Below are 72,089 nucleotides of genomic sequence, written 5' to 3'. Positions count from 1 at the left end.
TATCGGCAAATCCCCACCCCGCCCACCGCGCGCCGGCTGAGTTAGAATTAGAAAAGAAACGAGGGAGAAGAGCTAGTTGTAGCACGGACACTGTTGTCAGATGGGACTCGTATTGATAGAATAGGAGTACTGAGTACTCGTACATCTAGTACCACTAGTTGGGTGCGTGCGACCTATACCTGTCATCACTTTAGGTCTCCTATTCGAACCGCAGCTATGCTTCATAGTACATAATTTTTCATGCATTTTTCTTCTATATGTACTTCTAGGCTATTTCCACGTGCTTCCTTTCGCCGACATGTTGGACATAGAGCATGTGGGTCGTAGTGCATGCACGATTCGGAGCATATGCAATCATGCCGGCGTACTTTAAATTTCAGACCTGATGAATTACATGCAACCCCCCACCCCCGCGGAAGAATAAATAAATAAATGAATTACTACATGCAAATCGGATTATTTTCATAGAAACTGAAGCACGTTCATTAAATTTTGGACGGAACACATTGAAAAGAACGACTGGACCTAAACCACTCTAAGGGCCTCTTTGATTTGCAGGATACTGAAAACACACAAATGGGGAAAGTATGATGGCGATGAACCGAGAGGATGAGGAAGAGGAGTAGTACTATACATGCTAGAGACTAGACTGTAGTACATTGTTTTTTATGGACATATCACCACATTGTTTTCTATGATCACCTTTGTAGTTTGTGTCAAATTTTGAACTAATGATTTAGCTAACAAAATGTTAAAGCATGTCAACAAAAATTATGTCATTGGATTCGTATTTGAACATAGTTTTGAATGATATAATTTTTGGTAACATGCATGAACATTTTGTTAGTTCAATCTATAGTAAAAATTTGACATGAAATACAATGGGGACCAATATACCGCATGATTCTTTGCTCCTTCTTACGCCGCCGACATGTGGGAGAGCCAGCACCCGAGTCGACGTGTCATGCACAAGATTAGAGTGGGGAACGAAAGGGGGGCATCACCCCGGTCGTAGCGCCGCAGTAATAATGACTATAATGAGAAGTCATATCAGAAGACCCCATCTTTCCAGCAGTAACGAGCCGTCAAATCACACAGCCCTGATTTTCAACAGTAAGTTGAATCCGCTAGTCCCTCACCCTCCTCGCCTCTCTGTCAAACCAGCTACGCAAAAACTGTCGCGCGTACTGCTCGAGGGAAGCCCCGCCCTCAACTTTTAAATACTCCTAGTATAATTTTGTATCGATGAATTGCGCCATGGAGAAGAAAACCAAAAGAAAAAGTTGGTACATGTGAGAAAATATAGTTGAAGATCGATTCGGAATGTAAACCGTGCATGTGTTTATACATATAGGTTACTTCAAAGTACTGAGTCCATTGATGCAATGTGGTCAAACTGTACCACCGATATCTCAAAGCCAAAATAGTTCGAGCTTGTTCGTTCTATAAAAATAGTACTAGTACTATATGTTTTTTCACCCTTTGGGTTGATCAATTAATGGAGGGCCAATGAATGGAGGGCCAGGGAGCACAAGTGAACAATACTACTACTAAGTAGGAGTAGTACAGTACAGTACAACGTGCGACATGCAGTTAGTCACGTTAATATAGAGTTTCTTTTCTTTAATGCCACGTACACAAATTGAAATGCTTGTTGTGGAGAGAAAAAGATAATCACTCCACTATATATATAGGTAGGAGCCTAAGCGCTTGCTTTACTAGAGTTGCTCTCTTCATTCTCTCATCCTCTCCAGATCTAAACAATACATCGGTAGAAACTCTCTCTGCTCACTGCTGGTCATAGATCCGTCCGGATCCCTTCGGCCGGGGTGTGTAGGGGACTAGGTACATCGTTCACGCGATCATCGGCGACGAGGGAGGAAACCGATAGCTGCCGGCGGGTCTCGATCGTCTGCCCGTGACGTTCTCTCCGACACAGCGACGGCTCAGGAGGTCCTCAGACCCCTTCTTCCTCCCTGCCGTATTGTGGGCAGATCGACCTCCCGCCGCCCTCCTAGCCACATCCCGATGACCCTCAGGTACAAGTTCCTTCAAAAGCGGCCTTGGTCTACTGCCCCTGCACCCCACGAGGCTGCATGTGGATCTTTTTCTACTTCCATCAGCTCTTCCAAAGCCACCTAAATTTTTAGTATTATTAGAGGTAAAGCTACTTCATGCAGTCAAATCTAGGACTTGGTTCAAACAGCAACGGGGGGGAGTTGTAGCATGAATCTAGGACTTGATTCAAATAGGAAATAACAACGGGAAAGTAGAAGAGACTGGATACCAAACCGGTCTCTTGGTTGAGAAGGGAAATAAAGGGAAAAGGCAGTACAAACTGGATAAGGAACAGATCTATTATTGGTTGAAAAAAGGATAGAAAGTGGCGGCTGGTGGACAAGTCAACAAAGTATGTCCAGGATTAGATTTGCTACCCTCACATAGTAAAAGGTCTCTAGGATTAGATTTGCTGCCCTCACAGAGTATGAACAAACTCGACATCACCACTTTATGCCTCCTTGTAGGTACATTGTGCTGATGCGTCTACTGTCGCGTCCTTGTACCAACTTTCTGTAGTTGTTAATGTAAGGGCGCATGTAAAATGAAGCAATAACACTGTTACCGTAAGGAAATGTATAACCGATGTTATTGTTAATCTAATGCCTCTAGTAATACAATGCAATTAAACTGTGTTACAAGTGGCACTCCTACTATATTTCCCAGTATGATAAGTTGCTTATTTATGCTGTTGAGTGTCCTGGTGTCCCCACTATCCCATGCCCTTGAACCAACTCTTTAGCTGCTGTTGATCTACTGTATTTGGTAAACAAGCAATGCCACCATTAAAGTAATCCCATATTTGACGAATGTCATTGTTGATCGTAATGCTTCCGGTAACATGAGGAAATGTTGTCGTTTTAAAATTTCTATTGTCCTTGTGTGATTTCCATGAACATAATGAAGATGCTTCTTTTTGTTTCATGTATGTTTCGTATCTTGTTATTGACCAGTAATTGTTTTCTTTCTATCTTTTTGTGCGGATAGGGATATCCATTTCACCTCGTTGCTATTGTGACCTTTTGGTGAACTGAACAAAATACTTTTTTGGAATGAGTGTCTTGTGTAGTTCAACTAAAATTTCATGTGGGTAACATCTCTCAATTTTGGTGGAACTGCACAAAATGGTGATCGGAGTTTCCAATATCTCCATCAAGGTCTACCGATAATCTCGCGCAACATTTTATTAGCCTTTGCAAGATGAGCCATCACTGTCACCACCACAATGGCACTTTACTTTAGTGGAACAACACAAAAGGATAAGCAAATTATAATTGCACCTTGCATGAGCAGGACAAGCAACCTTAATGTTGCTTAATTCTAGTGCAACTACTAAATAAGAACCTGCCAGCTCATGAGAGCAAGTACTTCTTGCTAGCTGCATGATGCTATCTTTGCTTCATTTCAGGTGGATTGCAGAAAAAGTCGCATGAGTTGAATCATCCGAGTGGAACTGGAGGTTGACCACATCGAGTCGTGGCGGCGTAGGGCCCCTCTCTTAGTTATGGTTCCCATGACTGGGTATGTTCCTTTTTGGTTGATTTTGACTCTGCATCCAGCTAGTGATCTTGTGCTATTGTTTTCGCACTGCTATGAGAAAGCAATAATGATATTGTTTTTGCATCTTAATTTAATGCCATTAATAATTTGAGGCAATCTTTTGGCACTACTACTGCCACTGATAAAATGAAGTAATAATACATTTAAAATAGAGCTACTGTCTTAGCTACCATTTCATTTCCAATGTAGATAACTTGCAGAAGACCTATCCGGCAAAATCAAGTCCATGTGCACTGCATCAATCACATAGCTGCACTAAACTAGTTGAGTCCACACGCCTACCGTTGAGGTGGCGCGGGCTGATGGGGTTATGTACCTAGGGTAGGGTCATGGACCTGATCTAAGTACCTTACCCAAGGACACCCTTAGAGAAGTCGCCTTCCAGTCGACCAACGAGGGACACACTCGACTGTCTTGAAGGACTCGACCACGAAGACTCACTCGACCACCAGAAGGTCAAGAGGCGCTCTGCACTGCAACGGCCTGTAATCAAGTAGACTTTATGATAGTAAAGGCACTTTATGTGGGGCGTTACCAGTAACGCCCCAGACTTAACTCACCTTAAACCCTCTCCTACGTGGGCTGGCTGGGGTCCTGGCGCACTCTATATAAGCCACCCCCCTCCACAGGCAGAAGGGTTCGGCACCTTGTAACTCATATACTCATAATCCACTCGACCGCCTCCGGGCTCCGAGACGTAGGGTTGTTACTTCCTCCGAGAAGGGCCTGAACTCGTACATCCTTAGTGCTTACAACCTCTCCATAGCTAGGACCTTGCCTCTCCATACCTACCCCCCACTCTACTGTCAGGCTTAGAACCACGACAGTTGGCGCCCACCGTGGGGCAGGTGTTTTAGCGATTTTGTGGAGAAGTTGTGATTCTTCCGAGTACTTTCATCATGGTGTCTGCTGGAGTTTTGGTCGGGGGTCAAGAGATCCGTCTCGGCACTCTCACCTTCTTCGCCGACGACTCCGCGTGGCTCCATGAGGCTCCGCTCGACGTTGATGCGCTCCCCGTCCGCGGTGCGACGCATTTTCGTGCATATGCCCGCGGCGTTCTGCTGCGGCAACCGTCGACCCAGTATCGGTCGGCTCCTCCATCGTCCACCCTCCCGGTATCCCGCCAGCGCAAGCGCTCGGACCGGTCGAGGCTTCAGCGATGGGTGAGGCACGCGGTGGCTCGCCAATCGGCCACCACCCAAGTTGCGGCAATCGAGCCCGACGAATCTCTCTACGGCTTGTTCGATCTGTCGACTGGCTCCGTAGAGACTGCATCCGAGTGCGGTAGCAGTGATCCAGCGGCGGAAATCTTGATGGTCGACGGGCCCCATAGTCCCCCTGGCTTCGCCCGTGGTGGTGGAGCAGGTGACGGCGGCGACCCTACACGAGGCTACGAAGAGTACCAGCCCGAGCCACTCGACTCTCTGCAAAGAGAGGAACTTCGCCGCAGGAACGAGGATCCCCTGCGTATTCCCATCGCAGGTGAAACCCCCGAGGCTCGTGCCTTGGAGGAGGCGCGTCTGGCCAATTTGGCCGAGCGCACTCGACTGGAGAACCTTCAGCGAGCACTCGACGAGCGCGCGCGGCAACGAGTTCCCGACAACAGTCGACGTCAACTCTTTCCGCCGACTCAGGTATATCGAACCCCAATTCAGAATTTAGCAGCTGCGACCCGTATAGCAGAGTCCATCCAGCCTTCGCAGTCGGAAGCTGGCAGAGGTTTGCTGCAGATCAGAGATCTGCTTCGGGCAGCAGGAGATCAGAATTCAGCCGTGTCTCAGTCGCGTAACAGAATTCACAGTCGATCCGTCACTGTGAATACGGTTCAGTCGGCTCACAGCCCCAGATCGCCTCCGCGGCGTGAAGGGCGCGAGAATCGGCGAGATCAATATGGCGACAGACTCGACCGAGATGATAGGCGTCGAGTGCCCAATTCCCCTCCGAGGGGTGGGTCTTACGCTCCTCGGCAGCCAGATGATAGGCGTCAGTACAGTACAGGGCGTAGGGTTCCAGTCGACCCCAGAGAACCAGGCTTCGACGCGCGATCCATTATCGTGCAAGGGTTGGTCGACCGGAACAGAGCCCATCGAGGTGGACTCGACAGAGATGTACCCACAAGCAGTCGAGTGCATGTTTCTGGTCCTGAATGTTTCAGCAGAGCTATCAGAGCCGCAGTTATCCCTCCCAATTTCAGGTTGGCAACAGGAGTCAGCAAGTTCACTGGTGAGTCTAAGCCTGAAACTTGGCTTGAAGACTACCGAGTGGCAGTTCAGATTGGTGGTGGGAACGACGAGGTGGCCATGAAGCATTTGCCCCTCACGCTGGAAGGTTCTGCCAGGGCATGGTTGACTCAGTTACCTTCTAGCAGCATTTACACTTGGGAAGATCTGTCCCGAGTGTTCGTCAGGACGTTTGAAGGAACTTGCAAGCGACCAGCTGGATTGACAGAGTTGCAAGTCTGCGTGCAGAAAGCTAATGAGACTCTCAGAGAGTATATTCAGAGGTGGATCACTTTGCACCACACTGTGAAGAATGTGTCTGATCATCAGGCAGTCTGCGCCTTCAAAGATGGCGTCAAGAACAGAGAACTGAGTTTGAAGTTTGGTCGAACCGGTGACATGACCTTGAGTCGGATGATGGAGATTGCTACCAAGTACGCCAACGGCGAAGAAGAAGACCGACTCCGAAGCGGCAAGCACAAGCCGAGTCAGTCGGAAAAAGGAAACACCAGTCGGAAACAGAAGCGGAAGGCTGAACCGGCAGCTCCTGGAGAGGCTCTGGCCGTGACTCAAGGAAAGTTTAAGGGGAAACCAAAAGGATCCTGGAACCCCAAGAAGGTAAAGGATAAAGAAGGGAACGACGTGATGGATATGCCATGTCACATTCACACGAAGAAAGACGAAGAGGGGAATATCATTTACCCGAAGCACACCACTCGCCAATGTCGACTCCTGATCCAGCAGTTTCAAGGAAAACAGTCTAAGGACAAGGAGAAGGAGTCGGACAAGGCCGAAGACAAGGAGGACAGTGAGGAAGGATATCCGCATATCAACTCCACTCTGATGATCTTTGCAGATGTGGAAAGCAGGAGTCGACTGAAAGTCATTAACCGAGAGGTGAACATGGTTGCCCCAGCGAAAGCAAATTATCTGAAATGGTCTCAAACACCCATCACATTCGACCAATCTGATCACCCGACTCATATTGCCACCCCTGGGAGGCAAGCTTTGGTGGTCGATCCAGTTGTCGAAGGCACTCGACTGACAAAGGTGCTGATGGATGGTGGAAGCGGGCTGAATTTGTTATATGCAGACACGCTGAAAGGAATGGGCATTCCGATGTCCCGACTGAGCACTAGTAACATGAGCTTTCATGGGGTTATTCCAGGAAAGAAAGCCGAGTCACTCGGCCAAATAGCCCTGGACGTGGTGTTTGGTGATTCGAAACATTTTCGCAAAGAAAAGTTGACGTTTGAGGTCGTGGATTTTCAGAGTGCATATCATGCCATTTTGGGGAGACCAGCTTACGCATGGTTCATGGCTCGACCATGTTACGTGTACCTCAAATTGAAGATGCCCGGCCCCAAAGGAGTGATCACTGTCACCGGTGATAGGAAAAAGGCAGAAGAGTGCTTTCAGAAGGGCTCCAAGATTGCTGATTCCCAGGTGACAGCGGTCGAGTTCGAGGAATACAAGCAAAACGCAGATCCGAGTGACTTGCTGCGATCAAAGAAACCCGCCACAGAGTCTGCATTCCAGTCGTCCGGTGAGACGAAGCCTGTCCACATTCACCCGACCGACCCCGATGCAGCTCCGACCCGCATCTCCACAACACTCGACCCAAAATAGGAAGAAGCGCTCATCCAGTTCCTCCGTGAGAACTGGGACATTTTTGCATGGAAGCCCGCTGACATGCCAGGTGTTCCCAGGGGACTGGCTGAGCATCGCCTAAGAGTCGACTCATCTGCAAAACCAGTCAAAGAGCATCTTCGGCGGTCCGCCGTCCAGAAGAGAAAAGCCATTGGCGAAGAAGTGGCTCGACTGTTGGCGGTAGGATTTATCCGAGAGATATACCACTCCGAGTGGCTCGCTAATGTCGTCATGGTCCCTAAGAAGGACAAGTCGCTCCGAATGTGCATTGATTTCAAGCACATCAACTGGGCCTGCCCGAAAGATCATTTTCCTCTCCCTCGCATAGATCAAATTGTTGACTCGACCGCGGGATGCGAGAGGCTATCCTTTTTAGATGCCTACTCCGGGTACCACCAGATCCGTCTGTACGGACCCGATGAGGTAAAAACAGCTTTCATCACTCCATTCGGGTGCTTCTGCTATATCACCATGCCATTTGGCCTCAAGAATGCCGGAGCCACATTTATGCGAATGATTCAGAAGTGTCTACTCACTCAAATCAGTCGGAATGTGGAAGCATATATGGATGACATTGTTGTCAAATCACGAAAAGGTTCCGACCTGCTCGCTGATCTCGCCGAAACATTTGCCAACCTCAGAAGATATGATATCAAGCTCAATCCATCAAAGTGCACATTTGGAGTTCCTGGTGGCAAGTTACTCGGTTTTCTCGTTTCCGAACTGGGAATCGACGCTAACCCAGAAAAGATTGGCACTATTCTCCGAATGAAACGCCCTGTGCGAGTGCACGATGTCCAGAAGCTTACTGGATGCTTGGCCGCATTAAGTCGATTCATCTCACGACTCGGTGAAAAGGCATTGCCTCTTTACCGACTGATGAAGAAGACAGACAAGTTCGAGTGGACTCCAGAAGCTGATGCAGCGTTTCCCGAGCTCAAAACTCTGCTCTCCACCCAGCCGGTGCTTGTTGCTCCAATCAGCAAAGAGCCTCTGTTGCTCTATATCGCAGCCACAGGACAAGTCGTCAGTACTGTGCTAACGGTCGAGCGGGAAGAAGAAGGAAAAGCTCTCAAAGTTCAGCGCCCAGTGTATTACTTGTCTGAAGTCTTGACTCCATCCAAGCAGAGATATCCTCATTATCAGAAGCTTGTGTATGGAATATACATGACCACAAAGAAGGTTGCTCATTATTTCTCTGATCATTCCATCACAGTCGTCAGCGACGCTCCACTATCAGATATTTTGCACAACAGAGATGCAACTGGTCGAGTGGCCAAATGGGCGATTGAACTTCTTCCCCTTGATATCAAGTTTGAGGCAAAGAAAGCCATTAAGTCCCAGGCAATAGCAGATTTCCTCGCCGAATGGATTGAACAGCAGCAGCCGACTGAAGTTCACTCGGAGCATTGGACCATGTTTTTTGATGGCTCTAAGATGTTGAATGGTTCCGGTGCTGGGGTTGTCCTGGTTTCCCCCAGAGGAGATAAGCTCAGATATGTACTCCAGATTCACTTTGACTCCTCCAACAATGAGGCAGAATATGAGGCCCTCTTATATGGGTTGCGCATGGCCATTTCACTCGGCGTCCGTCGCCTGATGGTCTATGGTGACTCGGATTTAGTGGTCAATCAGGTGATGAAAGAGTGGGACGTGAGAAGCCCAGCCATGACTGGATACTGCAGTGCAGTGAGGAAGCTGGAAAAGAAGTTCGAGGGGTTGGAGCTCCATCATATACCCCGACTGAAAAATCAAGCAGCTGATGATCTAGCAAAGATAGGTTCCAAGAGAGAAGCCATTCCGAGTGGTGTGTTCTTGGAGCATATACACACTCCGTCAGTCAAAGAAGATCCTTTCACCGAAGAAACTCCACAGCCCAAGAGTGCCACAGATCCGACTGAAGTTGAAGTCCCAGCGGTGGTCGACTTGATCATGGAGGTTTTGGTGGTCATTCCCGACTGGACAGTTCCGTATGTTGCATATATCCTGAGAAAAGAGCTTCCGGAGGATGAGGAAGAGGCTCGACAGATCGTCCGTCGATCTAAGGCCTTTACCGTAATCAAAGGACAATTATACAGAGAAAGCGCGACTGGAGTTGGTCAGAAGTGCATAACACCAGAAGAAGGTCGACTCATCCTCAATGATATTCACTCGGGGACCTGTGGTCATCATGCGTCCTCTCGGACCATCGTGGCCAAAGCATACCGAGCCGGATTTTACTGGCCAAAGGCGAATGAAATGGCAAAAGAGATAGTGGATAAGTGCGAGGGATGTCAGTTCTACTCGAATATGTCGCACAAGCCTGTGTCAGCTCTTAAGACCATCCCACTCGTCTGGCCTTTCGCGGTATGGGGACTGGACATGGTCGGTCCTTTGAGAACAGGACGAAGTGGCTTCACGCATGTACTGGTGGCAGTCGACAAGTTCACCAAGTGGATCGAGGCTAAACCAATCAAGAGCCTTGACACCGGTACTGCTGTTAGCTTCATCAGGGAACTAATATTCAGATATGGAGTTCCGCACAGCATCATTACGGATAATGGGTCGAACTTTGACTCAGAGGAATTCAGAGATTTCTGCAACTCCCAAGGCACACGGGTCGACTACGCTTCAGTCGCCCATCCGCAGTCGAATGGACAAGCAGAGCGAGCTAATGGACTGATTCTTAAGGGATTGAAGCCTCGACTGATGCGTGATCTCAAACACGCGGCTGGAGCCTGGGTCGACGAACTTCCCTCAGTGCTTTGGGGGCTGCGGACCACACCTAATCGGTCGACCGGAAGAACTCCATTCTTCTTGGTCTACGGAGCTGAAACAGTCTTGCCGAGTGATCTTCTCCACAATGCTCCTCGAGTTGAAATCTACAACGAAGCAGAGGCTGAACAGGCGCGGCAGGACGCAGTCGACCTTTTAGAAGAAGAAAGGGAGATGGCTCTGATCCGCTCGACCATCTACCAACAAGATTTGCGTCGTTTCCACGCCAGAAATGTGAGAGGTCGAGCCTTCCAGGAAGGGGATTTAGTTCTCCAAGTGGATCAGCACAAACCACACAAGCTTGCTCCTTCTTGGGAAGGCCCCTTCATCGTCACCAAGGTTCTCCACAACGGGGCGTACCGTCTTTACAACGTCGAGCATAATATCGACGAGCCCCGAGCTTGGAACGCGGAACTACTCCGCCCATTTTACACTTAAGTTTTATCACTCGGATGAGTTGCAATAAAGTACTTCTGTAGTTCATGGACCTCAAAATAATAGTGTCATAGTTCCTCCATAATTTCTGTCACTTTTTATTTTTGTCCAATAAAATTCCCCTCAGTGGGTGACTTAGCTGCGAATCCGTTTCGCCTAAGTTTGTAAAAATCCTACCGAGTGGTGAGCCAGACTCCCACTCGGAGGCTTAGCTCCGAATCCGTTTCGCCTAAGTTATCAAAATCCTACCGAGTGGTAAGCCAGCCTTCCACTCGGAGGCTTAGTTGCAGCCCTGTGCTCGCCTAAGTTATAAAAATCCTACCGAGTGAAGAGCAACCCTCTCACTCGGGGGCTTAGCTGCAGTCCAAGCACTCGCCTAAGTTATCAAAATCCTACCAAGTGTAGAGCAACCCTCTCACTCGGGGGCTTAGCTGCAGTCGAAGCACTCGCCTAAGTTATAAAAATCCTACCGAGTGAAGAGCAACCCTCTCACTCGGGGACTTAGCTACAGCCATGTGCTCGCCTAAGTTATAAAAATCCTACCGAGTGAAGAGCAACCCTCTCACTCGGGGGCTTAGCTGCAGTCCAAGCACTCGCCTAAGTTATCAAAATCCTACCAAGTGTAGAGCAACCCTCTCACTCGGGGGCTTAGCTGCAGTCGAAGCACTCGCCTAAGTTATAAAAATCCTACCGAGTGAAGAGCAACCCTCTCACTCGGGGACTTAGCTACAGCCCTGTGCTCGCCTAAGTTATAAAAATCCTACCGAGTGAAGAGCAACCATCTCACTCGGGGACTTAGCTGCAGCCATGTGCTCGCCTAAGTTAGAAAAATCCTACCGAGTGAAGAGCAACCCTCTCACTCGGGGACTTAGCTGCAGCCCTGTGCTCGCATAAGTTATAAAAATCCTACCGAGTGAAGAGCAACCCTCTCACTCGGGGACTTAGCTGCAGCCATGTGCTCGCCTAAGTTATAAAAATCCTACCGAGTGAAGAGCAACCCTCTCACTCGGGGACTTAGCTGCAGCCCTGTGCTCGCCTAAGTTATAAAAATCCTACCGAGTGAAGAGCAACCCTCTCACTCGGGGACTTAGCTGCAGCCCTGTGCTCGCCTAAGTTATAAAAATCCTACCGAGTGAAGAGCAACCCTCTCACTCGGGGGCTTAGCTGCAGCCCTATGCTCGCCTAAGTTATCAAAATCCTACCGAGTGAAGAGCAACCCTCTCACTCGGGGGCTTAGCTGCAGTCCAAGCACTCGCCTAAGTTATCAAAATCCTACCGAGTGTAGAGCAACCCTCTCACTCGGGGGCTTAGCTTCAGTCGAAGCACTCGCCTAAGTTATCAAAATCCTGCCGAGTGAAGAGTAAACCTCTCACTCGGGGGCTTAGCTGCAGCCCAGTGCTCGCCTAAGTGGACTGAAGAATAAGTCGATCGCAGTAAAGGCGCCTTGCTTTGAACCTGCAAAAGACATTTCGAGCCAAAGGCAATCATATTCAAGCACCAAATTCAAGTTTGAATCGATATCTAAAGGAACCGAGAGTGCTCAGGCGTTAAGCCTGTTAAGGTTTATCGGTTACAATTCCACTCGGCATACCGAGGCAAATTTAAAGCGTCGAGCCAGAAGAAGTTTTTTACCCCTCCTGTGGAGGGCTGGAAGGAGCAACGAATTCATCAAGGTCAATTCCGTCGGCGATCCGAGTGGCAGCTGCAAGGAAAGTTTCCATAAAGGACCTGAAGTCGTGCTTCTTGGTATTGGCCACCCGAAGGGCCGCCAGCTTCTCTTCTCGCGCATCTTTACAGTGGACTCGGGCCAGACACAGAGCAACATCTGCACCACACCGAGCCGAGGACTTCTTCCATTCCTGCACTCGACCAGGGATCATGTTCAACCGGGCCATCAGCGACTCATGGTCATTCTGAAGTGTCTCCTCAGGCCAGAGCGTCGAGTCGATGCGAGATGTGGCGGCCTTCAGCCTTGCGAGATAGTCCACGACAGCTGCGACACGAGACTCCAGTCGGAAAACATCCATGGCAACTTCGTCGTTCACCGGAGAATTGACGGGGTCGAGGTTTGGCTCCAGCCGGCTAGTTTCTTCTTCAAAGTTTTGACAGAATTCTGCAAGGATGATCACTAAGTCAAGGGGATGGTCGAATGGAAAAACCACAATTGGAAATGTTTGCCAAGCATAGAGGTTTACCTTCAAGCATAAGAAACAGCTTCTTAGCAAGACTACTCAGGAAGGCCTCCAGATCAGTTTTCTTCCCAGTCAATTTGCTGACTTGGTCGGTCAGGGCAGCTTTATCAGTTTTTAGTCGACTGATCTCCTTGTTGGCGATCCCAAGAGCAGCTTTCAGATTGGTATTGTCTTGTTCAAGCTTGGTGACTGAAGCTAACTTCTCGTCAGCAAGCTTGATCTTCTCAGCTAGTTCAAGGTCTTTCTTCTGTTGGGCCTCCCTTACCTTACCTGCAAGTTACAGCAAGATCAGATTTTGAAACAAGCAAGGGGAAAGCAGTCGTCGGGGTCTCACCAAACATACCTTCGGTCTCCTCCTTTGCCTTTGTCAGCTTCTCCTGAACCAGCTTCAGGCTCAGCTCGAGTTGAGTATGCTTGTGTTCCAGCTCAGAGTAGCGAGTCACAAGATCACAAGAGTTCTGCGAAGAACCAATCGACTAAATGTCAAATATAATTCACTTCCGAGTGAAAAAGGAAAAAACACACGTTTCTAAGACTACAGCCGAATACAAGCATTCGACCGTAGTCTCGGGGACTGCACCCAGTGGGTGCACTCAGCGTGCCCCCACTAATCCTGTTGAAGACAAAGTCGACCAGTCGACCTCAAAAAAAAAGAGAGCGAGATGCATTCTCTAAGACTGTGATCAACTGCAAGCAGTCGACCACAGTCTCGGGGACTACACCCAGTGGGTGCACTCAGCGTGCCCCCACCGGTTTGTGAAATCCAGTCGACATACTTGACTGACAGAAAAATCGACATCATAAAGCCTAAGGCCGACTGCCAGCAGTCGACCTTAGCCTTGGGGACTACACCCAGTGGGTGCACTCAGCGTGCCCCCACCGGTTTGTGAAATCCAGTCGACATAGTCGACTGACAGAAAAATTGACATCATAAAGCCTAAGGCCGACTGCCAGCAGTCGACCTTAGCCTTGGGGACTACACCCAGCGGGTGCACTCAGCGTGCCCCCGCTAACACGGAGTTTATTCGACACACCCAGTGGGTGACTACTATAAATTCTGGAAAGGAAAAGTTTTTGGTAGCATATCCAACAGAACAAACAGTGGTCGATTGACCTGGACATTGCTTTGGAGGGCAGAACTGGCGTCATAAGCCGCCTGGCTCGCATCCCGGATGGTCTTCAGCTGCTCCATCATGATTCCCGCTTGGCGTATCGCCTCCTTCGCTGCGCCAGCTTGGTCCTCTGGGACGTGGTGCGTCGTGAAGAGGGAGGGCTGCTGAGCACTCGTCAATGGATCTGCGAAGGACACCGTGTGTCGAGTGGTGTTCTCTTCCTCCACAGTCAGAATCTCAGGCGCCGTCACATCCTGAGGCACCTTACTGGCGGACGCTTTCCGACTCCTCCTGCGCTTCAGCGGCTCTTCATCCTCATCATCATCAGGGAGATTGATAACAGTATTGGGTGGAGCTACGGAGAAAAATCAGGATCAGAGATCGCGAGTCAGTCGACTAAGAACGGCGTTAAGAATACAGTACCTGGGTTCGAAGTTGCTGCGTCCTCCATCTCGTGGTCATCAGCCCGGGCCGAGGTTTCAGAAGTGGCAGCACTGCAACTCCAAAGGATCAGTCGGCTAACTTCAGCGTCGACCAGAGACAAAGTTCACACAAAATAAGAAAATATGAGCAGCACGGTTACCCTGATATGGTGGGGATGGACACCTTCATCTTCGGCAGGAGCTTGATCGGCTTCGACGAGGCCGCCCTGGGCTGCTTCGGCGCCTTTTCAGTCGGCACCGGAGAGGTGGTCCGAGGACGCTTGGTCGACTGAGTGGCGGTCGCAACCCCCTTACCACGTTCGGTCGAAGGGTCGTGGACAAGCTTCGACCGCCTTTCTGAGCGCGGTGGTACGACCTCCTCCTCCTCTTCTTCCTCGTCCTCGACGTCATCTTCATCACCGTCATCATCATCATCGTCGTCATCATCCTCTGCAACATCCGAGTCCCATTCCTCCTCTTCCTGGCTCTCGCCCCCGCTCGCCTCGCCCTCCTCAGTCGAAGCTTGTGCCCCATTGGGCATCGAGTACAGCTCGGTGAGGGCCTAGCAGATGTCCAGACAAGGATCAGTCGACCAGTCGGCAGGGTAAACAGAAATGAATGCGACAAGAGCGCAGTGGAGAGCAGGGCAAGTGTACCTTGTTTGGGTCGCTGTTGTGGTCGAGTGGAGGAATCCTTCTGGCTCCGCGTGGGTTATCCTTGTTTCCAGTAACGGCTACCATCCATCTTTCCAGAGTGACGTCGTCGACTGCTTCTGGATGGACTCTAGTCTCGTCTTCGGTCCCACGGTACAACCACATGCAGTGGCTCCGGAACTGAAGGGGCTGGATGCGACGCCTGAGGAAGACCTCCAGGAGGTCCATGCCCGTCACTCCCTCCCGAACCAACTGCACCACGCGCTCCATCAACATCTTCACGTCAGCTTTCTCCTCCGGAATCAGCTTCAGAGGGGAGGGCTTGTTCACTCGGTCCATGGTAAACGGAGGGAGTCCACTCGACTGCCCTGGCGTCGACTGGACCTGGCAGTAGAACCAAGTCGACTGCCAGCCTCTGACGGACTCGGGAAAGGTCATGGGCGGGAAGGTGCTCTTATTCCTCACCTGGATCCCCAGACCCCCACACATTTGGACGACTCGGGTTCTCTCATCACCTGGGCTCGCCTTCTTCACGGTCTGAGATCGACACGTGAATATATGCTTGAACAAACCCCAGTGCGGTCGACAGCCCAGGAAACCCTCACACATGGACACGAACGCGGCAAGATAGGCAATAGAGTTTGGGGTAAAGTGGTGGAGCTGCGCCCCAAAGAAATTCAAGAAGCCACGGAAGAAAACACTCGGCGGCAAGGAAAATCCACGATCAACATGGCTGGCCAAGAGCACACACTCACCCTCTTCTGGCTGGGGCTGCCACTCCTTCCCCGGAAGCCTCGCAGCTCCATGAGGAATCAAGCCCTCGTTGGCCATGTCGAGGAGGTCATTCTCGGTGATGGTCGACTGGATCCAGTCTCCTTGGACCCAGCCCTTCGGCAGGCGGGATCTGGACGAGGACCCTCCGCGGCTGGTAGATCTCCCCTTTGCCTTCTCCGACGCCGACGCCTTCTTCGCACGCTCCAGCGCCGCCGTCTTCTCCTTGGCCATGGTTGCCGGCGAGATGCACGAAGGGAAGTGGTGCGGGGGCGAGAGAGAGCACGCTGGGCGGGGAAGAAGGAAGCAGAGAGAGAGAGAATGACTGAGGCGCAGTACAGAAATCCTCGCCGGGCGCATTTATAAGGTCCCTTCCGAGTGGATGACAGGTGGGCCCGGTCGATCTAATCATATCAGGAACAGTTATGCACACGGGATACGTGGCGAAAAAGGCGGCGCGGAGATCGAGGCGTCTATGTCCCGTCCCATCCGAACGCCGCGGCCGTCCCGCTTCGCGCGCGTCCCCAAATTTCGCATCCCGCGGAATCCGCGAACGGCAGATCAGTCTGTCAGACACGGGGTTTCCGGTGATCCGTCGCTCGGAGATCGTCTAAGCCCGAAAGATCACTCGACGCAAGAATAGAATGGATCGAGACGACTGAAGACCAGTTGTTCACTGTCGACGAAGAGATTCTTTGGTCCAGGACAACGCACGACCAGAGCACAAAGGTTAATCGGAAACGACATCAACTCCTTCCTCACTCGAAGCCTCAATCCATTCGGGGGCTAATGATGGGGTTATGTACCTAGGGTAGGGTCATGGACCTGATCTAAGTACCTTACCCAAGGACACCCTTAGAAGAAGTCGCCTTCCAGTCGACCAACGAGGGACACACTCGACTGTCTTGAAGGACTCGACCACGAAGACTCACTCGACCACCAGAAGGTCAAGAGGCGCTCTGCACTGCAACGGCCTGTAATCAAGTAGACTTTATGATAGTAAAGGCACTTTATGTGGTAACGCCCCAGACTTAACTCACCTTAAACCCTCTCCTACGTGGGCTGGCTGGGGTCCTGGCGCACTCTATATAAGCCACCCCCCTCCACAGGCAGAAGGGTTCGGCACCTTGTAACTCATATACTCATAATCCACTCGACCGCCTCCGGGCTTCGAGACGTAGGGCTGTTACTTCCTCCGAGAAGGGCCTGAACTTGTACATCCTTAGTGCTTACAACCTCTCCATAGCTAGGACCTTGCCTCTCCATACCTACCCCCCACTCTACTGTCAGGCTTAGAACCACGACACGGGCCCCCTCTCTAACTAGCGGGCGCCATAATTTTAGTTGAACTGCACAAGAAAAGTGATTGAAATGAGTCGATGCTCCTCCTTCTACTGCCACACTGAGGTGTCAATGGATGTCAATGAATCGCCTTCATGGCAAGATACGGGGACATGAAGAATAACTTGATCTCCCAAAGTCATCTCACACAGGTCAGTAATGTCCTTTTTCAACCTGATTGTGCTTTGTCATACTATGCTAACACTGTATTTTTTAAATAAAACTATATTTTCTCGTTTTGAAAATAAATTTGGCTTCAACTAGGGCCACTATTATAGTAATCATGATATTTCTTATATGTGCAAACATGACTACTCAACTATAGATGTTGTGATGGTCAAGAGCATTCGCCAAGTTCTTGGGTTGTATGACAAGGCTATTCAAGATGGATTTAATCCCGGGATTCACTTTATCCAAAGGCTCTAATGGGTTGGTTATGAATCTTGCAAGCTGGGAATCATTGAGATGTGTAGGCATCTTTGTTGTACTTATTATTTGAATCTTCTTGGTTGGTTCTAAATCTTGCAAGCTGGGAAACACGGCATGATGATGCAGAGGACATCAACCATAACAAGTTTTTCAAACTTGGCAGTATTGTCTGAGTGAAAGTGCCGCAAATGAGCTGATCGTGTGCGTCCTGAGAATAACAATTCTAATTGATGTGCATGTTGATCCTGTGGCATAGATAGAACAAGCCAGTGCTTTGTTTGTTTTAGGAATAAATTTTAATTAAAGCTAACAAAATTTAAGTAAAGTGACCACTAACACTTGTTATTGCAGTACCTATACAGACCCGCTCGTTAACCGACGTGTGGCCGGAATAGGTTTCTCGGCTTCCACGCTGGTTTAACGGAGGTGTTTGAATGCGCCGAGGGTGCATGTTCTGTCGGGCGTGCAGCGGGAGAGGGAGGGGTAGTAACTGCCATCGCCTGTACACGCTCAGTTTACTGTTGAATGCAGTTCCCCAAGAGTTGAAAAACGAACTGCTGCTGCCGCCTACCCACTCGTTCACTTGAAGAGACTCCAATGGCAATCCGAGGGGTGAGCCTGCTGGATATGACAACATCAAGTTGAATGTGATGTACACCAATGATCCAGACTCGGTGAAGCTCTGCCTCGCCAAGTTCAAGCAGTGCCTACAGGAAGAGAAAGCACAAGGTCGCGGGACTAGGCCTTGCATCCATTCGTCTCCTGACAGGGACCAGCGGATCGTTGTCGCCTAGGTATGCGTGCGGGGCGAGGTTCTTGTCTACCACTGTTGTAGGGCCATCAGAGGTTCTGGAGCATTTGCCCGTTTCATCGGCACCGCCGACTGCACCTTCGCTACGGTGGAGAGCAGGAAGAACGCGACTTTACTTTACGATTCAGCCATCTGGTGCAACAAGCTTGTCGATATCCAGAAGCAATACAAGTTCATTGGCAACGGGCAGGAGGACTCCGTGGTTGACCTTGCCGCGACTATCATCGACCCCTGCTACGCCAACATGAAAGAAGACGTCGATACCAAGAACCTGAATACGTGGGAGGTACCTCTAAATCCAGCCTACATAACCTACGCGGCCAAGGACGCATACGCATGATATGACATGTACAGGCGGATCTTGGACATGAGGGCGTGTCTGCTTCCCATAACCGACGAGTACATGGACATCCGCAGCGTCATGATCAAGTGTGCCAGGAAGGTCTATATAATGTACTTTATCTGTTTAAGCACCTTTATCATCTAGGTGTTTCATGCATTAGTCTATGTGTCGTAATTATCTATTTTGTCTGAAATATTTCGTCTAAGAACCCATTAACATGTTTGTTTTTTTGAGTGGCTATTTTCTTATGTATGTAACTAGTTCACTGGGCTGTTGTGCTTTGAATCTCCTTTCTCCCAACATATTCCCCTTCTCAAGTGGACCCAGCAGGTCTCGTACACAGACATCTGGGACCAACCACCTATCTATTTGTATTTCTTCATTTTGTTCAATCTTTCGTCCTCTTCCTACAACGGTTGGCGGCGCTGCCGTGCACGCCTCGGTGACCCATCCTGGCCGCTGGCCAGGCCATCCCTCTACTCCCACACATTCTCCAGCGGCGGCAGCTCCGTAGGCCCACCCTGCACCTGAATAAGTCAACCCTCATACTCCCCTCCGCCCGCGTCCTCCCAGGCTCCGGTTCGTTCCAATCCAAGGTCTCGACGTCGTCCTCCGCCTTGGTGCTCTCGTCGCGGTGCCACCGTCTGTCGTTCCCAACATGGTCAACAAAACGAGAAGAATCGGGAGACGACTGTTTGTTGAGAGGCTGACAGTCCGGGCCCACCAAGTTCATGGACTAGGTTTTGTTGTTTAACATGAGCAGCCCATGACATGCAGACATAGTTGATCCAGTAGGTTTCAACTTTTTTGGGGTCCAGCAGGTATCAAGCGGCCTCTGGGCCTCCCAGCCTAGCTTGCCTATAACATCAGCACGCCAAGTTATTTTTGTTTTTTCAAGACAACGCACAACGCAGTTCTATTTTTCTATAAGAATGCAAAAGTGAACCTATGTTTTCCCTTCTATAATTGTATATACATACTTATATTTATATCTTATTTTATTACACATATATATAATATAAACAACGCAAGGTTCCGTTAAACCTGTCGTTCGTCCAACCATTGTATAGACCTTCCCACTTCCTTTATTTTTTGTTTTTATTAATCCTATATGTGAATTTTCTCACACTTTCTTTTTCAATGTAATCTGAGTTTTCTCCCAGTAGTTTTCCCTAGAACCAACTCAACTGTCCCACATCTAGCCTAAAAATAATAATATCCCACGTCCTATTAACTCATCAAATTAAAATAATATTTTATTTCATAAATCAAAAGTTCTTACAAAATAATAATAATATAATTGTTTATATATAACTTGGCAAGTTAACTCCTAGTGATTGCGTACATAAGCTTGCAAAGATTTTACTCACGATCAGTAATAGACGTGCAATCATGTGTTTGTGTTTTTATAACATTTCTCCGTCCAGCCTAACATGATATTTTCACCTAAGCTAGCAAGTCTGTGGATTTCGAAAAAATGCTAATGGGCTTTAAATTCTAACATAATATATAAACGGGCTGCATAGACTCTACATCATTGTTTCACCCAGCCCACCAAATGGACTAAAAACAAATGGACTGGCTGACATGTGGGCCAGTAGGTCGAAGCCTAAGCACTTTCACAAAAAAATACAAAGGTCGAAGTCTAAGCAAGGTGTTGGATTTACATCAAACGACCGACATTCTTCTTCAATCTCTCGTCTTCTTCCTCCAGCGCTGCCGGGCCTCCGGCGTCCAGCGGCGCTGTTTCGCGTGCCTCGCAGCGAAACACTACCCCACCGATGGCCCGGCCATCCCTCCACTCCTCCGCACCTCCTATTATTCTCTACCGAGTGTAGGCCCACCCCGCACACGAACCAGTCAAGTTTCCCACTCCTCTCTGTCTACGACTCCACTGTTGCGTCATCCCCATCTCCAGGTCGTTCCAGTTTGGGGCCTCGCCATCGTCCACCGACCTTGGTGCGCTCGGCACGGTGTGGTCAACGTGGTCAACAAATGAGAGTCATCGGAGGATGACTGTATGTGGAGAGGCTGACAGTGGGGACGCACCACGCCCATGGACGCATGCATGCAATTGCATCCTTTTTACCCTGAGAAATAATATTTTCTCCCCCTGACAGCTGGGCCCACCAGCTACATCTTCGCACACAAGGAAGTGCGTCCTTATTGCGGGCAAAAAAATGATTCCTCCCCCCGACAGCTAGGACCCATCGGCTAAATCTTCACACGCAAGGAAGTGTCTCCTTATCCTCCCTGACAGCTGGGTTGTCTCTCTGATCGTGAACATGTATGTACATTTTTTTGCGGGTGGAACGTGTATGTACATACTGGTCGATTGGTCTCTCTGCAAGGATGAACCATAGCCGAGCAATGAGCGACACGTGTGACGTAGCAGTTGAGGCAGTCCTGTATAAATCGTGTACACGTACGTACAGCCACACTGCAAGAAAGTAAATACGGCTACATACGTACATACGGGAGGGGTCTCGAACGCCTAGCTACTCGCGCATATGTACGGCGAGGGCTCGTGTACATGGAGAGGCAGCGGACGGCAGCAACGGCGTCCTGTTCATCGGCAGCCAACCGGTTGGGTCGGAAGGGATGAAACCGTGTTGTGTTCATCGGGAGGCAAGCGACTGGGTCAGAATGCGTCATGTTCATCGGGAGCCAACCGAATTGGACGAAACAGCCCAAACCAGGTCATGTTCATCGCTCGGGGTCTCATGTCCCGCAAAATGGAGGAAATGGAGTTCTCTTCGACCGCCTACGGTCGAAGCGGGGTCCTGTTCATCGGGAGGGGTCTTGCGTACCACAAAACGGAAGAAACATACTTCTCTCCAACTGCGTACGGTCAAAACGGGGTCCTGTTCATCGGGAGGGGTCTGGCGTACCACAAAACGGAGGAAATGGACTTCTCTCAACCGCCTACGGTCGAAACGGGTCCTGTTCATCGAAGGGGTGTGTGGCGTACCGCGAAACGGGACTCCACGGGCTACTGTTCATCCAGCCTCCACGGGGTCCTATTCATCCACCCCAACCGGCTGGGTGTGTGGAGGCCTCCTCGAGGTCTTGTTCATCCAGTGGGAACGGCATACTACCACGGGGTCTTGTTCATCCAGCGGCAACCGCGTACTACCACGAGGTCCTGTTCATCCAGCGGCAACCGCCTACACACGGTCGGGGTCCTGTTCATCCAACCCCCGTTGGGAACTGTTCATCCACAGCCAATCCAACTGGCTCGACTCACCACGTCTCGACTCGTTCTACGTATCGTGCGCGTGGCAGCAACGGGCACTGTTCATCCAGAGGCAACCCAACCGGCTAGCTACGTCTCACACGAGGGTTCTGATCGGCTTCAGTAAGCAGCAACAACGATCGATCAGGTTTAGTTAGCAGCGAAGGAGTTGGTCAGGTTCAGTTAGCAGGGAAGGGATCGATCGATCGGCTTCAGTACGTAGCAGCACGCGATCGCTCGGGTTCAGTAAAGTGAACGCCTCTCGCTCGGGTTCAGTTATAACGACATGGCTCGCACCACGCACGCGTACGAGAGAAAAGCACAAACCACAGTGCATCGCTCGACCCCGACCAACCCACCATAACCGGGAACTCCGCGAAAATTTCCTCGCCCTCACTTCTACCATGATTTTTTATGTCATTGACGGCCCAAAGAATGTCATGCAGGTGCGTCCCCGGCCCGCCGAGGACGAAAAGCCCATTTTCTGTCATGAACTTTTGTCATAGAAGTAGGAGCCCACCACATCTATGATGATACGTGCTTTTGTCACAATTATCGTCATAGAGGTGTCATAAGCATGACAATTTTTTTGTTTGGCCCATAATGTCACGGATATGTCTTTTTTTGTAGTGTGTGTTTGTGTCTTAGAGTTGTGTTGTGATATCTTCCTGTGAGTCTCTGATCTTGATCGTGCACATTTGCGTGTATGGTTAGTGCACAGTCGAGGTAGGGGCGTCACAAGTTGGTATCAGAGCCGACTGCATGTAGGAAGCCCCTTTCCAACTCCTTGGCCGAAGTTGAGTCTAGTCTTTGAAAAACTATTTACTAACAGTTTTGTGAGGCTAACGGGGCCACATCGCCAATGGATGGGATTAGGATCTTTTATTCCTCTCCTTTACTCTGGAATTCTGATTTCTCTTCTATTCAGATTAAAGATTTTACTAACTCTAACTCTAGGTTCTCGTAACTACTTCCTCCAGGAGAGCCCCTCATTTCACATGCTGGCTTGATTCACCAGAAGATTCTAAAGATACTCTTCGATGTTTTTTCGAGACCCTTGTGCCCACTGTATTTGCAATTCCCTACCACCGATAAATCCTTATGAATAACTACATACACTTGCCATTCATATACATTCCCTGCTGCTCCTGTTATTACAAGGTACCCCGAAACATTTTTCTATATTCTGAGAATCCATTATGCCTACTGCCTTGCAGCTCATTCCTGCATGAATACACCTATGAATAGTTCCTCACACTTACTGGGGATTCGTTCATCCCCAAATGTTCGTGTGTTTTGCAAAATACTTCATAATGTTATTCGATCTTCCGAAAATCCTCTACAGCCTATTGCTCTTGAAATTCTTGCTTGCTTGCATTATGGTTAATTCCGTATGTCTAGTAATCTTCATCGACGTCCCTTGTCATTTCCGTTTTAAGCCTAATAATTCAATGTGTGCGAATGCACGCAATCATTAGTTGACCCTTAGAAATTATCCTTCCGGCTCAGACGTCATTCCGGACATGAGCTGGTTTTTAGCCAATCAAACCTTGATCGATTGTGCCTCTAAGTCTATTCAACTTACTCATATTTGATCAGAGCATCTGATTCTGATACACCGATCTAGAAATCATATTTTCTTAGTATTTAAGCATTGAATTATTCAGATGTTTCTATAATCCGATGCCTTTGCATTCTTTCTTCCTCTGATTGAGTACAGATACTCACATCAGCTCCATTGTGCACTGCCAGACCAATTGCTGGGATATTATTCGACAGTGTCCTTAACATTCAAAAATCTTGTGAGTTCTTCCCCTGATACATAATGCCTTCGGTAAATTGTATCCTCTGCTTTTGTCAACCATGCTTTACTATCGAGCTTGTGCTATTTACTCTTGAAGTTGGTGGTATATGTTCCTAAGATGCCCTAATGGGTTGAACCAATGACTTCCCTAATCTGGGTTCTATTATGTTCTATCTTTCAATATTACCCCTGGTATCTCGAGGATATCACGCCATTGCACTACATCTTATGAATTTTTGATGAAGTAATACATTTCCCTGTCATAGTCACTCCACGGGTTATGGGTTGTCATCAACCGAGAACATCGAATAGTGAATCGAATCTGCACTGCAATTCAATACCCCTAGTAATTTGTTGCTGGGAAATTTAAAACCAATCTTGGCATTCCTAGACTACCAGATACATCCTTATCATGCTACCTTCGACCGTGCTACCTCGTCCTTCTTTGGTGCACGAATTCTTCAGACCATGATCAAGGCTAACATCGAGTTTTCAATATCATTTTGTTGTCTTGAAAAGCAACTCTGATTCTGAGATTGCATCTTATCTATGGTTCTGATAACCTTTTGCTTCACTATTCCTTTTGCTTGATGCCGGCGCTGTTTGATTGCATCCTCTTGAAACCTCTTGACAAAACGTGTCGTGATCATCATCAACATTTTGACTTCTTCCAAGATGGGAATTGAATCCATGATAAGAAATGCCATCCCTGCCACTCGATAAATTCGATTCATGCTGAGGGGAGAAGGAGGAGGCTGAGGGGGCGACGCCTGCTGAGCGGCGTCAGCGGCCTCTCGACGGCGCGCCAAAGAACGTGCTTCCTGGCTGCTCATCGGGGCCATGGATGCCCCGGAGCGTCTCGACGCCATGACTCAAACTGCACTTGAGGAAGCCGGCGGGGACAGTGCTGGTGTGGGAGCTAGACGTCTCAATCCCCTACCTGGCGCACCAAATGTCGGTTTCTAAGAACCTACATATGAGTTGTGAGCAACAACCCTTCGAGAGTTTGGCCAAGGACTAAACACGTCTAGCAATCCTAAGTCATGCATGAAATATGGTGGATGAACTGCAGATGAACACAGGAATTACCTAGGTTCGGGCCACTTTCTTGGTGTAATATCCTACTCCTACTTTGTTTTGTATTACAAAATGGTAGAGATACAATGTGTCTGTTTGTTACAAGATCAAAAGATCGACCTCCAGCGCGGCCCAGATCTTCTGTCCAATCCGCTCGCGATCCAGCCTCCCATCCATAGGACCGCCTCGATCGAGTGGAGCCGCTCGTGCGTGACGCCGTCTTCTGGGTCGTCGCATGCAGCCATCTCGTCCATCCACTGTTTGATCCTAACACGGCAGCCCACATTCATGTCGTTGCAACACAAGGAGTCCGCTCCTGCCCTGTTGTGCATCTCTCCACCCCACCTGCAGCTCGGCGCTACCTGCTGGATCCTGCCGTGAAGGTCGCTCGATTATGCCTCGCTCCCTGCTTTGACCCCTTGGTGCTGGCTCCGCTGACTGCTTCTGATTTTCAAGTAAAAAAATAAATATTAAGTACAGTGCGTTCGTCCGGTACACATCTCCCTTGCTGCCCACTCTTGGCGGTATCCCTTACACAGGCCCCGTCTCGCATACACCTTTCTGCAGTTCTTGGTGCTCGTCTTCTGCTGGCCGTGATGGTCGCTCTTTAACGACTCCTCTCATGACCTCCGCACATGATGATTGTCGCTTTACATCGACTACTGTCACGACTTGCATCGTTGATTGCCGCTTACATGTCAAATCCTCACTCACATGCTTCATCTAATCTACTGCATGCCACTCAGTAACCAGCTACAGGGAAATAAAACTACAACCTTTGTACCAAAATGTAAAGACTTTTTTGGTTTGCATAGGGTATAAAAACGTCTTACATCTTGTTACGGAGGGAGTACAAAGCAGTATTTCAAAAATGAACACCAATGATTACTTGGGAATGCCAAGACTCAACACACCTCTGAACTTTCTTCCAGCGGCTTAGTTTGCAGGTGCCTTGAGATCCAATATTTTTAGCTGTTCAACAGTATGTGCCGAGCTTGAACATTGTGGTCCATCAGCGACAAGTCAAGATTAGGGTACTAAAAACATTATAAGTTCACGTTTCTTCTCACCAATCCTGAATTTTGGTACTGATTCATGGCTTGGTCCATAACTGTAGTATAATAAGTTACAAATTGACCTCATAACATAATTGCATCCACCACACAAATAAGGTTCCCCCGCCTTATCTTTACAATTCTTGGATCATCAGCAGCTAAATGAGCAACTCTCATCAGTACCAACCATATAGCTGCCAGCTTAACATGATTGTTGAAGTTAACTTGCCAAGGAAACTTGATGATAAGAGCTTGCATATACATACGAAGGAAACAACATATAACAATAACCGAAACTACTACATATGTCGAATAGAAGAATTATACTATTTGTTTTTTTACCTGGAGTACAACCATTATCACCAGAATGGCCACGAAGAAGTGATTCCCGCTAGAAACCTTGAATATGTTCAGCCCATCTGTTTCATTGCATTGAACTCATCAAACACCTTAGAAAAGAAAGATGACATGATATGTATACCCAACTATGTTAACAACATATACTTCTGATTCACATTCGATGAAACTATTAAATTACACCGGTACATCAGGAGGTAGCTACTCCTGAACTATAAAATTCAGAATTTAAGCTTCTAATCCTGAATAAATGAATACAGTAAACATGTACAGAAATTGCCAGGTCATGTTCTCTATTGCCCAAACACTCGCCAAGGCTACCTTATCAAAGGATCAAGGAGATACTAGTAACTAGCCAAGTTAGGAGGAATGACAGCCATATCTTGCTTTGTTTCTTCAGATCCAAACGCACGCTAAAGGCCTTTCTTCCGGATAAAAACTGGTCTGTCAAGCCCTGAAATAGTTACGCTGTACATCAGATGTAGAAATACACATGTCACAATTGCAAGGACAAACATAACTGCTCCCCTCCTCAGTTTATCGCAAACGATAAATTCCCTCTCGAATACATAACTAATTAATGGAGGCGGTATCCCAGAATAATCTCATACATAATGAAGATGCACGTGTGATGATTTATAAAATGGATTATGTTAACCTTTGAGTCCTTCATTTTCCATGCACGTGGGATTTCCCACAATTTATGCAGGGGCTAAAATATCATACTGTTGAGCACCAGAATCAGCTCTTTCAGTCCTCAGTTTCACAGGAACGATTTCATCTTATGACTGCCGTAAAATTCAGCACATACTACTAACGCAAATTTCACTCTCCAACTAAGATTTTTAATGAGGCACTCTTCGCTACTAATATTATCAAGCATAATCAAATATCTCACAATATCAGCACGCAATCAACAAGGTGGACCATCAACATGCATTTTTGGAACTAGAATGTGGCACAGAGAAATATGATCAACAACTAGGGAGTGGAAATTATGCTCTTCTATTACAAAGGGATAACAGTTAGTACTTAGTACTCCCTCCGTAAAGAAATACTATAAGAGTGTTTAGATCACTCATCTAGGGCCTAATATAAATAAAGGCTTGTGTGACTGACAAGCAAACAACAACCAATTAAAACAATATTTTTCTGCAGAACCTAAATATTGTACAAGGAACATCTTTACCTCTCGTGTGAAAGAAACCCTATGCACACAAGGTTAGACAATTAAAAATACATAGTTTATATTACCGGAAGTAAAAGGAATGCACCTTTAGTTTGAAATGGAATATCTGAAAAGCCTACCTTACAGGGAGATTCAAAAGAATTATCATGGAACCTTGATTTAAATCTTTTCAACTTGCTGATTGCTGGACTATCAAGGAGATCAAGGAGAAGAGGGTTAAGTCCTCTTGATTTGTGGGTTGAGTCTACCAAACATTCAGCAAATATTGACAGTCGTTCTCATTGCAATGGAAATAAATCATCTGGAAACTGCTAGGAGCCAAGCATTGCTCCAGACAACATGAAACACAGAACAGAAGTTAAATTACTCATGTCATCAGATCGATAATCACAATAATTTTACTTGTGACATTGGGGTAGAGGTGGGATGCAAATCCCCACAATGGCAAAGTGTTGGTATGGCGCTAGCTAAGCTTGTAATTACTGTTGCTCCCCAAAAGCTCGAGACATTGCCGTTCAAATAAATCCAACTTGAATTCTGTGAAGTTGGCTAATGGCAACTAAACAAGAAAATTACGTGATGCACTGTATCTGGACTTCTGGAGTGAGCAGAGATTTCGGAGCATTACTGAAGAATATACGCGATTCTAAAGAATACACACGCAATGAAAAAGTGCTGAGAAACTCTGTCCTTGCCAGAATCCGCACCAGCCTCGAGGGGACACAGGCTTTCCACCAGCAGGAAGATGCGATGCCCCAGGCCCGAATCCTCTGCAGTCGATTTCACATGCTGATGCCCACCCCCGAATCAACCGAGAGCAGAAGCACAACAGTAGGGACACTGTAATGTGTCGTCGCGAAGCCGAGGCCCCGATTCCTCCGCGGCTGAAGCCAAGCGCGGACGAGGACACCCAACGCAAAACCGCCCGCTCGCGGCCGAAACCGATCGACCCTCGCCTTCGACCTCGATGCTGCTGGTAGTGGAGCCCGCGTTTCCCAGAAACTGCGGGGAGGCTAGCTCGCAATACCCACGACCAAATTTTCTTTTCCTCGCTAACATAAAAAAAATCATTGTCTACCAGCCGTGGTGGGAATTGTTTTTTTCTTTTGGTGGGTCAACCAAGCGGATACGAAGGGAGTCCGGCACGGTGGGTCGTTCGACCGGGATGAAGAATAAGTTATTCTTCACCCAGGGTAATATATATTAGGGGCTCCAAGAGGAGTAAGCAAGCGAGGGGAGGAGGCGGCTGCGCCATTTGCTCTGCTTGCTTCTCTGCACTTCCGCGGCTGCCGGGGTTCTAGTCCAAGCCAGAGGGGAGCAGCCGCCGTTTGAGGCGCCCTGACTTCCCTTCGTCCTCTTCAGCAGCCTGTGGTAGACAAAAGGGGAGATAAAGCCCCACAGTTCCGCACCTGCTGCTCCTTGCGCCCCACGCCGACCTCTCCTCTCCCCGTGATGCATGCGCCGCCTAGAGCTCGGGCCTCGATGCTCCCTCCGCCGCTAGCCTAATGACCGTCCCTACAACCCTGAGCGTCTCCGCCGACCCTGAGTATGCTAACAACATGATCATCAATGGCGACGACCCTCAGTATATTGCCTTTGTGAAGGCACGTCTTAGTGAGCAGCTTCTTATGTCTGATTTTGGCCTACTTTCTTGGGATAGAGGTCTCTTCTACCTCTGATGGCTTTTTTGTTTTCCAAGAAAAATATATCCAGAATCTTCTTGCTCATGCTGCTCTTACTGATGAGTGCACTGTTGAGACTCCCATGGAGCTCAATGTTCACCTTGTCTAATCCGACGTGTTATCGTCATCTTGTTGGGAGTCTAGTTTATCTAGATGTTACTCGTCCAGATATCTCCTATCCCGTCCATAGTTTGAGTCAGTTTGTCTTTGCACCCACATTGGTTCACTATAGTCACCTCCTTCTCCTTCGTGTTCTCTGATATCTTCGTGGCACGATCTCTCACCGTATGTTCTTTCCTTGTTCTAGTTCATTACAGCTTCAGGCCTATTCAAATGCTATGTGGACTAGTGATCCCTGGGATCATCGTTCACTTTTTGCTTACTATGTTTTTCTTGGTTGTTCTCTCACTGCCTCAAAGACAAAGAAATAGACTACAGTTTCACGTTTGAGTGCAGAGGCTGAGCCTCGAGGTATGGCTCTTTTGACGACAGAGGTGACTTGGTTACGGTGGTTACTTCAGAAGTTTGGTATTTCTGTCACTACACCTACTTTGCTCTTATTTGACAATACAGGTGCTCATAGTGTTGCGCGCGACCCAACAAAGAATGAGGTCACCAAGCATATTGGTGTTGATGCTTTTTTGTGTGTGCTGGTGTGCGAAATTCGGATTATTGCTCCTCGGTATGTGCCTTCGGAGTTACAGTTGGCAGATTTCTTTAGAAAGGCCCAAACTAGAGCACAACACGACTTCTATATCTATCTCTCCAAGCTCGGTGTTGTTGATCCACCACGAGTTTGAGGGAGGGGAGTTAAGAGTTATATATTTAGTCGTGTACCCCTTTGTATTTCCCCCGCTCTATAATGGTTTTTTTTAATATTGTAAAACACTTGTACCTTACAATGGCATATGGCCACCTGGAAACATAGTTGCATATTTCCTAACAGGTACCTCCCTCCTTGTTAATGGCCAAAGACTTCTTGGCACTTTGTCCTTTCATGTTCCTCAACATACCATGCAACTCATTGCTGGTGGTCGGATCGTTGACTCTGGTTGTCGGGTAATTCTCGACTTTGACTCATGCTCTGTTTCGGACCGTCACACTGGTGTTGTCCTTGGTGCTGGCCCCCGATGTCATAACTCCCAGTGCCTCTGGGAGCTTGACTAGCTTCACTTTCCCTCCATTGCCACCGCCGCCAGTCTCTCCACCTCTGTTGCCTTGTCTACCAGCTCTTTTCACCAATGGGATCATCGCCTTCGTTACTTGTGTTACTCTCGTCTCTCATCCTTAGTTCAGCGTGGTCTTCTTGAAACGTGTGAGGCCTTAATGCACTAACTCGAACCTTTGCCCTCTATGTTCGCCTTAGGCACCCCCTTGGTGATTGTCAACCGTATGTGGTCCTTTAGCTGATGAAAATCGCTTTGCTTTCCTCCAAAAGCTGAGTTGTGCTCCTCGCAACCTGGTCCTTGGGTCGTTACCGGCGACTTCAACTTGATCTAGCAGGCGGGGGCGGGTAAGAATAACGCTAACCTAGAAAGAAGATAGATGGGCAGATTGCACCGTTTCCTTAATGACCTTGGGCTTTGCGAGATCAACCTCGTCGGGCGGCGCTACAGTTCGAGCAAGGAGTGATGGTCACCAACATTGGTGCAGCTAGACTGCTTGTTCTGTTCAACGAATTGGGGGTAATGACATCCTAGTTGCTTTTCCGTGCCAATACCCATGGCATTAGATTTAACCTGTACACCACGATTTTCACACCTAGGGCTCACCAGTCCCACTTCAAGGATATCTTGCCGAATTTTGATGGCGGAAGCCACTTCAAGGATATCTGGCCGAATTTTGATGGCTTCCGCCAGGTGGTTGCTGATGCCTAGCATGTGTCGTCGCACCTTCACCAACTCTAGCTTTTGGGTGTCCTGCTGAAGCATATGGACAACACATTGCAGTTGTGGAGCGACCGGCATATTGGCAGCATCAAGCTACAACAGCTCATGGCTAAGGAAATCATTTTTCAGCTCAACCTGGTGCAGGAGTCCCGACAGCTGTCCCAAAAGGAGTTTAATCTGCGCAAAGATTTAAAGCTTAAGTTGCTTGGTTTGGCCTCCCTCAAGTGCATCATCCCCCGCCAGCCCTCCGCTTGCACTAGCTAGCCGAGGGAGACGCAAACACGTGCTACTTCTACATCCATGCGTGCCACTGCCACTGCAAAAATCACATGGTTGCCATTGCCCGTGACAGTATTGTCGCCTTGACCCATGAGGATAAGGTGTGGATGTTGGCAGACTACTCGTCCATCATGGGTTGCGCCATCCCTCGTAGAGTTGTTTTACCAACTCGCTTTGGAGATCATCAAAGATGAGCTTGCCGTAGTCGTCCACCAGCTCTAGTTGCTTATACCGGCTTGCCTCATCGAGCCTAACGATGCCCTCGTCGTCTTGGTGCCCGAGAAGAAAAACTCAAACAAGGTCGCGCACTTCCACCCGATATGTTTGCCGCATACCTTTGGTAGGCTTTTCTCCAAGTTGCTTGCTCTCCGCGTCATGCCTCGGCTCCCAGAACCGATCAAGGAAAACCAAAGCTCCTTCATGCTCACCACTAAGGGCTTGCACATTAGACACATCGCAACCCTCGTGCTCAAGGTTGACATTGCGAAGGCATTCGATTCAGTCTCATGGCCCTTCCTCCTATGGTCTCACGGCACACCGACACTGGCAGCAGGTTCAACGAGTTGGTGTGGATGATTCTACCGTAGACACCCTCAACAGGGTGCCCGGGAGGCATATTCTTCACCGTCATGGCCTGTGGCAAGGTGTGCTTTGTTGTTTCTTCTTTGTGCTGGAGGTGCTCAACGCCTTGTTGGTCCATGCGAAGAGCATTGTCATGTTAGAGCCATCGTGCTGGCATGGCGTGAAGCACCTCATGTCAGTGTACAATGCCGACATGGTCGTCATCCTGTCTTCGACGTGCGGCAACCTGGTCTTGGTGGCACGTCGAGCTTATGCACCAACGACAAGTGTTCCTTTGCACCAATCTATTGCAGCATCGCCGAGATTTAAGTGTTAAGCTAAGCTTCGCATGTGCTTTCCCAGCGCTCCCGTGCACCTACCTTAGCCTCCCCTTGTTGTGCAAGATTCGAACGGTCCACATGTAGCATCTTCTAGACAAAGTTCTCAACTACATCCCCACTTAGATTGAGAATCTACTAAACATGGGAGGCTGGCTCATGCTTGTCAAATTAGTACTCCCTCCGTCCGGAAATACTTGTCATCAAAATGGAGAAAAGGTGATGTATCTAGATGTATTTTAGTTCTAGATACATCTCTTTTTATCCATTTTGATGACAAGTATTTTCGGACAGAGGGAGTACTTCTCTCCATCGCAGTTTATCAAGCCATCGTCATGCAACTACCTCTATGTTTACATGCGGCGATTGAGAAGTACATTTGCGTTTTCCTTTAGAGCGGGACCGACATAGTCAGCGACGGGCAATGCATGGTGGCCTGGAGCAAGGTGTGCTTCATGTGGAACTCAGCGGCTTCAAGATGCTTAGGTACATCCCTCATTTGCTAGGTGGATTCCTTGTTGAGCAGGGCACACTTCCTCAGTTCTCCTGTCCTGGTGCTCATGCTCAGAAGGGTGTTGCTGAGCGCAAGCAGCGTCACCTTCTTGAGGCGGTTCATGCGTTGATGATTGTCGCCTCTCTTCCACCTCAATTTTGGGTTGAGGTAGTTTGTACTTCTACCTATCTCATCAACATTAATCCTTCCTCTGCTCTACAGACTGACATTCCTCTCGAGCATCTTCTTCGTTGTTCTCTTGACTACACAACACCTAATTTGTTCGGTTGCATTTGCTACATTCTTCTGCCCCCCCCCCCCTGAATGCACCAAACTAACTACTCAGTTTGTTGAATGTGTCTTAGGTTACAATGATGAGCAAGGGCTATCTGTGTTGGGATCCTGTGAGTCGTCGGATGCACATTTCTCGGGATGCGACTTTTGATGAGTCTCGTCCTTTATATCCACGTCCATCCTCTCCTTTGACCTCCCCCATTGAGGATATTTACTTCCTCACTTTTTCAAATACACCTATCACTCAAGTATTGCCCTCGTCCACCCATCCCACCGTGTCTTCCCATACTACTGTTGTAGACCCCACACCGTCGTCACTTGCGGCTTCCCCACCTCATTCATTACCTGAGGCTTCCCCACTAATTCCCCCTCATCTTCTTCTTTACTACACTGGTCATCCGCGTGTTGTGAATTCTTCTGATGAGCCATCTCCCACGACTATTGTCTTCTTCTATTGGCAACGCACCGCCTCCAGCTTAGCCTACTTATGGCTTCCGAGCTCGCCCGCTTCCGCCTACTAACCGCTATGGTTATTCTAGCACCGCTCTTCTCGAGACGACTTATCATGACGTTGTTACTCATCCTGAATGGCAGCATGTGATGGCATCGGAGATTGATGCTCTTTCGCGCACTGGTGCGTGGGATATCATTTCCCTTCCTCCTCGTGCTCATCTCATCACTTGTATGTGGGTCTACAAGGTTAAGACTCTGATGGTTCTCTTAAGCATTACAAAGCTCGTCTAGTGGTGGGAACATGGTGATGACTACGATGAGACATTTGCCCCTATGGCCCACACGACCACTCTTCGCACACTTTTCGTTGTGGCTTCTCTTCCTGGCGACATGGTTTGTCGTCTTTGTCGCTCTCTATATGGCCTTAAGCAAACCCCTCGTGATCGTTTCATCTCAATAGTCGATCATCGTGGGCGAACTCTTCTTCTATATGTCGATCATCACCGACAATGATTCTAAGTACATTGCCTTTGTGAAGGCTCGTCATAGTGAGTTTCTTACGTCTGATCTTAGTCCTCTTCGCTACTTTCTTGAGGTTGAGGTTTCTTCTACCTTTAATGGCTTCTTTATTTCCCAAGAGAAGTATATCCAGGATTTTCTTGCTCTTAATGATGAGCGCACTATGAAGCTCAACTTCCACCTTTGTATCCACCTCCGCTCCCTACCAGTCCGGCTGGGCATCCGTTGCCTGGTTGTAGGTTACTATGTGTGCTGCCTCGATCCCACATCTTGTCTTCCCTTGTTGGGCGGCCGCATCACCGCACACTCGGGCACCACCATCGGCGAGCAAGAGCACGAGCAAGCGTCCTTTCGACCTTGTTCAGTCTGATGTCTGGGGTCCATCTCCCTTTGCCTTGGAAGGAGGTCATCACTAGTAAATTATCTTTATAGATGATTTCTGCTAATACACATGGATATACTTTATTTCTTCTAGCGTGCAGTCCGTGCGACGGAACATGCCAATTTTCAGGGGCCATGAAATTCCTAGCACAAGGCAGCCCATAGCAAGCAGCAGCCAGCAGGCCTGCTACTCGATATCCAGCATGGGCCCGTAAGCCGCCCCGCTAGCGCTAGCGCGTCTAGCCGTCCAGGCTGCATAGAGTCTCCCATGGAGCCCAGGCATTGAGCAATCAAAGCATCAAGCCATCGAGGACACCAGGTTGACTGGACGAGTCCTCTCCAACGCCGCCTCCTGCCCTCATCTCTTGTCTATTCGTCTTCTCTCCTCTTTTTCCAATACGACGCTTGAAGCTCGGCGATCCTCCATCGGTTCATCACCATCCAATTCAGCATGTGACGCTTCTATCAGCTGCCGGCCATCGATCCATGAGTTCTATAGATCGCATTCCATCTGTTTTACAGCTTTTCTATACATGTTTCAAGATCCAAGTCATGTCTTCTTAGGATAGAGAACATGAATCCGGTTAACAAAAGCATTTGAAAAAACAAACAGAGAAGTTAGGTCGATTACAAAAAGGAGTCATGGATAAGTTTGTTGCAAAAGAACCACATGTGTCCTCCAATAATCAATCACAGGATCAAAGCCTCACGGTTGATAATAATGTTGACCCTGACGTTGACAATGATCATAGAGATGAATAAGCAGAGAAAGAAAATAATGATGAGGTTGATGATGATCTTATTGGTAACACAAACATTGATATGGATAATAATGGTGATGACATCGGGACAACTAGTACTGATGTTAACTCAAATACTTCACCTGTTGCGGATGTCGGTGGTGCTTTTCATGTTAATATAGTTGATCCAAGAAATTGGGGTTCTCTTGATCCTAAGCAGATTGACATTTTAGCACAAAAGGGCCCTAAAAGACTCACAGTTTCAGAAAGGTCCTAAGGACAGATATTCTAGTAGGTTTTCTGAACCATTCTATACTAGAATTATGTCAAATGGGGAGCATTGCGATAGAGATTGTCTTTGTCTATTCTAAGGACCTCAATAGACTATTTTGCTTTGCTTGTAAATTATTTACAAAAGGGCATAGAAAAGGTCAGTTGGCAAACGAGGGGTGTGATGATTGGGTACATCTTGGCAATACACTTAAAGAGCATGAGACAAGTGTAGATCATGTTTTGAATATGACCACTTGGTATGAGCTCTGTACTACTAGATTGCAAAAGCATCAAACTATTGATAAAGATGCTCAAGGACAACTTGAGAATGAAGAGCACTGGAGAAAAATTTTGTTCAGGATTGTTTGCATTATTAAATTTCTTGCCAAGCATAATCTAGCCTTCCGTGGTAGTAACAGCAAACTGTATGAAAACAGCAATGGGAATTTCTTGGGTCTGGTAGAGATGTTGGCTGAATTTAACACATTTATTCAAGATTCAAGAGCATGCTTTTATTACAAATGAAGAAACTCATGCTCATCATCTTGATCATAAGATTTAGAATGAGTTGATACACTTGTTTGCTTCGGCTATTAAGTTTGAGATTTTTAAGAAAATAAAGAGTGCAAAATATTTCTTGGTCATACTTGATTGTACCCTGATGCAAGCCACCAAGAACAGATATCTTCAATTGTTAGGTATGTGGATTCATCTTCAGTCATGTTTGTGTAGAAGAATCCTTTCTAGAATTTTGAGATGTAAATGGTACGACTGGGCAAGGACTTTTAGAAGTGCTAGAGAATGAACTTAAGCTTCTTGATCTTGATATAGATAATGTGAGAGGACAAGGGTATGATAATGGGTCAGATATGAAAGGAAAACATCATGGGGTACAAAGGAGAGTTTTGAATGTAAATCCTAGAGCTGTCTATTCTGCTTGTGGTTGCCATAGCCTTAATTTAACACTTTGTGGTATCATCCAACACATTTGTGTAACTTTCGCAATTTTTACGAAGAAATGCAATTCTGAAAGATAACATAGATAGGAGTGACGCTCAAGTTAGTATCAGCTACACATTGGAAGAGTTGTGTCAACAGTGTTAAAGCTATCATATTTAAATGTGCAACCATTTGGGAGGCCCTACTTTAGGTACCAAATACTTTTACATTGATTATTATGTAATTCCTTTGGCTATCTCCAACTATAACATATATTTCCTTACTTTCATTTTAGGTATCCGAAATTGATAATGATATAAACGAGCAGCGAGGCAAAAGGTTTGGCATATAATGAACCTGGGGAGTATGAATTTATAGTGGCAATAGTGGTCTGAGATATTATATGTTGTTAATTTAGTAAGCAAACACTTGCAAGCAAAGGATGTGCTTATAGATGTTGCTATTGAGAAAGCGAAAGGGTTGATTATTTTTTTCGAAGGGTATAGAGAAAGTGACTTTTTAGAAGGCATTGGAGATAGCCAAAAAATTTGCAGTTGATATGGTTATTATTACAATATTTCATGAAAGACGAGAAATTAAAAGAGGCATTTTGATGAGAACCCAGATAACACAAATGTTGCCACACAGTTTGAAGTGGAATCATTTAGAAACGGTTATTTTCCAACTATTGTTGATCAAGCAAGTATGTCACTCACAAGCATATTTGAACAATATGAGGTTAGCAGAAAGATATTCGTTTCTTATTTACTTCCGAATCATTGCAATCATTGGATAATGAGAGCTTGAAATCTTGTGATAATCTTGAGGCAACCCTTAAAAAAGATGGCAAATCTGACATTGATTCCATTCCAAAGGATGATATGGGGCCAATTGAAATTCTAAAGTTTTTAAAGTGACATGATTGTTTTCCCAATGCAGGTATTCCATACACATAGTTCTATTAACCATGCCTGTGACTGTTGCATCAGCAGAAAGAAGCTTTTCAAAATTGAAGCTATTTAAGTCCTATATGTGTGCTACAATGACACAACAAAGGCTTACTGATTTGGCCACAATAGCACTTGAGAGTGAAGTGTTGGAGAACATTGATTACGAGGATAATTCAAGTAAAGACTATGCAACCAAGCTTTGAATAGGTACGATTCTTGAACCTTGCTATGTAAGACATTATGATATATACAGTACACCTGTTTTAATTTTATATTGTCGTGATGAGGGACTAATTTTGCCGGCCCGGCCCTGATTTCTCCCATGATGAGATCTTATCTATATATAAGCATTTTGTTGCCATGGTTCACATTCGGTTCTCTACGCCTATTCCTGTGTTCTATGCTGACTTTGCTCAAGAATATATCTCCAAGCTGTTACGTGTAGTCCTTGCTGAGCAAGGTAATCTCGCTCAGTTCTCTTATCTTGGTGCACATGCTCAAAATGGCCTAGCTGAGTGCAAGCATCGTCACCTTCTTGAGACGGCTCGTTTGTCGTGGTTTGTCGTCTTCGTCGTTGTCTATATGGCCCTAAGCAAACCCCTCGTGCATGGTTTGAGCGCTTCATCTCAATGGTGATTGCGGCTAGTTTTTGGCGAGTGCTCATTATCCTACACTTTCGGTCCACCATTCAACTCGTGGTCGAACAGTTCTTCTACATGTCGATCATCACTTGCAACGACTCTTAAGTACATTGCCTTGGTGAAGGCTCATCATAGTGAATTTCTTATGTCTGATCTCGGTCCTCTTCAGTACTTCCTTGAGATTGAGGTTTCTTCTACATCTAATGACTTCTTTATTTTCTAAGAGAAGTATGTCCAGGATCTTCTTACTCGTGCTACTCTTACTGATGAGTGCACTGTTGAGACTCCTATGGAGTCAACGTCCACCTTTGTGACCACCTCCGCTCCCTACCAGTCTGGATGGGCATCCTTTGCCTTGCAGCGGGTTGCTACAAGCACTGCCTCAATCCCAAATCCCGTGTTCCCTTTATGTGTGACACCATAACCGCACGCTTGAGCACCACCAATGGTGAGCAGGAGCTCGGATAGTCAACGCGTACCTGGATTATGCACGAAACAAGCCGAGGACAGGCGCTACCTATGACCGCGTGTTGTGGATTCTTCTGATAAGCCATCTCCCTCAACTATTATATCTTCTTTTGTTAGCAATGCACCGCCTCCAGTTTAGCCTACTTATGGCTTTCGAGCTCGCCCGCTTCTGCCTATGACCGCTATGGTTACTGTGCAGCTCTTCCCGAGACGACTTCTTGCCGTGAGGTTGTTCGTCCCAAATGACTGCATGTGATGGCATCGAAGATTGATGCTCTTGCCCGCATCGGCACGTGGAATCTCATTTCCCTTCCTCCTCGTGCTTGTCTCATCACTTGTAAGTGTGTCTACAAGGTTAAGACTGATGATACTCTTGAGCGTTACAAAGCTCGTTTAGTGGTGAGAACTTGCTCGTTTAGTGGTGAGAACTTGGTCATGACTACGAAGAGACATTTACTCCTATATATATATGGCCCATGTGACCACTCTTCGCACACTTCCTCAATGTGGCTTCTATTCGCCGCTACTCTGTCTCCCAGCTTGATATCAAGAATGCCTACAGGTAGCCACCACCTAGATTCTCTTCCTAATGGCATGGTTTGTCGTCTTCGTCGATGTCTATATGGCCCTAAGCAAACCCCTCGTGTCTGGTTTGAGCGCTTCGTCTCGGTGGTGATTGCGGCTAGTTTTTGACGAGTGCTCATTATCCTACACTTCCGGTCCACCATTCAACTCGTGGTCGAACACTTCTTCAACATGTCAATCATCACTAGCAATGACTCTTAAGTACATTGCCTTGGTGCTTCCTTGAGATTGAGGTTTCTTCTACCTCTAATGACTTCTTTATTTTCTAAGAGAGGTATGTCCAGGATCTTCTTACTCGTGCTACTCTTACTGATGAGTGCACTGTTGAGACTCCTATGGAGTCAAGTCCATCTTTGTGACCACCTCCGCTCCCTACCAGTCTGGATGGGCATCCTTTGCCTAGCTGCGGGTTGCTACAAGCACTGCCTCAATCCCACATCTTGTGTTCCCTTTATGTGTGACACCATAACCGCACGCTCGAGCACCACCAATGGTGAGCAGGAGCTCGGACAGTCGACGCGTACCTGGATTATGCACGAAACGAGCCGAGGACAGGCGCTACCTAAAGTCGAGGCCAATGGCGCACAGTAGGAGAACCTGGGGTGCTTAATCAAGCACGTGGCACACAACCCACAAACAGGAAAGGAACACCCAGCCAGATCAGCGGGGTACAAAGAGTGCACACGCAAGTGGGATGCCGGATCAAGTCCCTCTACTGCCAGTGCCGCCAGTCTCTGCCTCTGTTGCCTTGTCTACCAGATATTTTCAAGAGTGGCATCATCGCCTTGGGTCACTTGTGATCTCTCATCCTTAGTTCAAGGTGATCGTGGATCCGTCTCCTATGATGTCTCTAATACGTGGTCCAGTTACCTTATACTCATAGCAAGACAGTGTCTCAGCATCCTTTAGAACTTGTTCACTCTGATCTCGAGGGATCATCTCCCTTTTGCCTCCGCTTGTGACTTCTCTCAACACACCTGGATATATACTTTATTTCTTCTCGTAGTGAGGTCTTATCGATAAGCTTTTTGCTGCCATGGTTCACACTCAATTCTCTACACCTATTCATGTGTTCTATGGTGATTCTCGTGGAGTATATCTCCAAGCTGTTGCGTGGAATCTTTGCTGCGCAGACTTTGGTTCTCTTATCCTGGTGCTCATGCTCAAAATGGCGTGGCTAAGCGCAAGCATCGTCACCTTCTTGAGACGGCTCGTCCATTGATGGTCACCGCCTCTCTTTCGCCGCACTTTTGGACCGAGTCTGTCTCCACTTCCATCTATCTCATCAACCTTCAGGAATCCACTGCTCTATAGGGTGACGATCCTTTCGAGCGTCTATTAGATTCTTCCCTTATTATTCGGTGCTTCAATTGTTTTGTTGTGTTTGCTATGTCCTTGCCCACGTGAACACACCAAACTAACTGCTCAGTCCAATGAGTGTGTGTTCTTGGGATACAACGATGAGCATAAGGGATATCATTACTGGGATCATGTTGGGCGTCAGATGGCTATTTTTGGGGATATGACTTTTGTTGAGTCTCATCCCTTCTACCAGCATACATCTTCCTCGACCTTTTCAATGGAGGAAATCTCTCTTCTTCTTTTTTAAATCCAACACTCCTATCACTCCCTTATCCAGTCGTCGTACTGCTCATGCTTCTTTGATTATTGTAGATCCAATGCCATCGTCTCCTATGATTTCCTCACCTCGCTTATCACATGATTCTACACCTTCATCAGTTGGCTTCCTTGTCTCCATCACCTGAGTTTATCCCGATGATTTCTGCTTGTATTCTTACATCTTTTCCTCACTTTTATATACAATCGTCCGCGTGTTGTGAATGTGTCTACAGATGTGCCACTTCCCCTCTCGGCCTACTTATGGCTTGCTTCCTCGTCCGCTTCCGCCTGTTGACCGCCTTGGTCTTCCAAGCATTGGTGCTAGTGTTCTAGAGACGACTTCTTATCATGATGTTATTCATACCAAATGGCACCTTGCTTCCGATGGCAGAGGAGATTGTTGCTCTTGAGCGCATCGGCACGTGGGATATTGTTTCTCTTCCTCCTCGTATTTGTCCCATCACTTGATGGGAATGTTATGACTCACTTTGACTTTTTATATGCTCCTTCTTTTGCTCATGTTCCTCGACTTTACTCCACTCGTGGTCCACGTGTTGTGGATTCTTCTGATAAGCCATCTCCCTCGACTATTATATCTTCTTTCGTTGGCAACGCACCGCCTCCAGCTTAGCCTACTTATGGCTTTCGAGCTCGCGCGCTTCTGCCTATTGACCGATATGGTTACTGCGCAGCTCTTCCCAAGACAACTTCTTGCCATGAGGTTGTTCATCCCAAATGGCTTCATGTGATGGCATCGAAGATTGATGCTCTTGCCCACATCGACACGTGAAATCTCATTTCCCTTCCTCCTCGTGCTCGTCTCATCACTTGTAAGTGGGTCTACAAGGTTAAGACTGGTGATACTCTTGAGCGTTACAAAGCTCGTTTAGTGGTGAGAACTTGGTCATGACTACGAAAAGACATTTACTCCTATATATATGGCCCATGTGACCACTCTTCGCACACTTCCTCAATGTGGCTTCTATTCGCCGCTACTCTATCTCACAGCTTGATGTCAAGAATGCCTACAAGTAGCCACCACCTAGATTCTCTTCCTAATGGCATGGTTTGTCGTCATCGTTGATGTCTATATGGCCCTAAGCAAACCCCTCGTGTCTGGTTTGAGCGCTTCGTCTCGGTGGTGATTGCGGCTACTTTTTGACAAGTGCTCATTATCCTACACTTTCGGTCCACCATTCAACTCGTGGTCGAACACTTCTTCTACATGTGGATCATCACTAGCAATGACTCTTAAGTGCATTGCCTTGGTGAAGGCTCGTCATAGTGAATTTCTTATGTCCGATCTTAGTCCTCTTTGGTACTTCCTTGAGATTGAGGTTTCTTCTACCTCTAATGACTTCTTTATTTTCTAAGAGAAGTATGTCCAGGACCTTCTTACTCGTGCTACTCTTACTGATGAGTGCACTGTTGAGACTCCTATGGAGTCAACATCCACCTTTGTGACCACCTCCGCTCCCTACCAGTCTGGATGGGCATCCTTTGCCTTGTTGCGGGTTGCTACAAGCACTGTCTCAATCCCACATCCCATGTTCCCTTTATGTGTGACACCATAACCGCACGCTCGAGCACCGCCAATGGTGAGCAGGAGCTCGGACAGTCGACGCGTACCTGGATTATGCACGAGACGAGCCGAGGACAGGCGCTACCTAAAGTCGAGGCCAAAGGCGCACAGTAGGAGAACCTGGGGTGCTTAATCAAGCACGTGGCACACAACCCGCAAACAGGAAATGAACACCCAGCCAGATCGACGGGGTACGAAGAGTGCAAACGCAAGTGGGATGTCGGATCAAGTCCCTCTACTGCCAGCCCCACCAGTCTCTGCCTCTGTTGCCTTGTCTACCATATATTTTCAAGAGTGGCATCATCGCCTTGCGTCACTTGTGATCTCTCATTCCTAGTTCGACGTGATCTTTTGGATCCGTCTCCGGTGATGTCTCTAATACGTGGTCCAGTGTCTCAGCATCCTTTAGACCTTGTTCACTCTGATCTCAAGGGATCATCTTCCCTTTGCCTCCCCTAGTGACTTCTCTCAACACACCTGGATATATACTTTATTTCTTCTCGTAGTGAGGTCTTATCTATAAGCATTTTGCTGCCAAGGTTCACACTCAATTCTCTACGCCTATTCATGTGTTCTATGGTGACTCTTCTGGAGAGTATATCTCCAAGTTGTTGCGTGGAATCCTTGCTGAGCTGGCTTTGGTTCTCTTATCCTGGTGCTCATGCTCAAAATGGTGTGGCTAAGCGCAAGCATCGTCACCTTGAGACGGCTCGTCCATTGATGGTCACCGCCTCTCTTTCACCGCACTTTTGGGTCGAGTATGTCTCCACTTCCATCTATCTCATCAACCTTCAGCAATCCACTGCTCTGCAGGGTGACACTCCTTTCGAGTGTCTATTTGATCGTTTATTCGGCTTCAATTTTTTGGTTGTGTTTGTTATGTCCTTCTTACCCCTCGTGAACGCACCAAACTGACTTCTCAGTCTGTTGAGTGTGTCTTCTTAGGATACAACGATGAGCATAAGGGATATCGTTGTTGGGATCATGTTGGTCGTCGAATGCCTATTTCTTAGGATATGACTTTTGTAGAGTCTCCTCCCTTCTACCCGCGTCCATCTTCTTTGGCCTTTTAAGTGGAGTACATCTCTTCCCACATTTTTTTCGACACTACTACCACTCCTATTGAGCCCTTATCCAATCGTCGTACTGCTCATGCTTCTCTGATTATTGTAGAACCAACGTCATCATCTCCTATGATTTCCTCACCTCGCTTATCACATGATTCTACACCTTCATCACCGGTGGCTTCCCTGTCTCCATCACCTGAGTTTATCCCCCGATGATTCCAGCTTTTATTCTCCATTTTTTTCCTAACTTCTATATAGGTCGTCTGCGTGTTGTTGATGCATCTACTAATGTGCCAACTTCCCCGTCTCAGCCTACTTATGGCTTCCATCCTCGTCCACTTCGTCCTGTTGACCGCCTTGGTCTTCCAAGCATTGGCGCTGTTGTTCTTGAGCCGACTTCTTGTTGTGATGTTGTTCATACCAAATGGCACCTTGTTATGACACAAGAGATTGCTGCTCTTGAGTGAGATTGCTGCTCTTGAGTGCATCAGCACGTGGGATATTGTTTATGTTCCTCCTCGTGTTCGTCCCATCACTTGGTGGGTCTACAAGGTTAGGACTCACTCTGATGGTTCTTTTGAGCATTAGAAAAACTTGTCTTGTGGGTCATGGCTTTCAGCAGGAGCATGGTCCTGATTACGATGAGACTTTTGCTGCTGCAAAACCGTATGCTTGTGGCCTCTGTTCGCCACTGGTTCGTGTATAGGCTTGATGTTAAGAATGTATTTCTTAATAGTGAGCTGCGTGAGGAGGTTTACATAAAACCACCACCTGGGTATTCTACTCCTTACGACATGCTTAGTCGTCTTCATCGCTCTCTCTATAGCTTTAAGCAAGCGTCTCGTGCCTGGTTTGAGCGTTTTGCCTCTGGTGGATGTTGCTGGTTTTTAGCGAGTGCTCAAGATCCGAAGTTGCTTGCCCTGCTCTTGGTAGGACTCTTCTTCATGTTGATGACATGATCATCACTCAAGCAGACCGTGAGTATATTACCTTTGTGAAGGCATGTTATGCAGTTTCTTATGTCTTATCTTAACCCTCTCTGCTACTTTCTTGGGATTGAGGTCCCTTCTTGGTCCAAAATAATAATCTAGGATCTTCTTACTCCTGCTGCTCTTAAAGATGAGCGCAATGTTGAGACTCCAATGGAGCTCAATGTTCACCTCCTGCTACTACTGATGTTCATCCATTATCTAATCTGACGCTTTATCGACATTTTGTTGGGAGTCTTGTCTATTTGCCTGACACTCGCCCAGAAGAAGAAACAGACTGCAGCGCCCCCTGTTCCAGTGCACCTCTTCTTGCGGCGCCGTCGCTCCACTTTCCTACTCTACCCTCCACTATATGCTCTGCGGCATTGTCGTCGTGGCCAGGATGGTGGCAAAATCACTAGTGACGATGCCTCTTGCATGATGTTGCTAGAGCCTTCATCCTCTCAAGTGGCATGAACAGCCGAATGGGACAATGCCACCATGGATGTTGGCATTCCCTCTGTTGGATCGTGAAGTGTTTTGGAGTGAGACTAAGAGAAATACGGGAAAGGAGATGATGCCTAGCGTATTAGCGGAATGAGGCCTAAACAGAATTGTTGAGATGAACTATAGGCCCGCTACCAAAATGGTTGGCGTATTCTTCTCCAAAGAACACGACCGAGTGGGATATAATCATACTCTATCAAGCCCAAATTATAATCTTCTTTTTTTACCCTACTTCCAAATAATAATGACCCAAACACTAAACATAGCATTGATCATAATTCTTTATACATCACACCATATCCTTAGAATCTACTAACATCTAAGGCAAATTTGAAAAAAAGAGCTTCTGAATTAAATAAATGTTCACAAATTCAAAAATTATGTTTGCGAATTCGAAAAATGTTGCCAATTCCAGTAATGTTCACGTATTCAAAGAAAGTTCACGGATTAAAAAATTGTGAATTCCAAAAATGTTAACGTATTCATAAAATGATCACATATTAAATAATGTTAACATATTCAAAACAAGTTCATGAATTCAAATAATGTACATGAATACAAAAAATTGTTAAATGTTCGCGTCGGATTCAAAAAATGTCCGTGGATTCTAAAACAGTGTTCACAAATTCCAAAAATGTTATTGTGTTCGAAAAATGTTCTCATATTCAAGACAAGTATGAATTCCAAAAATGTTCACGAATTCAAAAACGGTTAAGGAATTCAAAAAATGTTCACGGCAAATTCAAAATTGTTAACTGATTCTAAAAACTATTCACAAATTCCAAAATCGCTCACATATTCAAAAACTATTCAACCATTGGAAAAGGTTCAAAATTTTCAAAAAATATTCACGAATTTGGAAAATATTCGGTAATTCAACATTTTAGCAAATTCAAAAAATGTGAACTGAAAATTGTTCACAAATTTGAAAAAGGTTCAAAAAATTAAGAAGGAAAAAGAAAAGGCAGACACGAAGAAAAACATAGCGTTGGCCATAATCCTTATACATCACACCATATTTTTTTAAATCTACTAACATGAAAGCCATATACAAAAAGAATAAATCTATGCATGTAATTTACATGTACCATTATAATTATATTGTTTTAGAAATCCTCGGTAGGTTTGTCTAGATGTCTAGACCCATGTCTATACTCTACAGCACCTTCTATACTCTACAACAATGTACGTTTGGTGTGGGTTAATTTATCACCATCGTTTCGATGGTAATCTCTATTCCCAACCTAGGGGTGTGCATTACACGATGGGGGGGGGGGGGGGGGGGGGGGAATCTCTCAACTTCGCCAATAAGTAACTCAAATAAACAGTTATGTATGTGATTTCAAAAGAAAGATATAAATGGCAAGGTGTTTAACAAATCTGCATGCATGTTGTATCATGCTTATTGGGTGAACAAAACAAATATCAGGACAGAAACTAAGAAACAGAATGCATACCACCAGGAACACAGCCCCTACTAGCTCTGTCACGGAATATTGCGTGATAAAAGCCCGCCATGCTAACTCAGCAGCTTCCTCAACTGACATGTTGAATTTGTAAATGAAATGTAAAGCACAAACATAAGAGATGCAACTTCAAGATAATATGAACTGTGAGCAAAGCAACATATAGAGGTATAAAAAAACATACCCCTCATCCAAGATACTATAAGCATACAAAGAACTACAGAACCGGCTGCTTCCCTTGAACCTTGCACCCTCGCTATCAACATAGTACCAAGACCAGACCCTAGAAAAAGAGCGGAATTGTTAGGCATAGACCTAAGTACTGCTTAATGACACTAAAATATGTCAAAGGGCCACTCGCAGTTCCATCAAATCCAACAATCAATGTACCGATTGGAAGTACCATCCCATGGTATGAAAATAAAGGATATTAGCCAACGGTCTTTAAAGAACCAGCAATAGAAATCCTTTGCTTGTTGATGAGCTCATGGAGCTCATGGAGCTCATCAAGCTCATGAACCTCATGAACCTCTGAAGGAAGAAACTATTGTTATTACTACTATCTTTACTATTAAAGGGAAGTGCGGTTGTGATGGTAGGTTGTGGTACGTCGATTCGCATGTTCGTGTGTCGCTTCCTCGCCTACTCTCTCAAACAAATACTCGTCAACGAGTGGACCCGCCAGCTCTCTTCCCTGCCTCATCAACTCGCTAGCCCCAATCTGATTTCTTCTTCCTCTCTCGTTAAGAGCGAGCGCGGCCACAGCTAGGGTTACTATCGCGTCCAGCCGTTGCCGCCTCACACCGCTGCCTGGGTTGCTATCTGACACACCAACCAAGAACTGCAGTGTCGAACACGGGCCTAGGTCGCCCTCATTTGTAGATGCAAGATGTAGCTCGCCATCTTCTATGTCACACACGCCCTTCATCTCTACCTGCTTCCCAGTGTATCGAACAGAGGCGCTGTGGCAGGACTCAAGGTGCAGCAGCTACTCTAGTTGTACATGAGCCATAGGTTCAAGAGAGGTTCTTGAAGAGAGTCGATTTGTTAAGCCTTCCCTGGTATTTGTCTTCAATACCAATGTATTATTTTCTCATCACTAAGCTTTTGTCTCGCTCACTACTTGTTTCTTGCACTATATGGCCAGATCTAGCTTCTTCATTTATCCATGATTTTTCTTTAAAGTCCACCGACTAAACATACAAGAGCTTGGCAATTCTTTCTGGCTGCAGCTAAAACTTTATATTAAAGTGAACTTTAGTTTTTTTGGTTTCTTGTTCATAGAAACCGGCAGCAAGAAATAAGGCTAGATTAGCCACGGCAGCATCAGCCAAGTTTATGAGCATGTACCTTACATGAAGATTAAAGTCATCATCAATATATTAATTTTGCTCCTGGTATGCATCTCTTGGAGAAATCTTAGGGCAAATATTTTCTTATTTTTTCTTTCTTTAGAAATCTTGGAGAAATTTAGTGTAGACACCTTCAGTTCTATAACATAGTTGAATGTAGAAATTACTACAATAAGCATTGTATCACAACAGTGGACTACTTCTATAAAGAAATACAATGACGTAATGTTCTTGGTCAAACTTCAGTTATATATTATACTTAGTACTGCAAATTCAAGAATTAAGTTTGCAGGCATGTCATCATTGTAGTCCTGATAGATATTTTGCTTTTCTGTATTTACGTGCATTAATAATAGAGTTACTAATATCGTTTTGATATTTCATTAGTAGAAGATTGCTCCGGTTCACCACCCTTTCCTCCCGCCCGGACCGCCTCCTCTGGCGATGGACTGCCAATGCCAAATACTCGTCCAGATCCTGCTATCGCGCTCTCTACTCCGGATCCACTCATGCACCATTCTGGCGCCTTACATGGAGATGTTGGGCTCCCCTCCGCGTCAAGACATTCACTTGGCTCGCTGACCTCGACCGCTGCTGGACGTCTGCTCGACTCGCTCATCATGGCCTGCCGCACAATGATCGTTGTGCCCTGTGTGACCAGGCCGAGGAGACCATGCAGCACATCATCATTGGATGCCCCTTCTCCCGTCAAATTTGGCACGACGTCCTTGCTTGGGCCCGTGCTACTTATCTACCCCCTTCTGCCCATGACGCCTTTCTTCCATGGTGCTCGACCACTATCAGGAGCTCCCCCACCGGCCAACGTAAGGGCCTAGCCACGCTGGTGGTGCTCACGGCATGGTCCATTTGGCGCCACCGCAACAGCTGCGTCTTTGACGGCGAGATCCCCTCCACCTCGAGACTCTTCTCATCGATCCAGGAAGAAGCCCGCGCCTGGGCTCGGGCAGGTGCGCGTGGTCTAAGCGCTTTGATAGCATAGGGCCTCTCGTGTAGCGGGCTGAGCACCCCGTCACCAATGCTCTGCGGCTCCACGTCTTGCCTCTAGCGCACAAGGCTCGAGCCGTTACCCCCCCCCCCACCTGTACTCTCCTTCCTATCAATGAAATGATACGCACTTTTGCGTATTCGCGAAAAAAGAATGTGTCTACAACCAATGCGCATCAATGCGATCCAAAAATACACAATTCGAGGTGGATTTCACTTGTGGTAGAGAGAAGCCACACAGTTCAGATAGCAACGCGGGACTTTATGGTCACAGATAGATTGTCGTGGAATAACTCAATTGATGGGATGTAGGATTCACATCGGTGCAGGTTGCCGAGTACCATGCAAATGAAATGTTGGTTGCAAAATTAATGATCTGCCTCTTTGTCGAGTAAAATTGATAAGAGTTATAAAGTCGAGAAATATTTTTTCCATCGATCTTTTAGTCTAGCAAGTAAACATTTTTTCCGTCATTCTTTTAGTAAACAATATAATTGTTTGTGCAGCCACAAGTATGCTACCTTCCGTTTCATAAACAGATGTCCTACTACAAAACATGCAGTAAAAAAGATAGCTCGATGTAAACAATATAATTGTTTGTGCAGCAACAAGTATGCTACCTTCCGTTTCGTAAATAGATGTCCTACTACGAAACATGCAGTAAAAAAGATGTAAGTTTGACTACTACAATATAAAAGATGGTTCACATTTGTAAGATAAATGTTATTTTTGATTTATCATGTTCTGAGTTTATCATGACTGTAAATTACAGAACTATTTCTGACCAAGAGAGAGATATGTGAAACTCATGATTTAGCTCATTTAAATATCACAAAATTATTGTAGGAGAGACCATCTAGCGTACTCAATTGTGGCATTGGTCGTGCTATTATTTTATGAGTTTATTTTGATGTCTACTTATTTATTTTAAAATTAAAATCAATATTATGGGTAGCAGCACATTCACTGCTGATGCAAGAACATTCCAGCTTGCCTGAAGAACAAAAAGTTCCATTATTTTGTGAGCCTATACAATTGTTTGCTTGCATTGTATATTATATAAACTTCATGTGAATTTGCATCACTTGCACCCTAATCCTTACCGGATATACACCTATACTAACTGCCAACCCCAAGAAAATTCACACGCTAATTATTAAATAAAAAGAACTGAATCAAGATTATCTTTTGTCCATACAAGATAGTTAGAGTGTAATCAACTGTACAAAGACCCTACATTATCAATATATGCAGATGAAGAATACAAGACTTGCACTCAGTCCTGCTTGGTTCCTTTCGTTTGTGCCACATCCATTGGAAGTGAGTTTTTAGCTGTCTTTCTTTGTGATAAAATGTGAAAGATTCAAATCCAATGTTGATATTTTCTTTCCAGAATGATGCTTTGTTGGTCTTTTTCACCTATTGTCTCACATGTTGAATATCTAGAGCATACTTAGATTTGCTATTTCTGTATTTTGTTTTTGTAGACTTAGTATAAGAATAAGGACACAGAGAAATAATATTTGAAAGGTGCAGGTTGAAATATAATTGACAAAAAACATGCAAGGAAAAAGGTATTACTAGAGATAGTCATTTATGATGTCAAATTCTCTCCCCTCACGATTCTTGGCTTGTTGCCTTAGGCTGATGACCCACCTAATAAAAATAACTAATAATTTGAATTACAACGCATAATGTGAGTTTTATCTCTCCGTCAAGACATGTATCCTTCAATAGTGTACTAGTCCTTATGTAGAGAAAGAAAGATAGAGAGGACTGGTTCTTGTTAATTTTATCAGAGAGATGGAGACAAACATGGAAAGATGGGGACACACAAATGGGAGAGATGGAACATCAGGGGGACTTCGCTGCTGCTTCTTGATCTGCTTCGGTGAGCGAGGAGGTAAGAAACAGGGACATGGAGGAACATTGGGCTTAAAATTTATAGAAACTCGAAGATTGACAGCTGGAAGCCATGCTGCTTTCTGTTCCCGTCAAATTTTGTGTGAGCAATTCGGTTGGGCATTACGTCAAACATGTGGAAGGCATGACATACATGTATTATGGTTCACCACCTATACACAGCAACTCCAGCGGCATGCAGTAATCAAGAAATTTAGAGCAATGGCATGCAGTAGTCACAATATTTAGAGCAAAAGAGGGAATCAAGTCATGACCAAGAAAACAGATCAATGATGATGAAACTTACATCACGTCGTGAATTCGTGCTTGGAGATGAGGCGTGCAAAGAAACGTAGAGAGGAGAAACGCTGGACGTCGCTGAGCTGATGCAATTGTTTCCCACAGGGCTCAGTTTGTCCATAGCTCTTGTATGAGGAGCCGGCAGATAGCGGCGTAGCGCCCCCACAGCCTGCGCTAGGAGAGAACATGGAAGAGCACAGAGCCGTGGACGTCGATGGGAGGCGTCAGACCGGACGCACGACTCGATTGCGGATCTGCGGAAGGGCGGCGCCCCGGCCCACACCGTCGAAGCCGGCGGGCAGCGAGTGCGCCAACGCAGCTTGTCCCGTGAGGAGGACTGCAGGTCGGCGAACTGTCGTGGCGCCGCCGGCCGCCGCGATCCGGTCTGATCTGGGATTTCGATCGTGGGACTCGAGTCCTTTCTGTAGGTGGTGCCTTCGGCTTGCGGAACGGGCAAAGAGGCCATGTCGATGACGGGAACCATGGGAGCGGGCTTGAGCAGAGTTCGTGTCGGAGCAGAGTTCGTGGCGGCGGTGGGGACTGGGAGGAAGGAGGGGATCAAGGTTGCCGCCGGTGTTGGGGGTTTCTCCTGCGTTGTGGGCTTCGACCGTTTCTTTTACAGAAAATCGACCTAGCGGAAAACCAGGCCGATGTTACAGCAGCTACACACGGGAGAAGGCCCAAGTGGATCGCAGGCCTAGCCAAGCGACAACCTCAGCGGACGACCAATTGTAAGGAATTTCCTATATGACGCTCGTTCGTATTTTTTTAATTTGATCACTTTTCTAAAAGAGTAATTTAGAAAAATCTTCACTTTTCAATAAAAATGTCTATACTTTTAAATTTAGTTTATAATTATAAAAATTGTTCACAATTTCAAAAAAATAAAAACACAATTAAAAATGATCACATTTTTAAAAAACTGTTCATGCATTTTCAAAATTTGTTCACGTGGTTCAATTTTTTTCGAACATTTCTTGGAAATCATGAACAATTTCTCAAAAGACAAATAATATTTGAAAAATCGAACATTTTTTGAACAACATGAACAAAATTTTGAAATTTCAAACTTTGGCTAGCGACAGTCCTTAACCAGTGAGAGGTCTGTAGTTTGATTCCTTGTGTGTGCACTGCTTTTCATGAATTTCCGTTGCGCTACAGTACCAGCAGGGCGAACGAACGTGCACGCCAATGGGTCGGCCTAGTCGAGGGGTCAAATAGGAACTCCCCAGTTGTAATGCAAGCTCAGTCGAACAACAACGAAAAAAGTAGTCGTTGGTGTCACATTTTCCCTCTCTCTCTCTCCAGGGTTTGTCTCTTCTCTCATTGCTCCACCGACGTTTTAGTTTATCTTTTCTCCTCCCATCTACGGTCTTGTTCGGTCTGACCGGGGGGTTGCGCTACAGTACCAGCAGGGCGAACAGGCGTGCACGCCAATGGGTCGGCCCAGGCAAGGTGTCAATTAGGAGCTCCCCGATTGTTATGCAAGCTCAAATGGTGACAAAAAAAGTAGTAGTTGGTGTTGCCTTTTCCCTCTCGCTAGGGTGTGTCTCTTCTCTCCTCGCTTTGTCAGTGTTTCTGTTTATCTCTTCTCCTCTCATTTGCGGTCTTTGTTTGGGTTGACCAAGGGGTGGTCTCGTACTCTTGTACGACTCCTGGCCTTTGTGAGCTATGGTTTGGATTATGAGGAGGGAAGTCAGTGGGTTTATTCGATGTTGGGTAAGATTGATTGTGGTAGCTGCTCTCATGGCGTCAGGTGATTGGGCTTCATCGTTTCAATTGTCAGAGAAGGAAAAACATGAAGCCATGGCACAGGATCTTGATCTTTTTAGAAAATAGGCCAAACAACCAAGTTCAAATACAATATAGGTACAAATACACCAACATCAAGTCTGTTGGGGGCACCGGCTCAATAATAAGCCCACACACACAAGTTAAAATAGAGGGGACACTAATCCGAATTCGACGAAGGTTGTGGCGTCTGGCGCTTAGCAAGAGAGTGAGTCTAACTGATAAGTCGCCACTAGTGTTGCACTCTTGTTGCTTACTGAGGACCTTCCATTTGATTACTCCCTTTAGTGATCTGGTAAAGGAGCATAAAGGATTATCGGCTTTTTACCCATAGGTGACTCTGGGTTATCAAACCCACGAGAGGATGGTGCCCTTTAAGCAAGGGTTTCTAACAAGCTTTTGCAAAAGAATTAAGTTTCAGGTTTTGACCAGATCGTAAATCAAGCTGACACTAAAAACACTTACAATAAAAATAGGCATGGGTATGAGAACTTACGCTTACAACCATATGTTTGTGTCGGGATCATTATGATATTAATTTGTGCCCTAGAAGTCATCCATCAAGATGTGCTTGCTACACATGGAAGTGGGGGATGTGTGCAAATTATGTCTTGACCGACATACGTCCTGCATCAAGAGTCAATTGTCCAACCGAAGGCCTTCGTTGCCCGGGGTTGCTTCGTAATTAAGATAGCAATAGACAAAATCATTGGTCATTTAAGGACTACGCCTCTTGTATCCCAGAGATAGGATCCGTGTTACCGTACTAAGGGCCAGTTCTTTTGCTGCCTTCTAAAATAAGCTAGAATAAGCCGCCCCTGCCCAGCTTATTCAAGAAGCCCAACCGATTTTATGGTTTTAAAATTCTACTCATTAAGACTTGACTAGTAGGCATCAAAAAATATTTTTGGTTGGGATTCTAGAATAAACTAGGTAGGGTGCTTTGTTGGGTTCTACGGTAGGGTGCGTCGACTTCAAATTAAAATTTTCCTACACTCAGAACAACCAAGAACATGCTACGGGAGATGGATCACGGATCGTTACCACTAGACGCGCAGTGTCGTGCAGCAGAAGAAGAGTCGGGGCAATGCGTTCGCGTGGATCATGTCCTCCTCGTCCGATCTCCCTCGAACAGTCGGTCGTCCGTTCCCACGTACAAGTTCGCCGGAGCTGCGCAAGTGCACCGCCTCTAACGTATCCGCACGTGCAGGAGGAACGTCGTGCGGCGGACTGCTAGGTCCGATCACACAACCGGTGGCGAGTGGAGGTGTCTATTCGCAACACATGCAAACCCTAATGGCAGCGCCGAAGCGATCAACCGCATGAGTGTGCCGCACCCCCACTTTATATAGGCGTCCGTCGCAGGCTCAACACTTGGGCCTCGGACGGACCCTAAAGCCCATAAGTCTACTCAGCCAGTATCTGAACACAGCTCGGATCACATTCGACCAGTGTCCTCGGATCCGACCTCATAGGTTCCTTCCCTTAAGCACGCGACCCCTTAGGTTCAAGCCTCCTTGGTCGCAGTTCGGATCACCTCCGAACTGCACGGTTGGTAGCGGGCCCTAACAGGGCATGCCGAACACCAAGCAGACTATGAAGCTGGTTAGTCGAACCTATACATCATACTTCTGTTCCCTTTGCCACACGATATATGTTGTCATCCTTGTGCTAGCCCGACCTCTTTCTCGTTCCAGCGATGTCGACCACAAACCGGATTATCTCATAATCCTAATCGCATGGCCATGCTTATCTTGGTCGGATCACACAAGGGGCCCGGAGCATATCTCTCCTAATCGGAGGGGCAAATCCCATCTTGCTCGACCATGTCTCGCAACATGGGTCTGGACAAGCCTGAAACCTACCTTTGTAACTACCCAGTCACGGAGTAGCATTTGGTTGGCCCAAAGCAAGTCTGTCACCATCCCGAGTACATGCGCCAGCTCAGGTCTTAGGACATAGAACGTATGTTGTACTAGAGACTCATAGATGATATATCGCTGCATCTCATAGTTGGGTTTGTCCGACTCAGACCTTGTCTCAACTCGGATCCGACTATGTCGAATCCGACCAGATCCTTCCGAGTCCATATTATCGGGTTAGCATCCAATGCTTCATGGCTAGTGAGACCAAGCCATCGACCGTGTCATATGCTAGTCTAGTCAGGTGCGCATCCACGCAGCCCTTTCGACAGACAATGCATAGTCCCACAAACAAGTCACGTACTTGCTGATACACATCATTGATAATGTCCAAGGACTATCTTTATTCATAAACACATAGGAAATATCATCATACATGATTGCCTCTATGGCATATCTCCAACTGTCTCCCACTTGCACTTCATTCAATCAAATAGACATCGAATGCCCATAGCTCTAACGTGCCCCTCATGCTTGGATTGTGGAAGCGGCTTAGTCAACGGATCTGCAACATTTGCATCCGTGTGAATTTTGCATAACTCAACATCACCATTCTTTACGATCTTTCGTATCAGGTGATATTTTCGATCTATGTATCTGGTCTTGTGGTGATCCCTCGGCTCCTTGGCTTGTGCGATGGCACCAGAGTTATCACAATAAAGGTCCAACGGTTTTAACGAGGCTGGGAAAATACCAAGATCATCCAGAAAGTTCCGGATCCAAACACCTTCCTTTGCAGCTTCACAAGCCGCAATGTATTCGGCTTTTGTGGTAGAATCGACAATTGTATCTTGCTTGGAACTCATCCAGCTCACTGCTCCTCCATTCATGATATACACGAATCTAGACTGTGATCGACAATCATCTCTGTCGGTTTGGAAACCAGCATCGGCGTAACCCCTTACGATGAGCTTTTCCTCACCTCCATAAACTAGGAACATCTATTTAGTCCTTTTCAGGTACTTCAAAATAGTCTTTACCACTGCCCAGTGACTCTCGCCTGGGTTGGCCTGGTATCTACTTGTTAGGCTTATTGCGAAAGCAACATCAGGCCGTGTACATATCATGGCATAAATGATGGATCCAATTGTCGAGGCATACGGAATCCGACTCATCCTGCTTCGCTCATCAGATGTCGAAGGACTTTGAGTCTCGCTTAGCCTTATACCATGTGAGACAGGCAAGAACCCTTTCTTGGCCTCACTCATGTTGAACCGCTTCAACACTTTATCTATGTACGTGCTTTGGCTCAAGATGAGCAGCCTCCTCGATCTATCTCTACAGATCTTGATGCCTAAAATGTAAACTGCCTCACCAAGGTCCTTCATTGAAAACTTGCCATTCAATGATTCCTTGACCGAGTTCGGCATCGAAACATCATTTTCGATCAGTAGTATGTCATCCACATACAAGATCAAAAACACAATCAAGCTCCCACTAACTGCTTGTATAAACAAGCGTCCTCATCGCTTTTCATGAAACCGAGACCAGTGACGACCTCATCAAAATGAATGTTCCAACTCCGAGATGCTTGCCTCAACCCCTAAATGGATCTCTTGAGCTTGCATACTTTACTAGTGCTAGTCGGATCGACAAAACCCTCGGCTATATCATATACACGTCCTCGGTTAAATTTCCGTGAAGGAAAGCTGTTTTGACATCCATCTGCCATATCTCGTAATCAAAATATGCAGCTATAGCTAGTACGACCCTTACCGACTTCAGCTTCGCTACTGGCGAGTAAGTCTCGTCGTAGTCAATTCCTTGAACTTGTCCATATCCTTTAGCGACAAGCCGAGCTTTGTGGATGTGAACATTTCCATCCACATCGGTTTTCTTCTTAAAGACCCATTTGCAGCCAATGGCCTTTACGCCAGCCGACGGATCAACCAAGTCCCAGACTTAATTTTCATCCATGGACTTTAATTCGGATCTCATGGCCTCTAGCCATGCCTTGAAATTCGGGCTCACCATCGCTTCCACATATGTGGTCGGCTCGTCGCTTTCTAGCAACAATACATCACGCACTCTGCGCAATCTTTCCGACCTACGTGGTTCCGGTGCCGCTTCCACTACAGGTTCCCTGACTGACTCCGGTATGATCTCATCACCCATCGAGCCATCCCCGAGTGGTAATCGAATTTCTTCGAGTCGGACCGTCCTCCCGCTGGCCTCCCGACTGAGAAACTCTTTCTCAAGGAAAACCCCGTTCCGGGCAACAAACACTTTGTTCTCTTCCCGGTTTTAGAAGCTATATCCCAAGGTTTCCCTCAGATATCCCACGAATATGCATTTATCCGACTTGGGTGTAAGTTTGTATGACATGAGTCGCTTGACAAATGCTTCACAACTCCAAATCTTTAGAAAAGACAAACTGGAACTATTCCCGATCCACATCTCATGTGGTGTCTTATCTACAGATTTTGATGGTACCCTGTTAAGTGTGAAAGCTGTAGTTTCTAGAGCGTATCCCTAGAATGACAAGGGTAAATCCAATTTGCTCATCATAGATCGAACCATATCCAACAAGGTACGATTCATCCATTCACGCCGTTTCTCTGTGGCGTACCCGGAGGTGTGAGCTGAGGTACTATAGTGTTTAAATGGTGACAAAAAAGTAGTACCATATCCAACAAGGTACCATATCCCCGATTGTTATGCAAGCTTAAATGGTGACAAAAAAAGTAGTAGTTGGTGTCGCCTTTTCCCTCTCGCTAGGGTTTGTCTCTTCTCTCCTCGCTTTGTCAGTGTTTCTGTTTATCTCTTCTCCTCTCATCTGTGGTCTTGTTTGGGTTGACCAAGGGGTGGTCTCGTACTCTTGTACGACTCCTGGCTTTTGTGAGCTATGGTTGAGTTTATGAGGAGGGAAGTCAGTGGGTTTATTCAATGTTGGGTAAGATTGATTGTGGTAGCTGCTCTCATGGCGTCGGGTGACTAGGCTTCGTCGTTTCAATTGTCAGAGAAGGAAAAACATGAAGCCATGGTGCGGGATCTGGATCTTTTTAGAAAATAGGCCAAACAACCAAGTTCAAACACATACAGGGAGCAGTACAGGGAGCAGTACTACCGCGTAGGGCGCGGATGTAAAAAATTATATCCGCCCCTACTTCCGCTCGTGCTGCTGTGCCCAGCCAGAGGCCACGGTACTACCGCGCCTGAGAAGAGGTACTACCGCGACCCCGGCCGGTACTACCATGGGCCACCGTGGTACTACTGCTCCCATGAGCTGTAGTACCGCATGCCACAGCACAACAAACACGAGGAGTCCTTCATTTTGCAGAGACACAGGTGAACGGTGGTTGCTCCAAAGGTGTAAAAGAAAGGGGGTGCAAAAGGAATAAACGTGTACGTGATGATTTCACCCAAACCTTTCCAACGCAGACCCCCTCTTAATAGTACGACTTTCCTACGACTCAAATCCACCGAAAAGAAACGTAGGGAAAACTCCGTCTTCACTAGACTCCAAGGGGCAACGAATCATCTTGTGCATAAATCATGAGATATCTGAAAAGCTCAATGCACACGATTAGTCCGCAAATGCATTGTCATCAATCACCAAAACCACTTAGGGATAAAAATGCCCTTACAATCTCCCCCTTTTTGGTGGATCGGTGACAATTCGGGATTTGCGCATAGGGATATAAAAAGGAACATAGGCAAACCCAAAATCTATAAAATATAGACGGGCTCCCCCTAGATGTGTGCTCTTTAGAGAACTGCTTTGGACTGCACGACACACATAGTAGGATCAACACTCCCCCTATATTTCATAGATGAGGCATGTCTTGCAACAAAATAACTAACACTAAGCAAGGAGGCAAGGTAATGAATATGAGCATAAAGTAAAGGGCACAAGATAGCATAGGCTCACGGGCTACTAAGCATGAAGGACAATAAAATATGCTAGCGTGCATATGTCTTACACCATATGATAGGGAACCTGGTCTCACGAGCACAAACCAAACCAAAGCAAACGAGGTTCAACAGAACAAAAGCAAAGCGACAAAGCGAAACAAGACACGACACAAGACTTGCAAATCCTACACTCTCCCCCCCTTTGGCATCGAGACACCAAAAAGGCAGAGAGGACACCTATGACATAGGTGGTAGCTTAGCTGCAGTGACCACTCATCACGCTCCTCGTTGGTCTCGGCAGCGGGAATGGGCTCCTCCTCTGACTCAGTCCACTGGTAACCCTGCTTCGCCATCCAGGCAGCCTCAGGAGTGATGACCCTCTCGGACCCGCTCGACACGTGCTCACCAAACGTCCTCAAGATCCTCTTGTCGCGCCGGCGACTCTCCTTCTGAGCAACATGGGACTTGTACTGTCCCTTGGCCTACATGCAGAACAGAGCCTTCATCTTGTTCTTCAGCTTCCTAGCCCAAGTGGGCTCAGACGATGGAGGAGTGTATCCATCAGAACCGTCCTCATCCGCCTCCTCCTCCTCAAGCTCATCCTCATCCACATCCATCCTAGCAGCCTCAGCCTCAGCTCGGGTAGTGGTGTTAGCCCACTTGTTCTTGATGCGCAACTTGATAGGCTCATGACGAATCCAGTTGGGGGCTTCAAACTCTTCATTGGGATAGAGCTGTTGATGAGGACATCAATACCATTGTTACACCCACAGCCCCTGCTGCTATACACACTGGACCAATTACTAGAGCTCGCGCATGCCAATTAAATTACCAGGTACTTTCGTTTCTTGGTAACAATTCTAATGTTCATGAGAATATGATGTTGCCTAAATTGGATACATTTATTTCGCTTACAAATGAAGGGCCTAGCTTGGACAATAAAGATGAACCTTGGAGCAAGTTCAAGCATGGAGATGATGGTGTGCGCAAGGGGAACAAGAACAGAGTTACAAGTGATGATTCCAGGACTTTGAAGCCACCATAATGAGTGCATGAAGCCTTGGACGAAATATAAAAGATGTCACTTCATAAATTTCATCTAGAGCCTATTCTAGGTGCTGCGTCACCTTATTTTTGGGCCAGACCCATGTAATTTTGAAATACTTGATTATAGGCTATTTTTAGAGTCCGTATGTGTGGACAAACAAGAGTTAGGGTTGGTTTCGGACCCCTCCTCCAATGGTCATGAAATCCCCCCTCTCTCCTCCATATATACAGCCCTTAGGGCATCCTTTAGACTTTGGGTTTTGTTTAGATTATAAGTTCCCCATAGCTGCAACTTCACGTACTTCATTTGTGTTCAACGACCAGACAAAGGCGTCACAGAACCCCACCTTCATTAATAAAGCTATCCTCTTATATTCGCAATATCCAGATTGCAATCTCAGTTTCTTGCTTGTTCTTCATTTGCTCGCAGGAAACAGACCCTCATGGTCAGGTTGATCGCGCTCCGGCGTGACGAAAATATTTTTTCCCTATCCTATTTTTAGGCTTTTCTGAGTCTTTTGAGCCACGTGCCATCATAGTGTTTTTTGTCGCACTTTTTCGTCATCGCTGCCCTAATTTCCGAAAAAGTCAAAAAAATTGTGCCCATCCTGTTAGTTTGACCTGGGAAGAGTTTTGAGACACTCGTCATTATAGTGATTTTTCGCAAAAAAAAGAGGAGCGCCAAAAAAAGAGCGCAAAAAAAAACAGAGCGATTTTTTTCAAAGTGTGCTTTTCCCTTGTTTACGTGTCACGCCGTGATTTTGTTTGTGTTCTAGGCTCGCGTCTCTAGTACGGTCTAGTCTAGGACCAGCACTGTACTGTCGTTGAGCGTTTATTCAACTTTGCATCTCTGAATTGATTATTGCTGGCCCTTTTTGCTACCATATTATAAGCCTTCCTAGCTCCACATACATCTACATCGTGCGTTTGACTCTCACTGGTAATCGCTCTATCCAAGCTTTGACAGCTTTGACTACAACGGTTGCCAATCACCGCCTGCTACTGGGTAAGAACTGGTAAGAATTTGAGATTTGCTTGATGGATTTGTGACACCCACCACCACCTCTTGTTAGTAGTTTGTAGGATCATATTCTTGTGTGTTTCTATTGCTGCTAACCATGGTAGGATCACAAGTCGACGAGATTGATTGGGAGAACTTGATGAACAAGGAGCTTCATGATAAGTTTCAGCAAATGATGAGTGGACTGGTGCAAGATGTGCTAAACAGATTTGAAGAGGCCATGGAGAAGATAGATGGCATGGAGAAGAAGTTTGAAACAAAGCTCGATAACAAGTTTAATGAATTGCTCGCGCGTCTTCCACCACCACCACCGGCTGCACCTAACACACCTCTACAACAACAACAACATCGCCTTCCAAATCAAGTGGGACGGGCACTGCGCATCCCCCTTGAGCCTGGTCAAAAATTCCGGTGTCGCTGTTGATGCTTCTGTAGCTCCTGCTGCTCCTGCAGAGGTGGAGGACCATTACGAGGATGAGGTTGATCAAAATCATAACTACGTGCAACCACCAGCACCACCGCCACCAGGTCATCCTCATGCATATCATCGCAATGGTAGGGCTGCACAACCACCTGAGGTACGAGATCATGACCATCTTCCTAAACTAAAATTGAATATTCCACCATTTGAGGGTAGATATGTTCCTGATATATATCTTACTTGGGAGTTAGAAACTGAACAACGTTTAACATGTTTACAATATCTTGAGGAGAGACGTGTTCCTGCTGTTGTTTGTGCTTTCAATAGTTTTGCATGTGTTTGGTGGTCCGAACATTGTAGATTGTATCCTATTCCAGCTACTTGGGCTGCTTTGAAAACTGCTATGCATACTCGTTGGGTTCCACCATATTATCAACGTGAATTACTTCAAAAATTGCAACGCTTAAGACAAGGAAAAAATTATGTAGAAGAATATTATCAGGAATTACAAACTAGCATGATTCGATGTGGTATTGTTGAGGAGAATGAAGCTATGCTTGCACGTTTTATGGGTGGATTAAATAGAGAGATTCAGACCATTCTAGAGTATAAGGAATATAATAATATCACTTGTTTATTCCATCTTGCTTGCAAAGCTGAACATGAAGTGCAGGATCGACAGACATTAGCGCGAACTAACTTTTCTGCAGGTCGACCTTCATCATGGGCACCACGTAAATCCTCTACTTCCACACGATCTGCTGCATCGGTGCCCCCGTCAGCTGCCACCGCCAACCATGATACAAGAAAGCAGGCACAACCACCACTATCTGCCAAGAGCACACCTTCTGGGCCTGCACAGAGTTCTTCTTCATCCATGGCATCAATAGGGCAAATACATGATATTATTTGTCGTCATTGCAAGGGTGAAGGTCATTATGCGAGACAATGACCATCTAAGCGTGTGATGATTGTTACGGAGGATGGTGGGTATGAGTCCGCTAGTGACTATGATGAGGAGACTTTGGCTCTTATTACAAGTGAAGAACGCGGTGGATATGGTTCTGATCATGAGACGCAATACATGGCTACTGAAGATGCTGAAAGGTATGAATGTTTAGTTGTTCAACATGTTTTGAGTGTGCAGGTTACACAAGCTGAGCAAAATCAGAGGCATAATTTGTTCCATACAAAGGGAGTTGTGAAGGAACATTCTGTTCGCGTCATCATAGATGGAGGGAGCCGCAACAACTTGGCTAGCATGGAGATGGTGGAGAAGCTATCTCTCACCACAAGACCACATCCACATCCTGACTACATCCAATGGTTCAACAACAGCGGCAAGGTTAAGGTAGGAGGGGGCTCGCTGGAGAGGTACCCCACTATCTATCTTAGGGTTCAGGGTGGGGCAGTGGTCGCCGACGGTGGTGGGGCAGTGGCGTGGGGATCGCCGAAGAAATAGCTCGGCATGGGGGGGGGGCTAGAGGGATGGCCGGGGCGGCGGCGGCCCGGCGGTGTGGAGTGGTTTTGGGGCGGGCAGGGCGGCGGGGGCCGGTGGTGGCTGATGGCTCACGGGGGTGGAGGTTGAAGATGAACTGCTACACGACCAGCTGCCCCGGCTCTCGCACGCGCTGCTTGTTGGGGAACGTAGCAGAATTTTAAAATTTTCTACGCATCACCAAGATCAATCTATGGAGTCATCTAGCAACGAGGGAGAGAGGAGTGCATCTACATACCCTTGTAGATCGCGGGCGGAAGCATTCAAGAGAACGAGGTTGATGGAGTCGTACTCGTCGTGATCCAAATCACCGATGACCAAGTGCCGAACGGATAGCACCTCCGCGTTCAACACACGTACGGTTGGGAAGACGTCTCCTCCTTCTTGATCCAGCAAGGGGGAAGGAGAGGTTGATGAAGATCCAGCAGCACGATGGCGTGGTGGTGGATGCAGCAGGATCCCGGCAGGGCTTCGCCAAGCGCAAGCGGGGAGGAGAGGTGTTACGGAGGGAGAGGGAGGCGCCAAGAGCAAGGGGTGCGGCTGCCCTCCCCCCCTCTATATATAGGGGCCTTGGGTGGCGCCGTCCCTAGGAGATGGATCTCCAAGGGGGTGCCGGCTAAGGGGTGGCTTCCCCCCAAGCCAAGTGGGGGCGCCCCCACCCCTAGGGTTTCCCAACCCTAGGCGCAGGGGAGGCCCAAGGGGGGGGGCGCACCAGCCCACTAGGGGCTGGTTCCCTCCCAATTCAGCCCATGGGGCCCTCCGGGATGGGTGGCCCCACCCGGTGTACCCCTGGGACCCTTCCGGTGGTCCCGGTACAATACCGGCGACCCCCAAAACCTTCCCGATGGCCGAAACCGGACTTCCTATATATAAATCTTTACCTCCGGACCATTCCGGAACTCCTCGTGACATCCGAGATCTCATCCGGGACTCCGAAAAACTTTCGGGTTACTGCATACTAATATCTCTACAACCCTAGCGTCACCGAACCTTAAGTGTGTAGACCCTATGGGTTCGGGAGACATGCAGACATGACCGAGATGCCTCTCCGGTCAATAACCAACAGCGGGATCTGGATACCCATGTTGGCTCCCACATGCTCCACGATGATCTCATCAGATGAACCACGATGTTGAGGATTCAATCAATCCGTATACAATTCCCTTTGTCAATCGGTACGTTACTTGCCCGAGACTCGATCGTCGGTATCCCAATACCTCGTTCAATCTCGTTACCGGCAAGTCACTTTACTCGTGTCGTAATGCATGATCCTGTGATCAACCACTTGGTCACATTGAGCTCATTATGATGATGCATTACCGAGTGGGCCCAGAGATACCTCTCCGTCACACGGAGTGACAAATCCCAGTCTCGATTCGTGCCAACCCAACAGACACTTTCGGAGATACCTGTAGTGTACCTTTATAGTCACCCAGTTACGTTGTGACGTTTGGCACACCCAAAGCACTCCTATGGTATCCGGGAGTTGCACAATCTCATGCTCTAAGGAAATGATACTTGACATTCGGAAAAGCTACAGCAAACGAACTACACGATCTTTGAGCTATGCTTAGGATTGGGTCTTGTCCATCACATCATTCTCCTAATGATGTGATCCAGTTATCAATGACATCCAATGTCCATAGTCAGGAAACCATGACCATCTTTTGATCAACGAGCTAGTCAACTAGAGGCTCACTAGGGACGTGTTGTGGTCTATGTATTCACACATGTATTACGATTTCTGGATAACACAATTATAGCATGAACAATAGACAATTATCATGAACAAAGAAATATAATAATAACCATTTTATTATTGCCTCTAGGCATATTTCCAACAGTCTCCCACTTGCACTAGAGTCAATATTCTAGTTACATTGTGATGAATCGAACACCCATGCAGTTCTGGTGTTGATCATGTTTTGCTCTAGGGAGAGGTTTAGTCAACGGATCTGCCACATTCAGGTCCGTATGTACTTTACAAATCTCTATGTCCCCATTTTGAACACTTTCACGAATGGAGTTGAAGCGACGCTTGATATGCCTGGTCTTCCTGTGAAACCTGGGATCCTTGGCAAGGGCAATAGCTCCAGTGTTGTCACAGAAGAGAGTCATCGGGCCCGATGCATTGGGTATGACTCCTAGGTCGGTAATGAACTCCTTCACCCAGACTGCTTCTTGTGCTGCCTCCGAGGCTGCCATGTACTCCGCTTCACATGTAGATCCCGCCACAACGCTCTGCTTGCAACTGCACCGGCTTACTGCCCCACCATTCAAAATATACACGTATCCGGTTTGTGACTTAGAGTCATCCAGATCTGTGTCGAAGCTAGCATCGACGTAACCCTTTACGACGAGCTCTTCGTCACCTCCATAAATGAGAAACATATCCTTAGTCCTCTTTAAGTACTTCAGGATATTCTTGACCGCTGTCCAGTGTTCCATGCCGGGATTACTTTGGTACCTTCCTACCAAACTTACGGCAAGGTTTACATCAAGTCTGGTACATAGCATAGCATACATGATAGACCCTATGGCCGAGGCATAGGGGATGACACTCATCTTCTCTCTATCTTCTGCCATGGTCGGGCATTGAGCCGTGCTCAATCTCGTACCTTGCAATACATGCAAGAACCCCTTCTTTGACTGATCCATTTTGAACTTCTTCAATATCTTGTCAAGGTACATACTCTGTGAAAGACCAATGATGCGTCTCGATCTATCTCTATAGATCTTGATGCCTAATATATAAGCAGCTTCTCCAAGATGCTTCATTGAAAAACACTTGTTCAAGTAGGCCTTTATGCTTTCCAAGAATTCTATATCATTTCCCATCAACAGTATGTCATCCACATACAATATGAGAAATGCTACAGAGCTCCCACTCACTTTCTTGTAAATGCAGGCTTCTCCATAAGTCTGCGTAAACCCAAACGCTTTGATCATCTCATCAAAACGAATGTTCCAACTCCGAGATGCTTGCACCAGCCCATAAAGCAAGCGTTGGAGCTTGCACACCTTGTCAGCATTCTTAGGACCGACAAAACCTTCTGGCTGCATCATATACAATTCTTCCTTAAGGAAACCATTAAAGAATGCCGGTTTGACGTCCATTTGCCATATCTCATAATCATAGAATGCGGCAATTGCTAACATGATTCAGACGGACTTCAGCTTCGCTACAGGTGAGAAAGTCTCATCGTAGTCAACCCCTTGAACTTGTCGATAACCCTTAGCGACAAGCCGAGCTATATAGATGGTTACGTTACCATACGCGTCTGTATTCTTCTTAAAGATCCATTTATTTTCTATGGCTCACCGATCATCGGGCAAGTCAGCCAAAGTCCATACTTTGTTTTCATACATGGATCCTATCTCGGATTTCATGGCTTCCAGCCATTTGTTGGAATCCGGGCCCACCATCGCTTCTTCATAGTTCGAAGGTTCACCGTTGTCTAACAACATGATTTCCAAGACAGGGTTGCTGTACCACTCTGGCGCAGAACGTGTCCTTGTGGACCTACGAAGTTCAGTAGCAACTTGATCTGAAGTTTCATGATCATCATCAACTTCCTCTCTAGTCGGTGCAGGCACCTCAGGAACATTTTCTTGAGCTGCGCCACTTACCGGTTCAAGAGGTAATACTTCATCAAGTTCTACTTTCCTCCCACTTATTTCTTTCGAGAGAAACTCTTTCTCTAGAAAGGACCCATTCTTGGCAACAAAGATCTTGCCTTCGGATCTGAGGTAGAAGGTATACCCAATAGTTTCTTTAGGGTATCCTATGAAGACGCATTTTTCTGATTTGGGTTCGAGCTTTTCAGGTTGAAGTTTCTTGACATAAGCATCGCATCCCCAAACTTTTAGAAATGACAGCTTAGGTTTCTTCACAAACCATAATTCATACGGTGTCGTCTCAATGGATTTCGACGGAGCCCTATTTAAAGTGAATGCGGCAGTCTCTAAAGCATAGCCCCAAAATGACAGCGGTAAATCGGTAAGAGACATCATAGATCGCACCATATCTAATAGAGTGCGATTACGACGTTCGGACACACCATTACGCTGAGGTGTTCCAGGCGGCGTGAGTTGTGAAACTATTCCACATTTTCTTAAGTGTGTGCCAAATTCGTGACTCAAGTATTCTCCCCCATGATCTGATCACGAGAACTTGATTTTCTTGTCACGTTGATTCTCAACCTCACTCTGAAATTCCTTGAACTTTTCAAAGGTCTCAGACTTGTGTTTCATTAAGTAAACATACCTATATCTACTCAAGTCATCAGTGAGGGTGAGAACATAACGATAGCCACCGCGAGCCTCAACACTCATTGGACCGCACACATCAGTATGTATGATTTCCAATAAGTTGGTTGCTCGCTCCATTGTTCATGAGAACGGAGTTTGGTCATTTTACCCATGAAGCATGGTTCGCACGTGTCAAATGATTCGTAATCAAGAGACTCTAAAAGTCCATCTGCATGGAGCTTCTTCATGCGTTTGACACCTATGTGACCAAGGCGGCAATGCCACAAGTATGTGGGACTATCATTATCAACCTTACATCTTTTGGTATTCACACTATGAATATGTGTAACATTACGCTCGAGATTCATTAAGAATAAACCATTCACCAATGGAGCATGGCCATAAAACATATCTCTCATATAAATAGAACAACCATTATTCTCGGATTTAAATGAGTAGCCATCTCGAATTAAACGAGATCCTGATACAATGTTCATGCTCAAAGCTGGCACTAAATAACAATTATTGAGGTTTAAAACTAATCCTGTAGGTAAATGTAGAGGCAGTGTGCCGACGGCGATCACATCGACCTTGGAACCATTCCCGACGCGCATCGTCACCTCGTCCTTCGCCAGTCTCCGTTTGTTCCGCAACTCCTGCTTTGAGTTACAAATGTGAGCAACCGCACTGGTATCAAATACCCAGGAGCTACTACGAGTACTGGTAAGGTACACACCAATTACATGTATATCACATATACCTTTAGTGTTGCTGGCCTTCTTGTCCGCTAAGTATTTGGGGCAGTTCCGCTTCCAGTGACCACTTCCCTTGCAATAAAAATACTCAGTCTCGGGCTTGGGTCCATTCTTTGGCTTCTTCCCGGCAGCTTGCTTACCGGGCGCGGCAACTCCCTTGCCATCCTTCTTGAAGTTCTTTTTACCCTTGCCTTTCTTGAACTTAGTGGTTTTATTCACCATCAACACTTGATGTTCCTTTTTGATTTCTACCTCTGCTGATTTCAGCATTGAATATACCTCAGGAATGGTCTTTTCCATCCCCTGCATATTGAAGTTCATCACAAAGCTCGTGTAGCTCGGTGGAAGCGACTGAAGGATTCTGTCAATGACCGCGTCATCCGGGAGATTAACTCCCAGCTGAGTCAAGCGGTTATGTAACCCAGACATTTTGAGTATGTGCTCACTGACAGAACTATTTTCCTCCATCTTACAGCTAAAGAAATTGTCGGAGACTTCATATCTCTCGACCCGGGCATGAGCTTGAAAACCATTTTCAGCTCTTCGAACATCTCATATGCTCTGTGTCTCTCAAAACACTTTTGGAGCCCCGGTTCTAAGCTGTAAAGCATGCCGCACTGAACGAGGGAGTAATCATCAGCACGTGACTGCCAAGCTTTCATAATGTCTTGGTTCTCTAGGACAGGTGCTGTAACGCCCTCGATGCAGCTATATCTCCCACGTGTCGAAGCACGACTTAGAGGCATAACCGCATTGAAAGCAATGTCGCAAGTGAGGTAATCTTCACACAACTCATGTAATACATAAGGGAAAAGAGATACATAGTTGGCTTACAATCACCACTTCACACAATACATGAATAAAGCATTACAGCATTCAAAATACAATCAAGGTCCGACTACAGAACCAATATAAAAGAAGAACCCCAAAAGCGACAAGGTCCCCGATCGACCCCAACTGGGCTCCACTACTGATCAACTAGAACGAAACAACACAAAGGACAAGATCTTCATCGAGCTCCTCCTGAGTTTGGTTGCGTCATCTGCACGGACTCATCGGCACCTGCAAGCTGGTTTTGGAAGTATCTGTGAGTCACGGGGACTCAGCAATCTCGCACCCTCGCGATCAAGACTATTTAAGCTTATGGGTAAGGTAAAAGATATGAGGTGGAGCTGCAGCAAGCGACTAGCATATATGGTGGCTAACATACGCAAATGAGAGCGAGAAGAGAAGGCAAAGCACGATCGAGAAACTATGATCAAGAAGTGATCCTCGAACAACCTACGTCAATCATAACTCCAACATCGTGTTCACTTCCCAGACTCCGCCGGAAAGAGACCATCACGGTTACACACGCGGTTGATGCATTTTAATTTAAGGTCAACTTCAGGTTTTCTACAACCGGACGTTAACAAATTCCCATCTGCCCATAACCGCGGGCATGGCTTTCGAAAGTTTGCAGGGGAGTCCCAACTTAGCCCATCACAAGCTCTCACGGTCAACAAAGGATATTCCTTCTAGCGGGAAGACCCGATCAGACTTGGAATCCCGGTTACAAGACATTTCGACAAGGTAAAACCAATCCAGCAACACCGCCCTAATGTGCTGACAAATCCTGATAGGAGCTGCACATATCTCGTTCTCAGGGCACACTCAAATTGTCTAAACTTCTGGTAGGCCAGCCCAGAGTTGCCCCTGGTAGCCACCGGCGGCTGATGTTGGGGAACGTAGCAGAAATTCAAAATTTTCTACGCATCACCAAGATCAATCTATGGAGTAATCTAGCAACGAGGGCAAGGAGAGTGCATCTACATACCCTTGTAGATCGCTAAGCGGAAGCGTTCAAGTGAACGGGGTTGATGGAGTCGTACTCATCGTGATCCAAATCGCTGATGATCCTAGCGCCGAACGGACGGCACCTCCATGTTCAACACATGTATGGTTGGGAGACGTCTCCTCCTTCTTGATCCAGCAAGGGGAGAGGAGAAGTTGAGGGAGAACTCCAGCAGCACGACGGCATGGTGGCAATGGAGCTCGTGGTTCTCCAGTAGGGCTTCGCCAAGCACTATGGAGGAGGAGGAGGTGTAGGAGGAGGGAGGGCTGCGCCAGGGAAGAGGTCCGGCTGCCCTCTCTCTACCTCACTATATATAGGGGGAAGGGAGGAGGGGGAGGCGCCCTAGGGTTCCCTAGGGGAGGGGCGGCGGCCACAGGGGAAACCCTAGATGGGTTTGGGCGCCCCCACCCCCTAGGGAACTTGCCCCCCAAGCCGGGAGGGGCGGCTGCCCTAGGGGTGGCGCCCCCACCTCTCCTGGTTACGTGAGATGGAGTGGGAGGGGCGCTCAACCCCTTAGTGGGCTGATGTGCCCTCTCCCCTTGGCCCATAAGCCCCCCCCCAACGCTTGCCGGGGCCTCCGAAACCCCTTTCGGACACGCTGGTCATCACCTGGTACCCCCGAAACAATTCCGGACTCCAATACCCTTCGTCCAATATACCAATCTTCACCTCCGGACCATTCCGGAGCTCCTCGTCATGTCCGAGATCTCATCCGAGACTCCGAGCAACCTTTGGTAACCACATACTATTTCCCATAACAACTCTAGCGTCACCGAACCTTAAGTGTGTAGACCCTACGGGTTCGGGAACCATGCAGACATGACCGAGACAACTCTCCGGCCAATAACCAACAACGGGATCTGGATACCCATGTTGGCTCCCACATGTTCCACGATGATCTCATCGGATGAACCACGATGTCGAGGATTCAATCAATCCCGTATACAATTCCCTTTGTCCAGCGGTATTGTACTTGCCCGAGATTCGATCGTCGGTATCCGATACCTTGTTCAATCTCATTACCGGCAAGTCTCTTTACTTGTTCCGTAACACATCATCCCGTGATCAACTCCTTGGTCACATTGTGCACATTATGATGATGTCCTACCGAGTGGGCCCAAAGATACCTGTCCGTCACACGGAGTGACAAATCCCAGTCTCCCAACAGACACTTTCGGAGATACCTGTAGTGTACCTTTATAGCCACCCAGTTACGTTGTGACGTTTGGCACACCCAAAGCACTCCTACGGTATCCGGGAGTTGCACAATCTCATGGTCTAAGGAAATGATACTTGACATTAGAAAAGCTTTAGCATACGAACTACACGATCTTTGTGCTAGGCTTAGGATTGGGTCTTGTCCATCACATCATTCTCCTAATGATGTGATCCCGTTATTAACGACATCCAATGTCCATGGTCAGGAAACCGCAACCATCTATTGATCAACGAGCTAGTCAACTAGAGGCTTACTAGGGACATGGTGTTGTCTATGTATCCACACATGTATCTGAGTTTCCTATCAATACAATTCTAGCATGGATAATAAACGATTATCATGAAAAATGAAATATGATATAATAATAACTAATTTATTATTGCCTCTAGGGCATATTTCCAACAGTCTCCCACTTGGACTAGAGTCAATAATCTAGTTCACATCACCATGTGATTAACACTCACAGGTCACATCACCATGTGACCAACATCCAAAGAGTTTACTAGACTCAATGATCTAGTTCTTATCACTATGTGATAAACACTCAAAGAGTTCTGGGTTTGATCATGTTATGCTTGTGAGAGAGGTTGTAGTCAACGGGTCTTGCCATATTCAGATCCCTATGTATTTCGCAAAACTTTATGTCATATCGTAGATGCTACTACCACGTTCCACTTGGAGCTATTCCAAATTGTTGCCCCATTATATGTATCCGGTATCTCTACTCAGAGCTATCTAGATAGGTGTTAAGCTTGCATCGACGTAACTCTTTACGTCGAACTCTTTATCACCTCCATAACCAAGAAACATTTCCTTATTCCTCTAAGGATAATTTTGACCGCTATCTGGTGATCCACTCCTAGATCACCTTTGTACCCTCTTGCTAGACATGTGGCAAGGCACACATCTGGTGCGGTACTCTGCATGGCATACCATATAGAGCCTATGAAAAAAGCATAGGGGACGACCTTCGTCCTTCCTCTTTCTTCTGCCGTGGTCAATCTTCGAGTCTTACTCAACTTCACACCTTACAACTCAGGTAAGAACCCCTTCTTTGACTGATCTATTTTAAACTCCTTCAAAAACATGTCAAGGTGTGCGTTCTTTGAAAGTATCATCAGGCGTTTTGATCTATCTCTATAGATCTTGATGCCTAATATGTAAGCAGCTTTATCCAGGTCTTCCTTTGAAAAACACTCTTCAAACAACCGTTTATGCTTTCCAGAAATTCTACATTATTTCGGATCAACAATATGTCATCCACATATACTTATCAGAAATGTTGTAGTGCTCCCACTCACTTTCTTGTAAATACAAGTTTCTAACAAACATTGTATAAACCTAAAAGCTTTGATCACTCCATGAAAACATATATTCTGATTCCGAGATGCTTGCTCTAGTCCATAGAAGGATTGCTGGAGCCAGCATACCTTTTAGCATCCTTAGGATCGACAAAACCTTTTATTGTATCACATACAACTTTTCTTACGAAAACTGGTAAGAAAACTTGTTTTGACATCCATCTGTAAGATTTCCTAATCGAAAAATACAACTAATGCTAACATGATTCCGACGGACTTAAGCATCGCTACGGGTGAGAAATTCTCATCGTAGTCAACTCCTTGAACTTGTGAAAAGACTCTTTCCCACAAGTCGAGCTTCATAGACGGTAACATTACCGCCCACGTCTGCCTTCTTCTTAAAGATCCATTTATCTCAATGGCTTGCCGATCATCGGGCAAGTCCACCAAAGT

At 46.7% G+C, this 72,089-nt stretch overlaps 1 long non-coding RNA gene across 2 annotated transcripts; it reads right to left on the bottom strand.

The window, feature by feature from the left end:
• Positions 1 to 25,111: 25,111 nt before the first annotated feature.
• LOC123054471 (uncharacterized) lies at positions 25,112 to 51,283 on the bottom strand. 2 transcript variants are annotated; one of them, XR_006426186.1, is made up of 5 exons: positions 50,729 to 51,283; positions 46,347 to 46,445; positions 46,154 to 46,236; positions 26,600 to 26,732; positions 25,112 to 26,340 (listed from the first exon to the last, which is right to left on the bottom strand). It is a non-coding gene; the product is annotated as an uncharacterized lncRNA (long non-coding RNA). The 2 variants fall into 2 exon arrangements; XR_006426187.1 differs by lacking the exon at positions 25,112 to 26,340 and having other exon boundaries at positions 26,412 to 26,732.
• Between the last annotated feature and the right edge of the window lie 20,806 nt (positions 51,284 to 72,089).

The sequence above is a fragment of the Triticum aestivum genome, chromosome 1A (assembly GCF_018294505.1).
Source record: "Triticum aestivum cultivar Chinese Spring chromosome 1A, IWGSC CS RefSeq v2.1, whole genome shotgun sequence".
NCBI classification, from domain to species: Eukaryota; Viridiplantae; Streptophyta; class Magnoliopsida; order Poales; family Poaceae; genus Triticum; species Triticum aestivum.
This window is presented reverse-complemented; position numbering and strand designations above follow the sequence as displayed.